The following is a 56,625-nucleotide window of genomic DNA, read 5'->3' as shown; positions in this document are numbered from 1 at the left end:
TTAGGCTTGGCATTGAGCCAATTATTAAAGCTGATGGCTCAAATATTGAATAAAACTTGTGTTGAATAATGTTGTTACATGGTTTTGTAAAATAAATGTCCTCACAAAACCTCTCGTTTAAATTTTATTCTTCTAAACTTAACAAAAATAAAATGTGTACCACAAGATAAGATCAAACCTGTGCATATAATAAATTTATAAAAAAGACATTAAGAGAATAATTATATACCAAAGTTGTCAGTTTAAGTGGTTTAATAAAGAGAAATATCGAAAATTTAAAAGGTTCTTATATTTATAAAAAAATTTGTCCCACATAATTATATATATATTAGTTATTTACTAATAGTATTTGTAATAGCTTGGATCAACAGTTTTTAAGGAAAAGAGGTGTAAATACAATTACTCAAAAAAAAAAAAAAATCCCCAAGAAGTATTGCATCAAATAAAAATATCTTTGTATGTGCAAATTAACTCTTTCTGTGATCCGTTTGAGACTCATTTTTGGTCTTCATTCATTATAAGAGTTAATTTTGACTCTACACAAAATATTGTCTAAAGACCATTAATTACTGTCTAGTAGAGATGTGTCACTAATAAAACTCATAGAAATGTATGTAAAAACAAGACTATTGGACGCATTTTTCTCTTTTTGTCATTTTAGAAGTGATATTGAAATCTCTTTTTTTTTTGTTTTTTGTATGCAAATAGAGGAGATTTCAGTTAATGGTACTTTAATTGTAATATCAATTTAATATAAACAATTTTCTGAGCCAATTTGGCCCATGGGTTACAGACGTATCAATTCTAAATTAACGCAGTTTTTTTTAATAAATTCTCAAAATATGTACCAATAAAGTTTCAATTGAATTGTGGAACCTCCAATATAAATTCAATGGTCCTGAAGTTTATCTTTCAATGTATTACAAATTTCCCAATACTCATTCCATAATACAGACCATTCATTCTCTTTAAAATGCAACACTTTTTTTTAAATAACGCAAAATTGTCCCATTGGTTACATTTCGATGTTTGACCCAAATAACTTATTGTAAACAATTGTCTAAAGAAACTTTAACCAAAAAAGAAAGAATGTCAATAAAGAAATAGGAGCGTCATCACCAAAAACATGGTGCAACAATGCTTTTGGTTCTAGAATATCCCGCCAATGGAAAACCACCACCAGAGATCTCTAAAGTACAGGGATGTTAGTGCTCTATTGTGCACAGGTTGAACACGTCAGGCATACCAAAAGCACCCACAAGGTTTAAATTAAGGCCAAAGAGGCAAATAGGTAGTTAAAAAACACAATTGGAGGAAAAAGAGGTAAGGTGATAGTCAACGGCCTTGCTCCTGAATTTGACAGTAGCCAAAACAACATACACCAGTTGGTGAATCAAGACTTTACTCATAATCCCTTCAAGAGAACTCATCGTCAGGGTTTGACGACTTTGGATCAAGTAAAGTGTTTCATCTGCTACAAAACCCACTTCAACAAGCTTGAAAAGAAAGATTCTTAGCCTCCTCACAACCTATACTGTTAAATCCCTCGAGTTTGTATTTCTGGGAACCTCAAGAGGAAGCTTTAAAGAGCTTTTACACAACAAAGGAGCAACTGAAGCCTGCCGTCATTACTACGTGTGCCAACCTAGTAAAAAAAAAAAAAAAAAAAAAACTGCTGTGCAAAGTTCTGTACCCGGTTGAAACTGGTCATTAAGGCAAAAAGGTAGCCATAGTGATAGATAATGTAAAAAAGACAATTTTTGGTTATTTGATGAAAGTGTTGCATTTTGGACGGAGGAGGTTGTATGTGCCAGTTAAATGTATGTTTATTCAAAATAAAACTTACATTTTAACAAAATTAATAGATGCTAACAACCTGATGTATTCGGATTTGTCTTTTAAAACAAAGCACACATAGTTCCATTAATTACTTCATTATTTAATTTGCTAATACATTTTTTGGTATATATGTATTGTACGTAAATGTCTATTTCTTTACCACTGAAAGACTACTACGCAATTTTTGTAAATAATCAACTTATTTTATGGATATACGTAGAGTACGTACGTAGGGCATCTTTATGCAAATACCAACTTCCTAAAAACACATTCCCTTGTAGATTTATAAATGATTGTAAATGAAATGTTGAACCTGCCAACTAATTTACACATTGTAATATTTTCATATTCGTCTTCAATTTGTTCGTGTAACTTGATATCTCAATAATATTTTTTACTACTCAAATAACTCTTCCTTCCCCTTCAAAAACTTTGGGCAAATATTTAATTCACACTCAATTACATAAAAATACAAACTATACAAAAATATACTTTTTTAAATTTTGATATGTTTCTGTATTTTTCCTATCGGGTCTAAATATGCCCTACACCCGATCTCATCGACCTAAAAGATCTTCAAAAATACAATTTTTTATGATTTTGAGAAGTCATTTTTAGTATAAAGTATGGATAAGCCCACGAATGAATGTCAAGAAAGTATGAATGTAACAAAAATGTGATTATTTTGGAGTAATACTTTATGTACATATATTTTATAATTTGCAGGGCCGAAAATGGGGGAATAACGGGGAAAAAAAAGAATAAAAGAGATAGAGAGAGTGATTTAGAAAGAGGCAAAGAGAGGGAGGTACATAGAAAGAGACAAAGAGAGGAATGTAGAAAGAAAGAGAGAGAGATGTAGAAAGAGACAGAGGGAGAAGCGAAGAGGGGAAGACAGAAAGAAGGAGAGAGATATAGTGAGAGAAGGAAACGGAGATTATTCCGGTCAAAAACACCCGAAAATGACCCGAAAGGTTCAAAAAATATCCCTGGAACATGCTTAGTTACATTATATGTCTAATTACTAAATTTCGGACTAATCCGTTAGACAATAATTGATTCCATGTGTGATAACACACAAAAAAAAAAAAGAATTATAAATATATATAAGATTATCTAAGTATCAAAATTGAGCAGTACAATGAGGTTTAAATGAAAAGACAAGGGGTTCACACGGCAGTACTAAAAATGTAATCTCCCAAGTCAATCAATATTATTATTTTATTTTTTTTAATTTACCCATTTTTGGAGAAAAAGACATTAACTTTTATCACTAAACTCAATTTTCTTATAGTTTGATAATTTTTCAAATACCAATTTGAAACTAAGTATATTAATATATTTTCTTAAGACTTTCTATATAAAAAGATAAAATCAAAAGGATTAAGTAATTATCAATATAATAAAGCATGTACCATATCGTATGGTCCTAAAAGTTTCAAATATAAATATTATATTAATATCCATATTTATATATTAATGTTGCAATGATGGAACTATGGAATGTGAAGTAACATACAATTCCTGATCCTCTAAGATAATCTGACAGCTGCTGTTTGTGCTACTTTAAAATCCTGTGAGTCTGATTTGGATAGTTTTGTTGCATGTACATCAACTGATTTTAGGAAAAAATAGCTGAATACAAAATTGGCAAGGGAAAAAATGTCGAGTAAGAAATGAAACAACGTTGAAAAGCTAATCGACTACTTTAGAAATATAGGCAGAGAAACATTGACCAAATTTGCAAGTTGTTGATATTATTTCACAGGATATTGAATAACATACAGGGGTAATATACTCAATTACTGTTACCTATTGTAGTGTCATTCAGGATCATCGTGATCGGGATCATCAATATGATCCTGTTGTTTCTATCTTTCTTGTATTAATTTTTATTTGTATATATATATTATCTATTTTATTTGAGCAATACGGGAAGGGATGTTTATAATTGTATATCATTAACAATTGTATATATATGTATGATAACTACTGTAAATCTACTGTTTATCGCTAAGTGAGAGATTTTGTATCATCATCTAGATTAATCATATTTAGAATCGAGGCAATATTATCATGTGCGCGTATCACATGAAGAATATGATCCGGAATGATCTAGAATGTAATAAGTAAGGCAGCGCTAAACCCAAACTCTACAAATACTTGAGTCTATGTCCATGTTAAGGTAATCATCATATTACCTCTGAAAGTATCATAATATACAGTGCATTGCACAACTGTCGGAAACTCCTGCTTATTCACTATATACCTATCTAAACAACTAAAACTAAACGAAGCTCCTAAGCACCTAATAGACATCCTATTTTTAGTAGTCTCCAACGTAATTTATATCAAAAGATGGAATACTTCTTAGACATTTGTTACTTGATGTCCTTTTAAAAAATATAAGTAACTTTGTTGGAGCCTTTCCCAGGATTGTAATTCGCTTGAATAGAAAAGGACACTAGACTATTAAAATAAAAAAATTTAGTGTAAACATATTTGTCTACATAAAAGAAATTGGTAATAGACTTGAACGTATCTCACTTCTACATAACCTTTATTAATTTATGAACGAAGTTCCTTTCGAGTTGAAGGTATTATGATAACTAACGACAATAAATTACTATTATTTTACTTAATTTAAGTTAATACTTATATAAAGGGTTTTTCATTAACAGCGCTCACATAATAAAATAACATAAATAAAACGAAAACGGTTTGAGATATCGACGATTTCTTTATTTGCCGTTAAAATACATTCAAGTTAATTTATGAACAAAATTCGATGTCGTTTGAAGGACCACAACGTGCACGTTTTACGAAGTCCAATCGTTGAACCCAATTTTCGACTACTTTTCAACATAAATTGGCTGAAACTGCAGCAATTTCGCGTTGAATATTTGTTGTGAGCTCTTCTAACGTCGACAAATTATTGGTGTAGACCAGGGCTTTCATTTGACCCAAAAGAACACAGTCGAGAGGCGTTAAATCGCACGAGCGAAGCGGCCAATTGCCTGGTCCATTTCTGGAGATAAGACACTCACCAAACTTACTCTTCAATAAATCGATTGTAACATTTGCTGTGTGTGAAGTGTCTTGTTGAAACCACAGATCGTCCGAGTCCATATCTTCCAATTCAGGCCAAAAGAAATCAGTTAGCATGGCGTGGCTACAATTTCCATTCACAGTAACGTGGCGATTGTGATCGTCGACGAATAAGTACGGCCCAATGACATTGGCAGCATGCAATCCACACCAAACAGTAATTTTTTGGGGATTTAATGGTGCCTCATGAATCACGTGTGGGTCTTTTCCAGCCTAATAGCGCATATTTTGCTTGTCAACAAAGCCATTGAGCCAAAAATGTGCCTCATCACTGAAAATGATTTTACGTTGAAAATCAGGATCATTTTCGAATTTTCCTTCGGCCCATTTTACGAATTCCCGACGTTTGAAGTGGTTAAGCGGCTTCAGTTCTGGCGTCAACTTGATCTTATACGGGTGTAGGCCAAGACCTTTTCACAAAATTCACCACAACGATGTCACAGAGATGACCAACGATTGAAAACGGCGCGTAAAAGACAAATTTGGGTTATCTTGAATTGATGCGCTTGCGGCAGCAATCTTTTTTACATTTCGTGCATTTTTTTGTCTCACTGGCACAGGAACATTATGTAGCGTGTATGTAGACTCAAATTTATTCACCAAACGTTGAATTGTTGTTTTTGCAGGTCGATTACGTTGACCATAAATTGGTGTTAACGCTCTTAAAGTTTGGATCAAAAACTCACCACTTTTGTAATAAATTTTAATAATTTGCAAGCGTTACTCGAGTGTGTACTGCTCAATGATGAAACTACAATTATTTCTAAGCACAGCTGTTAAAGAAACAATAACAAATATGACGTCGTTTTCGAAACTTGTCAATGTAAAATGTGAGCGTCCCTATTATAAACCCTATATTTTGAGAGATGTGCAGAAATAGCAAGTTATTGGATGATAATGATTGTGATATATATCCAACAATATAAATACTATTCCTTGCTGGTGTTGAAGATCCTTTAGAGAAAGTTATTAGGGCGGAGATTTTCCCATAATGTTCTCAATTAATAGGAATCATATGGATCTACTTTCAAGGTCATCTTTTAGAAATTATTCCTTTTTCGGCATTGTAATCGATAGAATTGAATAAGTTGAATCGTGTCAAATAAGGAAACAATTTATGTTTAAGTAGTATCCTTTGGATATTTGTTAAATAAGAAGTTTTTACTGAACTATAACTAAGTATATTCACGATTTATTTTTTTGTTGACATGCCAACACAGATTGATAAGATGATGAAGAATTCACTTATATTCTTTTTTTGAAAGATTAGATTCATTTTGTTATTTTAGATGCAGATATCTTTAGTTCATGGATGTATCATGCTAACTATTTATTGGTAACAACAGGTCATTCCTGTTATTGTTAACCATAAAACCGTTTTATAAGTTTGATTTTCCATTCCGTAGAATTTGATTTGTCAAACGGACAATACCACAACAGTGAAACATATTTTCTAAAGAACCCTCATGATGTGATTGTACTGATTAAACAGGAACTCCACTGTTAACTTTACCAGTGAGATGAGGTCAATAACATCTATGTATTTTTCTAGCATGATCATGTGGAACTAGCTAACTAGAATTTACAACTATGCAGTTTTTAAAATTAATAGAGGATACTAGAAATAACCCAACAGGAACAGAAACTGGGGGGTATAAAAATATCTCACTCTAGTACCAGCTTAGTACTAGTCGCCAACATTAAGCATGCAAAGTTGACTAGGGTGACAAACCCATAGTCTTTGGGGCAGTTACATTATTCAGGACTTATGGTATTTATTGTCCCACCACGGAAGGGGATTTCTGGTATCCCCACAACCTAACCCACAACGAATTTATTTGGTACACAGAAGAGCAGCTCAAGACATATATACATAAATAAATAATTACATAAGAAAGAGGGCAACGTTAAAGTGAGAAAACAAAAAAGGTGGGAAAAGATTTGGGACCTACCTTATTTATATAAATTAGGCTACAAGGGTTAAATACTGGGAGGCCCAAAAAAACCTGTAAGGGGGGGGGGGAATAAACGTAAAAACAACGAAAAATATTCAGTTCCAGAACTTGTTTGCAACAAAATTAATAAAATTTTGTCTAAATTCAGGATTATGATGGGCCAAACAATATCCAAGAGCACTATAAGAGCAAAAAAGGACTTTAAAAAAAAAGGAATTATGAGCAGACAACGATTATGTTGAACATACTAGAGAAAGGCATAGTGAATTTTTGGACTAACTATTAGTTCGAGGGATATAGATAAAAGTAGCCATCATACACAGAAAAAATACAACCATATAGGAAACTTGATCGTGAAAAAGGGTATGAATAAAAATAAATAGTAAATAGTCTAATGGAAACATTTCCATTAGGCAAACTGTGGGAAATATTTACCACGACAGTGACGTAATATTTAAGATTCAATAATTATAAATGTTTTTAATCAATATTTTGAAAGGGTTACATTAGAGATGAATAATAAACCAGACGACGAAAAATAGATTGAAGATTCCTTCATTACACCAAACCCAATAGGGATGATTTGAATCAAGTGGTGAAGAGAACCATAAGTCCATGTAAAAAACCATTTCGACATTCCATAGTCAAAGTAACATATTGTAATATGATGAGATCGATGAAGCACTATTGTCTTTTTTAGAGATGCCGGATTTCAGAAGAATAGTATGTCCAAATAGCAAAGGAATCTCTATTTCTAATCAGATATGCCACGGGAAAGAGGGAGATTGTAGACGTCATAGTGGTTTCTTTGCTCAAACCAAAGCAAGAGTTTCTGGATTATGAAGAAGAAGTGAACACATAATTAACAATTTGAACCAGCCATTGCAAGTATCAATGCCTCAGAAGTGCAGAGAAACCCCATCGGATTTTTACCCAATAAAGATCCTAGAATGGGAAGTGCGTATCTTCATTAAATGCTTTTAAGTAACTGGTCGTGGACGAAGGTAATCCTGTTTCGTCCGTAATCACACTGGATATGGTCCTAAGATATATTTCTCTGTCTGACCGTCCGTGGAGTCGAGAAAAGGGGCAATATTGATGGCTTCACTGACGGAGTTAATTTTATTGTATGAATTTATGCAATGTGATACTAAGATTTTATTTAGCTCCATGTTGTTTTATAAAATTCTGAAGGATACTTAATAATGCCTTCATATCCCTGCTTGTATCCAGGAGCAGAACACTTGTACACCATTATTTATTAATTAATAACAAAAAAAATTATATAACTTTTGTGAACCACGTTTTCCTTTGTTATATATTATAACAAAGGAAAACGTGGTTCACAAAACATGGACTTCACATAAGATTCCTGGGTTAGTTGGAGCATGAATTACTATACTATATGGATGATAACTATCTATGTAGCCTCTGAAGCTCACCTTTTCAGTTAGTTATTCTAAAGCTATTGTTTATCATTGTTGTGATACTTAGTACTTTTAATAATACCATTAATTACATGTATGTGACTCGTAAAATGTAAAGGAATGAGTTCCTGAACAGCAGCAAGTCTTTGAAAGTCCTTATTTCTTCTTCAAATCACGAGGCAGATAAGTATCTACTTCATTCTCGTCATATGGGATTCAATATGTGAAATTTGACTTCTAGATAGCAAGTGTATTTCATTGTTTATAGTTATGGAGGATATCTCCCACCTTAGAGAAGGAGTTTGATGAGAGAAGGATAAAAAAACGATCCGTCATTAATTTGTATGGTCCTTTCTGACCTTAAAATTCATCAAGGATGGATATAATTATCTATGTAGCACTATTTTTCCTAAGTTAAATACTACAACGTCAACATCTAAGATATCTTTATTAATGATCAAACCCGTTGGAGTTTTCGAGGAAGAGTTATCAGTATAAGCATAAGGAGATAGATCATATTTTATGCCTATTCATTTATAGCCTTATAAATTTATGGGGATTTCCTGGTGGGCTGGAAGGATGCCCACAAATGAAATAAGCCTGGCAATGACTCTTCCTAAGTCATTTTCCTTACCCCATTAATTCCAAAACTTACTTTCATCCTGTGGCCATGACTTTAAAACCTTTTAAAATTCATATAGAAACTCCTTTTGTCGTTTCCTATACTTTTGATCCCATCATTGACTCGGTATGAGCCTCATATCAATATATTTTATGAGTCAGACCGTCTTGATTGATAAACTCCTAATGATATAAATTTGACATTCCAACTTTTTCAAAAAGTATAGAGAACTAAGGGTTAAGAAAAAGGAAAAATCCAATGCTGAAGGTTATCAGATTATGGTATTTATGAGATCCTTAATTTGAAGTATTGCATAAAAATAATTATTACATTTCAGATTTAGTATTTCTTAAATCTTCATGTAAAATAATGGACACTCTGATTGGTCAATTAAATTTTGCTTGCTCAAAATTCATATAGTTATTAAGAAATTTACAATGACTTTGCTTCATCAATATTTGAAGAAAGTTAGATGCCAATTCAGAATCCAACTACTAAGAAATATGAATACCTAATATACACAATCAGGAAAAAGGGGATAGAGTCCAATTAAACGATGCGTATTGTCTTTTTAAAAACGTTAATATTATATTAATTCAATTATAAACATATTTTTTACATAGTCTTTTCTAAATAGTCTCGAACTTTTTGATTTTAAATCGCAAAACCAGCCAAATATAGAAATTTGTTTAAAATATAGAGATGATTATTTTTTATACTTTTATAATACAATTTTTTAAAGTTGAAATATATTGCTAAAATTTCTTGTTGGTTGTGTTTGATAGTTATTGTTTAATAAAGATTTTTTTAAATAATTGAATTCTTTAATATTATTATACAAAACAATACATAAATTACTACTCTCAATATGTTAATTAAATTTTATTTTACTTTCATAGTTTTTAGTTATGAATAAAAATTGAGCTTCATTTTCCAGCCAAATAACTTGAATGTATCCTGTAATGCAATTCAAATCTAACTTTCACTTCCATTCAGATAAAGATGAAACATTGTCATCGTCCAAAATAAATTCCGACATTTGATCAAGTTTATTTTTGTTTTCTTCCTTCGTGCATCAGAAGATTTTGATGTTCTTCTGGTGTTTTTCTAAGCTGTGGAAGTATTATCAAGACTTAATGACGGAACTTCATCATCCTTCAGTGAACGGTGTTTCATAGATTAGTCCGAGCATATATATTCTGTGCGAAAATCTTTTAAAATGTATTGAAAAAGTATAGGTAAAATATAACTTTTAAATCATTTTCCAAAAGCAAATAAGTTGTTTCCCAGTTCAAAGTTAAAAAATAAAAATTTTTGAAGTTATTATGTCTCTTGAATTTTTAATGTACTTATTTCAAGTAAATTTAGTTTTTTAAGTATAGTTCGCTTATATATTTCAGTAATTTTATTTATTACAAAATTACGAGAAGTATCAAAATATACTTAATAAGTATCTAATTTCGATGTATGATAGATTTCCATTTTTCTTAAAGCCTCTCTATTTTTGCTAGAAAATCGGTAAAATGAAGCTTATTTAATGCTCTTTAACATCTTTTCAAGCAACTTTTCGAATGTACAAGATGGAACTATGCATGTAAATGGTATCTATATTTTTGAATAAAAATACTGTTATAAAATTTAGTATATGGTAAAGTGAATTTAGAAGATTTACACGGATACTTATAGTCAATTATATTTACATTGGTTATAAATATAAGCATTAATGTTTTAATATTCCAATGTAATACTTGTAGCTCACTCCCTGTTTAAAAATTCCAGTACAACTAATTATTGATTTCATCATCCAATGTATTTATAAAGGAATACTACAAAGTAGTTTTAAATATTTTTCCTTTGTTATTACTAATAAAAAAGGTGAGCTTCTGAGATTTCGCTGACTTTCAAAATTTCCACTTATTCATTTATCTAGTAAGTCATGGTTGGAGTAATTATAATACTAAAATGTTTACTTATACTTAATCAGTGCAACTCCATCTAAACATTTAAGGAACATTAAAAAAAGTGACTAATTGGAAAAAATGGCAAGATTCTGTTAAACTAAAACCATCACAAATATAAAATATATATTAGGATATAAGTAAAATAATAAACATACACGACAGAAGCAGTTCGAATAGAAGAAGTGCAAATCACTTAATTCTCCGTTATCAATTATAATATCATTAGACCTAATGGATTATTCATATTGGACAAGACTCAAGACTCCACTACGACTTTTTCTTGTATCAACCTTGAACCCTTATAGTATAATTTCAGAATGAATGTAATAGGTATGACTGAGATGAAGTTCAATGTTATCTAATCTATTAACTCCCAATACAGAAAAATTACTCTCAACTTATATAAATAGAAATGTACAATACGTACTCCAATGATTGTCCAATCTTATGTAGAGACTTATTCGATAAATTTTGTTCAATTGAGTCGATAACCCCCTTCTTCTACTCCAAATATATATTCTTCGTTATGCAAAGATCTGCTGCATTTAGGGAAGTTATTTCCTTATTATTAAAAAGTTGCAATAATTGAATATCAACTATCCACTTTCACTGTCTTCAATTTTCGAGATAGAAAGAGAATAATGACGTGCAAGAAAAGTTATACAATGTACCTCTCAATATATCATGGATTTAACACGGAAAAAAAATTATTTATATGAAAAATATAGTTTATTAATGAAAAAAGACGTTGTTCGAAGGCTAAATTGCCATCAATTAAACTTATCAGATAGAGTAGAGCTATTGAAGTAGAATAGGCAATAAAGCTAATGTGGCCTTTTTGAATGTGACAAGTATTTTTTTTTTTTTTTAATTCAACGCTAAATTTTACCCCTCAAAGTTATAGACATTTCGACTCTCCTGCAAAATTAAATAAATTAATATCAATATTTGATTGGTTGTCGAAAGTATATAATTAGCTTCTATGTTCCTATGGAAAGGAATTTAATCAGGGCTTCTAATTGCACTTAACATCGCATTAAGATATAAGTTACGCTGAAGTATTTAGTTCAATGGACAAGGATTTATTTAACTACATAAATCAAGAAATTATATTTATTATATCCTATGCCTTTTCTTAGGAACGAGAAAAAAAAAACAAAAAAAAACATTACCTCATTGCATATTAAAGAATTGTTCACAGCTTAATAGTTCAACTCATTCAAATTTAACCAAACAGCCTTCAAAAACATTTTTAAAGGGATAAAAAGTACATAAATGGACAGCTAACATACTTGCATTAGCACAAAAGCACTACATCCTGAATACTTTTTGGTGTCCAAACCGGCGTTTCTAGCTTGTTGGATACGGCGGATTGTGTTGACATTAAGGCTGACAATCTTAGCGATGTCCCGTTGGCTTACTCGGGCATCAAGAAGACCGTGTATCTTTTGGCGTTTGACCTCTTGACTGTTCATTTTTTGTCTTAATGAGATGTATAATACAAGAAATATACACTCTTTGGAAGGAAATTAATTTCTTAAGCAGATAAGTTCTTTGCGTTCAAGATTATAAAAGTACACCACTCATTTTTGTATTTTTCCACTTTGTATATTTCACCGATCTGAGCTTGTATGCACAGCTATTGTCAAATAAGGTAATGTGGATTGAATAAGGAACGTCGGAACAATAGAAATACCAGTTTTTTTTAGTATCAACTTTTGTCTATAAGTATAGTTACTCCAACATTTATTTAATTCATTCTTGGTTCTGTCTTTACGGAATAGACAAGTTACTTTGTGAGGTGATAATGAAAGGGGCATTTATATTTATATTACATATACATACTATTTTTATCCGTTTTTGGAGCGTGAGTGGAGCATCACAAAGACTTCAAGATTCCAGTGCTATCATATTTCCAAGTAACGTAGGTAATTACAAAGCAGAATATATATAAAATAATAGACAACCAAATTTTAAGCATTTATATGAATGAATGTACTACAGATCCCTTCTTGTATTACACTAATTGACTATGTACCTATTTAAACTTTCTAATTAATTTCTAATATGATATAAAAATGTAACAAAGTTATTTTGATTTGAAAACATAAGCGTCATGAGCAATGCACCGAGTGGTCCATTAAAGTCTCAACACTTTGAATCAGATACTTCAACAAGATATATAATTTATTATTTAACAATAGAATTTCAATAGTATTAATACTATCAATAGACATGTGTCATAGGTCTTTTAATCATTAATGTAGCCGCCCTTACCGGCAATGATGGCTTCTAGGCGGCGTCGGAAGGCATGCCACCCGCTGCAGATGTAGTCCTGTGTCATAGCGTTCCAGTGCTGGCTGACAGTTTTTTTTGAGGTCATCAGTGTTTGGATGAAGGAAATTGCAGGCATTCCCCTCGAGATGCACCCAAAAGATGTAGTCGTTGACATCAGAGCTGTAGGGGGCCAAAAGTGTCAAAAAAGGAACTCAAAAGTATCATTGAATAGAGTTTTGTAGAGGAAAAGATAAGTTTCTTGCATTGCTAGTGTCTAAAGTGGTCTCTCCACCCTCACAAGGGTCTTTCCACCCACTCTTTGATATCTCTCTCGACATTTTGGTGTGTAATCCCAAGATCTCTTTCATGGACCCTCGTGCACTTGAGGGGATTGGCCTGAGATATTTTTTATAAATCCTCCAGGTCCAGTTTAAACTTTTTTGACAGAGCCTTTCTTCCTGTTCAATGTTTTGGACTTGCTCGTGGCGTAGACGGTGGTACTGGAGACACCCAACTTTGGAGTGAGAGAACGGAAATTTGTCAAACACGTTCACGTGTCATTTTCTCGAATTGTATGTAAGCTAGAGAGCTGAAATTTGTTTTTTGTTTTTTTGTAACTATTTGATATATGTCTGGATATATCAAAGTATCAATTAATTTCAATGCCTTAATATTATTGAATTAATAAATGTTTAGACTTCAATGGACCGGCCGGTACTGATTTAAACTTTCTATTTTTAACAAATATGTCATAAAAAATGTTATTTTATATTTTTGAAAAGTTAAGGGTCATGTGCAATTACACATAAGTTTTGGGTACTTTTTTGTTCCACCTCTCCCAAGTACTCATTTCTTTATCCCTCTCTCCCTATCACGACTTTACATCGCTAACACAAAAATGCCTTATGTATTTTGTTCACAGCTGTTAAATATCTCCTCTCACTCACGTCTCACGCCATGGCTAATTCATAATTTATTATTTTTGATAAATAAACGATGTAATAAGTTATACAATACTCAAATGGTAGTCCTCTTTATAAAAGGCAAAAAAGTTTTATGAATTATTTTTTTCTTTTTATAGCCTATCTACAAAACCTAGGATCAAATCTACCCCTCAATCTAATTGAACCGATGCCAATAAATAATATCAGATTGGATCAAATTGAGGTAAAATCGTTTTATTATTTAAAGTTCATCATTTCAATAAAGCCATCTTTTTAAAGCCTGATAGACCAATGTTTACCGCCAACGGATTCTCTGTAAAAGATTTGAGTACAACGGTATTACTACTAAATATATATATAAAAGAGTTTTTGTGTCTTTTTTAGGGCCTTTCACCCTTGGTCCCAGGAGGTTGAAACTTTTTTGAATCTGGTCAGGCTAAGAAGGGGGGTGCTGATTTTTGGGGAATGGTAAAATAATCACAAACAATGTTTTTTGAGCTCAAGGAGGCTAGATAGTGTTTCTAGTTAAAAATCAAAAGTCCAATAAGTCGATGAAATATTGGATCATTTTCTCAATGACTTTTTCAATTTTTTCTCCTTTTTTTCATCAAACGTCAGATATCAATAATTTAAAAAGAAAAGCCTTAAAACGATGCATTTTGGACTATAAAATTTTATTCTTAATTCTAATATTATTAAATTTTCAAATTCCGAAATTTTTTATTACATAATTTTTGCAATATTTTCAAAAATAAACTAAGGTTATTTTTTCCACGACATTATTATTATGCATAACTTTTTTGAGTTTGCAAGTAAAAAAAAATATTTTGAAAGGTTAGTGTTCCTCTATACAATGCAAATAAATGCTGTCAACATCGTTTTTTGCAATATTAGTGCTTGATAGTTCTTTGAAAGCTTCTTTTCGAATTTCTACTTGGAAATTTTTTCACAAAAATGTTAAAAAAATATTACTTGAAGTTTATTTGACATTTTTTTCATTCATAATAATACATTTCATGAAATATGAAACCACTATATTGCAATGCATTACATAATTCCCTAACACTTACCGGCATTGAGGGGGTATAAACAGGTCAATATGATTTCTTGATCCCTCCTTGACCCAAGCAATATCGGGTAACTCATTCCTAGTAATTTCATAGTATATATATAGAATAAAATTTATATTATATCTTCTTAAAATGTTTGTTCCTTGAGTTTCTGGAATATAATTCAGTGTAACCGCACTAAATCAATAAACAAGGGGTTTGAGATGGACAATACAATAGAATTAACTTAAATTAAAATGAAAATATTCATGAAATAATTACTATCAGTGTATACTTGTATGATTTTAAACAAATAATTAATTACTATTGTATATGCAATAGAATGTCTCGTTTTAAAGCTAATGTTTCTGACTCTATAGTTGTACGTAGTGTTTTGTCGGTCTTAATTTAGGACTGAAGACTCCAATATTCTCCAGTTCAGTCTAGGTCCGATCCAGTTCAGTCCAGCATACTAGTCTTAAAACTGACAAAGTTTTGTATTTGAAAACGTTACTCAATTTTATGTCTTCTTGTATAATCAGTTCTATCTAGTACTGACAAAACAAATCTTTAAAAAAAAAAAATTGACCCCTGTTTTTGTGTTAAATGTTTTTTTCTTGACTAAAAAATTTAATAATTTAATTTTCTGGGAATAGCTAAGATTTTTTGAAATTTTTTTCAAAACATCTAATATTTGAATTTCTTTTTTTCAAAACAGGAAATATTTGAAGCTTAATTTTTGAAAAGGTTTTTTTCAAAAATTAATTTTTATGAACAGCTATAGATTTTTGAAATTTTTGAAAACAAAAAATTCATTTTTTTGTGAATAACTGTGGATTTTTGAATTTTTTAATTTAAAAAATAAATATTAAATATTAAAAATATAATATTTGAAATTCAACTTTTCAAATTTTTTATAAATAAATATATACATATATATAATTATATGGACACTCCTGTTCATAGTGCACTAATTAAGATACTAACACCATTACATAGCCACAGGTAGCTAAATAAATGTATACATTTAAAATTAATCTCTTCAGACATACTTAAATATTAAATAACTTCTCAAAAACTAAACTATTGACCTAGACCTTTGTATTTTTATAAATGAAATTGTCAAAGAAACAACACATTTGACTATTTCTTTAACTTATTTTTATTTTTGACCTTAAGAATAGTCATTTTTTAAGACTTGGATAACTAAAAACCCTAATTGTTACAAGAGTTTAAATTGATTGACACCAAGAAAGAAAGAAGTTAAAAATACATATGATTATAAGTTGTTGTTTCAAATAACATCTTTATATTTAATTATAGGGAGGTGTGATGAGCTTAAAGTTAAGGAATAGAAGACAAAAATGCGAACAATTTAAATATATTCGAAGACTTCAAAGGTTTCGTTGTGTTCGATTTGAAAAAACCCGTGAAGAGAATATCATAAACATTTATCAACGAAGTGGATTTTCATTCCTTCAGTAATTTTTCACGGATTGACCTATTTGAAACTATATATTTGAATGACAAAATATGATTTTCTAATTGTAATCATGTAGTTAACGAATTTGTAGTTATTTTTGCTCAATTTAATAGATACCATTAAATGTATTTATAAATACACAGTGCAGAGGTTATACATTATTTCTTAAATTAATTAGATTATTAATTAAGATACATGTATTTATTTCTATGGTAAAGAAATATTTATCTAAAAAGTATAAATTTGAATTAATAAAATAAGAAAATTGGAATGTTATGTCCATTTTTTTTACAAATTATTTTTACAATTTCTCTCTATAACTTGAAAACTTGGCATTTATATTTTTATTTGCTGACTAATGTATCTTATTAGTATTCTGATCATTGATTGGTTGATGTCAAAATAGCCTTTGATACGGTGCAAACAATTCCCTTCACATATACCTAAAGAAGGGAAGTGTGTAAAGAAAAAACCAAGTATGCCAATTAAAAAAGGAAAAACGGTTGATGGGTGTGCTCTTTCTTCTTTTTTGTTCATTAACTAATAAGTTGTGGGTGTGTGAACATCTCCCTCCAAAAGAAGAATTCTCACATTTATTTGTTGGTAAATGAATTATTAGTGTAAAATAAAATGAATAATGTATAAATTTCAATACAATTATAATATTTTCCCTACGTTAATGTAATTTTAAATCTAGAGGGTTCTCCTCTTTATAAAAGTAATTCATTTTCTCCCCCTAAATCCATATAGCAGTCAGCTGATATTAACAATGGCCTGAATTCAGTAATACCATATGTCTCCCTCCCGCCTTCTCCTCATGGTCTTACTCAACTGCCACATCTGCATACACTTACATGACCGCAATATAACAAAATTCTGATTTTAAAAAGCCTCCTGCCTGTAAACCAAGATTAATAGAAATAGAAGGTTATACTATTACGCTTTTTCCAATTATGTTTGACTTCCGCCACGATTTTTAATAGTTACGTGAAAGAGTATATACTATTACTATTAAACATATAATTTCTAGTATTATATGGTATTCATATACTGTTGTTATTCTCTATGACGTCAAAGCCTTCGGTACAGTACATCAAATTGAAAATCCTAGTAAGCCCGAATACATGATGGTCTAACTTTGTATTTCTATTAACCTTGACTGAAAGCCAACGTTATGATTCTTATTTAGACATTAAAGTACCAAAAATTAGTATTAAAAGCTTCAACAATCATAGATTTGCCCTTTATAGAATAATTATTATTCAAAGCTATATTTCGTGAAGGAACTATATATGAATAGTATATTAAATGTGAATTTCAGATCATGGGAAAAAAATGTTTTTAATAAAGTTGTAAACTTAAAGCACTTCCAGTGTGTAAAAAAACACAACAAAGATCGACATGGAATCCATGACAATTTGAAACAATGTTTCGGAGAAAAAAAAGACGGATTAGATCATTGGAATGGAAAATATAGACGCGTTTCAATCCTTCAATCAACTCAACAATTTGTAAAATATTTAATCATTAGAAGCTTCCAGTGTCAAAGTTTACGGATATTGTGAGGTCAAATTAAGTTGAGAATGTCCATGAATTTCATAACGTCATACCTTATATGATAGGAAGATTATAATGTGGAACCAAAAGATATGATTACCAAAATTGAAGAATTGATTTTTTATAATGTTACGTACAAAAATAAGGTAAAATTTGCGAATTTCTCTCTCTTCACTATCAATAATGAAAACTAAGGTATACAATGGACCTTGTTTTTATCTGCTATGTGCGTAGTAAAGTTATATGATGAGTTAATTTAATTTATTGAATTAATAGCATAGGTTTGCTAAGGGACAAAACAAGGTGTGCCGTAAGAAAATTTGGTCCCAGGAAATGATATTTGATTCAGGCAGGGGCGTAGCTACCTTATATATACAGAGTGCATACCGCCCCAAATTTCCCTCAGGGGCTTCTAAAACCAAGGTTGCTTAATACAATGTTTTTCAAAGTGAGAGCCACTGTGTGGGGAGTCTATTGGGGGGAGGAGGGGTGCAGGATGATGGAGAAGTGAGAATTGTTTTCATTCTACACATGCATAGTACACATGTTTCGTATAAAAAAGGTCTCAGTGTATTAGTGAAGGGAGCCTTGGCATAATAAAGTTAGGGGGAAAACCCTTGCTTAAGATAAATTATAGTTATCATTTTTAGGCCCTGACAAGCTTAGTAGCAGACCTGGATCCATCATCTACTCCAACCATTCTCTCTTTTATTTACAGCGTCTTGTACCTAAGACTACTTTTCCAGATACATAAGAGGCCCTCATCCATTTGGAACCAAGATATAACTGTATAACCCTGTCAACGTAAAAAAATCATTTGGCAAAGTTGTAATTGTACATAAGAAACTCATAAAATTGACTTGTTGATTAGAGTTTATTTATTTTTTATGATACAAAATTACAAGAACTGAGACCAATCAGCAATATATGGCGGTCTTGGTTCGACTTTGGAGACATAGTAAATCGTTTACCTCCAGGGTCCTGCCTATCAAAAGGAAATTATAGCTATCAATTGATAGTTGGAAATTAAAGTGACCTAAAAATAAGAATTATACCACTTGGGCAAATTGCAAACCCTACAATATACATACATAATATTATTTAATTCATTATACAAAAAGGATTTGCAATGAAATAAGTTGAATTATTAGTTTTTTCAAAATGTTCCGCAAATAAGAATTTGAGAAATACGAATGAGTTCTAGCTTTTCCAATATTTACACAATAATACTATTAACATAATAATATTCATGGAGCTCATCAGAAATTCCTACATGAAATGAATCCAATGAGAAATCATAATTTATACAAATTAATCCATGAACTATACTGAATTGAAATTTTTGTTATGGGAAGATAAAGTATTAGAAAAGTCAGTTCAATAGGTAGGTTACGTAATTTTCTTAGAGCAATGCTAAATAGTTGGGAATTTAAACTATAGAAAAAGTACTTTTTGTATAAACATCACATTGGAATGTCCGTAAAATTATTATTTGGGGCTGTCCCATACCTATATTGTCGTGATATATAATATGTTTATGTATATATAAGCATAATACATGATATATCTTATACATTGCAGTGTCAGATTACAAGCGATAACATCAATTGGAAGGTATGGGTCGCCAAATAACCGTTTTTGTTATGTGTGTATTTATTATACATTCATTTGCAATTCAAAATGTCACAAGTGAAGGCTTTAGTTTCATTGATTTGTTGAAAAAACCACTAAACTTCTTGACGAAATCCAAGTCCTCATCAAGTTCCAATTCATTTCTACCTGTAATGCTCAAGTCGTAGTGTATAAACATATTACATTAATGAATATTTACTATTAATTAATTGTAATTTGGGTTTTTTAGGATACATTTGTTCAAACAGGAGGATCTATCCTAAAGAGTCTGGATCCGACGGTAAAGATATATTTTTATTTTATGTATAGGACTTAGAAATGACCATAAATATATGATTTTTAGAAATGATTATTTCATTTATGAAAAACTTTGATTCAACAAATTTTTTATATCCTTTTAAATTATTAAAATTAATGTGCCATATTGATTTTTGTCTTATAGAACGGTGTTAAGCAAGAAAAAATTACTCCTCAAGTTAAATGCAAAAAATTTCGTTTTCTTCGCAAACTTTTCAAGCATCAATGCATATCATTCGAAAGGAATACGGCAATAGCAAAATGAAAATTTGTCTTTCTATTCAAATATAATATTCTCGTAAATACATTTGAGTATTATAGAATTTATCAACCATAAATAACTAATAAATGTCATTGTAATGTAAGAGACGAATCATCATTATTTCACAACAGTTTTAGCGAATGAAATATAATTTGAGTTAGTATTATAATTGTTGTATACAAGTTGCGAATTTGTACCAAAAAATGAGATGAAGAATTGACTCTACATGGAATGAAAATAATGTAAAAATTGAATACTCCATGGATGCTCAATATATTCATGGTGTTTAATTTTTGACTATTTTATTACAAATTACATCATATACAAGTATTCAATTGCACATTATAAAGTTCAAAAGCCCGTTGTTGTTTAACACAATAACCATTTAATTATTATAATAGATCAAAAGAAAATGATATTATCAATGTAAAGTTGGTAACGGATACAAATGTTGTAATTAAATAATGCATTTTAAGATGAAAAAATTACAACTTGTACAATTTGCATATACAACTCGTAAAGATATTGCAACTTGTATATATATGTTATCGCCAAAGTAAGAAAATCTAGCATTGTATATATAATGTCTGATGGTCTCAGGTAAACTATATAATAAACGACATTTAATACATTACCTAGGTAGGATATATAATTCCGGGGGCACATGTCGGCATAGTATATAATACATTAATACTTATAAGTTAAAGACTTTAAATAACAATATGTAGTCAAGCTTAGTGCGTAGTTACTTGTGCATTGTGTGAGTTAACTTATTCCCTGTAATCAACAACATATTTCGATACCTTACTAATCGAGCTTGCTTGAAGGGGGGATTACATTCAAATATAATCATAATTTCCCCAAACCTTAAGATCTCAATATTTTCGAAGAGGCAAATGGGGTGTTTTATCGCACAAATTGAAATTTTTATATGGCCAACCTAGGTAATTCGTACTTGAATCACCTTTCAATGTGAGCCCTGACAGAGGAAATAAAAAGTTTTGTGGTTTGTCTTATTGTGGTTCAGCCAATAATGGTATATTTACCTGGTTATAGATATTCACAGAAAATTATTTTTTTAGGAAAACAAATTGTAAAATTATATTTTTTGGACAAAAATTTCAAAAAATCTACAGATGTTTACAAAAAGTTAAAATCTTTGAAAAACAATTCCAAAAATTAAATTTCAAATATGTAATTTTTTTTCTAAAATCCATAGCTATTCACAGAAAGTTAAATTTTATAAAAAAAATTTGAAAAATTTCATTTTTGTAAAAAAGATTCTAAAATCATTAGCTATTAACCAACATTAATTTTTTTGGAAAATTTCAAATATTAAATTTTGCTCCAATGCATAACTTGCCCGATAATTTGTTTTCAGAAAATGAATCTTTCAAAAAAAAAAAAAATTACCCCTATTTTGCCATAAATTTTTCCATCCTGATCAAAAAAAGTTTGTATTATCAAACAAACTTTTGTTAATTTGGATGGGCCTCCAGCTGCTCCAGCCCACCCCTTAACGGACGCCCCTGTGGAAATATAGAATTTTAAATATCCCTTTTCAAAATAAAGATCATAGTAATCAAGGTATAGATTAGTTTTACAATTGCATAACCATTAGATACAAGATATCTATACTTTGTTTTATACCTGCTTTAAGATATGACCTTAATGTGTGTTATTTCTCTTTTGAAATATATATATATTGTAACCGGTTATATAAGTTAACGTCGTATTTTTGCATTATTCATCAATTAATCCCTCGATTGGAACGTATGATCGAAAGTTGTGCTTAGAAAATGTGTCATCCAAAAATATTGATTTGTTTATTCTTTATATTGTCTATTGTACGTAGCTCTCCTCTTTAAGTATTATTATTTTGGTAATTCACGGCTATCAATTTAATTTATATTCTCCTTTGAAATTAAAAAATATAAAGGTTGTATTTTCTACACAATCTCCTTCCGTAATTGGTATTAAGAGTCCCACTATTTCGTCAGGAACAGGCGTCAATGACAATAGTCCAACGGTACTTATTTTCTCTTATTATTAATAGAATCGTCCGCAGGGGATGGGCTAAAGGGGCTGCCTCCCCAAAAAAATTAAGGTATTTTTGGCTTTTTACCAGAATTTTTTTTTGGTCGGAATGAAATTTTTTTACACAAAAGTCAAAAAAAATTAAATATTTGATTTTTTTTGGAATCAAGTTTACAATTTTTAATTACTATTTTTTAAATTTACAAGCGAAAATATGGCTACAATATTAAAAAATACAAAAAAATTTATTTTTTGAAATTTTATTTGCTTTTTTTTCATAAAAAAAAAATTTAAATTATTTTTTGAAAAATTTAATTTTTGAAAAAAAAAAAAAAAAATTCCAAAAAATTAATTTTTTTTTGGAAAAAAAAAATAAAAAAATAATAATAATCTAAAAACAAAGCCACCCTGCGGACGCCCCTGATTAAATACACTTAATAATCATACATATATAATTAATAAATATATTTTTAATTTTCCATGTAGGGCGGTCTCAGTTCTATTCCAAATGGAAGCAATGAAAAACCCTGCCAAAAATTTCATTACTTACCTAGGTTAGATAAGTACATTTGTGTGGCAAATTAGGATAACAACGTTTTTGTATCTTTATATTCTTGTACGATTTGCTTTTGAAGTTTAACGTAAAACAATATAAAAAACTTTTTTATACTTACTTATTTGTGGATATGATCAAAATAGGTCATCCACGAATTCATAAAATAAAGATCTTTGTTTTAACTTAGTTAAAAATAAAGTACAACTCTGTGTACTTTATTCCTAAAACAGCTGAAATTACTAGATATATAATTAGTCCATTGTCAAAATTAAGGAAGTGATTAGAGAAAATGAAACATAGTGACAGACAATGGTTATAGAAATACAACTTTATGTCATCATGTAATCGGGCTTGCTATAATTTTCAATTTGATGTACCGTACCGACTCCTGGACAAAACAGATATATATGCCGTCATAGAGTATAACAGAGGTACTCTGAGAGACACAGTCAAGAAAGCCGTAATGTATGTAACCAGACTTGTATCTTTTCATTCTTTTTCCGTTGAATCATGTATTTTGTGAAATCTTTCTGTTCGCCGTTCATTTTTTTTTTCTGTTCATTGTTCCATTCAATAGTTCATCTTTGAATTATTTATTTATTATTTATCTAGAATAAAAAGTCTGACCTACACAACATTCATTAATTTATAAATTCCTTTTTTGTTTCGCTATTCGTAAAAATGAACCTCAAGGGCGTAGCAGACTAAAAGCAAAACTGGCAATCTCATATGTCCTGATATATCTACGTAAAGGGCTCCAATATATTAGTAAAGACAATGCTCTCAAGTTTTATAAAATGTTGTCAAATTTATTCCAATTGATTCGTTTCTTAACAGTCTTAAAATAGCCTCAAGGCAGTTTATAAGGGCAACCTCCAGTTTATTTTCAACTACCTCCCTTCTTTAAAAAAAAGCTGAACAGACTTATATTTTCAGAGTAACCTTATTTACTAGAAAGGCTGACCCGTGGTATAGACAATATAGGCAAATGCTAAGGGTTATGTTTATTCAGAGGGTTGTCATAATGGGTACGAAGAAAAAAGGTGACCCCGAACCTAAGCCAACTTTCGGGTGAAGCTCAATTTTTAACATGATAGTTGGACCAAACTGGGAACATAACCTTTGCTCCTCTTAATTTCCGGACGAGTCGGGTTACATTTTTTTATTTTCGGACTCCATTTTTTTAGAGAGGCTTCTGATTGGTTTTTAATGGATTTGCTGATATTTTATAAACGGTGTATATTACTCATATGTGGTTATCTTCCATATACCCACAGTGGCCTTAGTTTGCTTATAATTTTAACATCCCCGGATAGGTGGGTTCGGGTTTTGTTTATTTTATTATAGACTAATGAATGACATTTTTGGGGGTGGGGGGAGAGGGGCGAGATACATTATTAGATTAAATAAACCAATCAATGTCTGCACAAGATTCAAAGATCTTCAGCTACCCTTCTCTTATGAACAGAGGGAGACGGAAATTTGTCTTCAAATAGATGTTATTAGCTTGGAAAATACCTTGGAAAATAATTCAATTGCTATATTCACACTTCCAACGGCATTGCTCTGAAGGCAAACAAGATTTCCTCAAGTGATGCTCCTATATTTTTCTTTACCCCATTTTTAATAATCCTTACTCCTCTTTCAGCTTGCCCATTGGACTTCAGATGATATGGGGGAGAGAAGGAATGGGCTACCCCCCATTCGGACATCTTTACTTTGAAAAAATCACTTGTGAATTGTGAGCCATTGTCCAAATGTATTTTCTTCGGGAATCCAAAACGCGAAAACCACGCAAAAAGATGCCTAAACATAGCCTCTGACGATGTATTTGTCATGTACACCGCATTTATCCACTTGGACCAAGCATCCGTTATTATGAAAACATTTTGCCCGTTATCTTTCCATCTACGTGGACTCTTTCCCATACATTCGCAGGCGAGAAGGGAGTGAATTGTGACGCCGGGGCTGGAGCACTTTCCTAACATGTGCGACACACTGATACAAAATCCTCAACATCATTATCGAAGGTGTGCCACCAAATCACACTTCGAGCCACAGATTTCATTTTTACAACGCCTTGATGCGTCAAATGCAACTCTTCCATGAACTTTCTTTTCAAGGGAAGAGGGACGATGAGGCAGACACCCCATAACAACAAGCCATTCTTGAGGGATAAACAATTCTGCATTTGGGAGTGGGCCCTGAGGGTGGTACTGTCCCATACACCACTTCTAGCAGCCTCCACAGCGCTGCAAAGCTCTTGATCCTCCTGTAAGGGACGATTCAGAAGAGCATGAGCTAGAGATAGCTCTACATTGTAATAATTCTGTGGGATCATCCAGAAACGGAGGATCGTCGACTGGTACATGGGAAAAATCATCCGCGTGGGAATGGTCGATACCCCTCACATGTTCGATTGAGTAATCAAACGTCGACAATAACATTGAAAATCTAGCAAGACGGTTAGAGAAGAAACTTGGCAAGTCTTTACATGGGTTGAGAATATATTGGAGTGGTTTGTGGGCCGTCTTGATCTTGAAATGACGACCAATCAAATATCTTTCAAATTTCTTCAACCCATCAATAATTCATGTTGCTTCTTTGTCAATTTGCGAGTAGTTAGATTTGCTCTTTGATAGCTTTCTTGAAGCAAACGCCACCGGGCGCTCCATACCATTTCCAACTGTGCTAGAACGACCCCAAGGCCAAAAGGGGAGGCATCAGTCTACAACACCATTGGCAGAGACGGGGCATAATGAGTGAGAACAAGTGAGTTAGCTATAGCAGACATTCTATTTTGAAAACTCACCTGTCTTTTTTCAGACCACGAGAAGTCAATGTCCTTCTTCATCAGTTCGTGGAGGGGAGAAGCTTCCTCTCATAGATATGGTAAAAAATGAACATAGTATTGCACAAGTCCCAAGAACGATTTCACCTCAGTACACGATGCAGGAAGAGGAATGTCCAGAACCGGTCGAATCAACTCTGGATCCAGGGATCAGCCCCTTTGGGATATGCGAAACCTTAAATAAGTTAACTCCTCACCCATCAGGATACAATTGCTGGGCTTCAGACAACCTCCAGCATTTGAGATTCGACTGAACACTTCATTTAGAATACGAAAGTGTTCCTCCTTACTTCTGGAGAATATGAGGGCATCATCTATATAAATCTTGAACACCAAATACCACTCAATAGCCTCTCTTGTGCTGCCTGCACAATAGCAGGAGCCGAGGCCATACCATAAGGTAAGACTTTATATCTATAAAGTCCTAACTGTGTATTTATAACCAAAAAATCTTATGATTTTTCTTCAAATTCATATTGTTCATAACACCTTGAGAAATCTAATTTGGAGAGGAACCGGGCCTGAGCATGGTCTGCAAACAATTCATCTAAATGAGGGAGTGGGTGCAACATCTTGTTCACTACTGGAGAGATGGTTAGAGTAAAGTCGGCACAAACCCAAACACTTCCATCTGGTTTGAGGACCACGCTTCTCCCTCTCTCGGATCTCCACAGTGACCTTCTCACGGAGAGCAAGTGGCACTGATTGTCCTCTGATGTAACAGGGACGAGTATTATTTTGCAGGTGGATCACTGCATGTGTATGTTTCATTGTACTTCCTTTGCAGTTGTCGAATATAAAATTATGCTTCTACCTTAGAGTTTCCACACGGGATTCCGTAGAAGTGCCAGCCGTACATGCGTTGATAAAATTGCTGAACTTCACCAACCCGAAATCTAGGCAATCACGAAAACCAAGGATTGGCTACCCAATAGGAGATGCAATAAACTTACGAAGCACCGGGTCAGAACTATTTAATGCAACCAACAACCCAATAGAGCCCCCAGTCTTGACTTTCTCCCACCAGAAACCTCCATTGGACGCGTATTTTTGATCACCTTTGAAATATCAACCACATGTTTTGGTAAGATATTCACGTTCGATCCAAGGTCGAGTAAAAGTTTCACTCTTCTCCCACTTATCCTCAGGAAGGCATAGGTCATATCCCTATACCATCATTCAACTGGAAAGATATGGAAGAACTAGACGGGACAGATGCCAGATAGCATACTCTAAAATGGCCCATCTTCCCACACCGGGAAGAGTCCTTGCCAAACGCAGGGCATTTTGACTTCTGGAAGACATAGTTTCTTCCACAAAAATTGCAGTTCCCTCTGTCCATCTTTGGATCAGCCTTTTGTGTCGACCACGTCCCTTTGGAGGGACGGAACTCCTTTGGCCCCTTATACTCTGATGGCATTACAGTTTCACTCGATCCCATTTCTTTGGCGTGGCTGATAGAGGTTTCCAATGCTCTGGCTAATGGCAACACTTCTGTCAATTTTGTGCTGCCTCTCTCGTGGGGACGACGTATTCTTAACCACCACGTCGAGAATAATTTCGGTTTCGAACGAAACTTTGCAGCTTCCACATGCAAAAGCGACCAAACTTTGCCTGGCCACGCAACCGAGTCACAATATCATCCACAGGCTCCCCGACCCCCTGTTTCATCTCAGGTAGGAGGAAGGGTTCAAGCAACAGACTTTCCGGTGGGGAGAAAGGATCCCCGAATTGCCCTTACTGTCGAGGTGAAGACATCCTCTTCAGGCAATGTAACAATCTATATGGTGTCGAACTATTGTTGGACCTCTGTTCCAGCACAGTGAAGCAGGATATACTTTTTAAGTTCCAGGGAAAATTTCCCAAACAATGACACATAAACTTCGAATTTGTCCCACCATGACGACCATCTATGGCCCCTTCGTGGACCATCCTTCACGAATGGAGAGTAGCACCAGCTGTTCCGTCGTGCCTGAAGCCCCATCGTTGAAATCTAAGGACTTGGGATCACAGCGACAACCCTCGATGTACTCTCTCACCAATGCCACGAGTTCCAATTTCTTTTTACACCTGAACTCGTCCTCACTTCCAAGTTACAACCTGGAACATTTGCATCTCAGCTCGGCAAGCGTGAGCCTTCAGTAGTAGTTTCACCATGTTCGTCGCCTCCTGTAGTGCTCTACCAACACCACCAACAAACGGAAGTAACGGACCGGGGTAAAGCGAATAAGAAGACCCTTTGTTTTGGGGTACAATCATACACTAAATATATATTCTATAAGGGATTACACTTAAAAGGATGTACATCGACATAACTATTAAAATATATCAACTCGTAAAACAAAAGGTATATTACTATCTATTTAAAACAAATCCCTACGTCATGATCTAAAAGTATAAAAAAAGACAATACATAGCTGGTTTACATGCTAATTGGTTGGGCTATCGAAGGTTATTGAGTCCGGAGGTGTGTCTATGATGACCATTAACTCTTGAAATGATGTACAGCTGATCTTCTTTGTCAAAGAAAAACCAATATACCAGGCAACTAAGTAGAAAGTATCCATGAGCTCAGCTTCTACCATGTCTTCATCCAGCAGACTTTTAATTTCTGAAGTATTCGGACCTGAAAATTTAAAAAAGTCAAATATTGTTATGATATTATTAAATTGTAAATATAAGTAATACCTCAATAAAGAAGCTTACTATTAACCAATATCATATTTACCTGAGAATTTGACAAGACTTGGAATACGAATATTTTTCTATAATTTCAGTATCTGTCTCACGCTGATGTAGTAGATACCTTCACTTAGTTGTCTGTAACAGCCAAACCTTCTTTCAATGGGATCAGACTTGAACATGCCGAGGAGTTCATAGGAGAAGTCATTATCTAGGAGAAGATAATCTACCAGATCTGCTGCAGCAAAGCACGTCTGCTTTGTTGCTAGGATAGTTTCTGAGGCCAAGTGCTTTACTGTTTTGCCACTAGATTAGAAAGTCGACCAAATCTCTCAAGAAAGAGAGGCCAACTTTGTTCTTCTCAGAGATTGGTTCACAAAGCTCATCTCTCTTTTCATAGCCAAATCTAGGTGTCTGACGTTTAGGATATTCCACATAGCCCTGAGCTCACGTTGTCCCCCATGAGTGCAGCTGAAAGAAGACAAGGTGAATATTATTTAGCTGTTGGTATGGTGAAGAGAAGAGCCATTTGCTCATGAATGAAAGAGAGCTTAGAAGGCTGCTTAGTTTCAATCTCTGAGCAGTTGAGAAACTTCACTAACTTGTTGAAAATACCTTCCTAGGTCTCTGTTTGATTCAATTCTTGAGTCAAAAAGAAGACTTTTGATCCCAGACAGGAAGCCAAATTGATGGCTTGAATCAAAATGTTGACCTTACCTTCTGAGGCGATGTGTGACACTGTCTTTTTGTCAATCAACACACCAGAGTGGTACATTTTGAATGACATATCTGTCTCAAATTTGATACAGATACTACTTGGGTGCCCAATTTCTCATCATGGGATAGTTTCAAAAGGCAACACTTGGTTTTGTGATGAGGATGAAGTATGATGGGAGTGTCTCCTTGGTCTATTTGTAAACAAGTTCTTCCACAGAACTTATTTTATTGAACTTTTGAGCATTGCGGTACAGCTTGAGTTGGCCTTGACGAAGCTTTAGGAGTTAAGAAGGAGTTGGGACAGTTTGGCTATAGGGATGGGACTACATCTGGTTTGAGATACCTGTAAAAGAAGGACAGTTATAAGCATATGCATCAAAAGTGAGCAGTTGTCTTACCTCTTCTTTAGAGCATTGCCAAGGGGTTGACTTCTTTTAGACTCACAGATGAAATCAGATTCATTCAAAATCCAGGACGTCTAGTTTCATCCTGTACTCCACAAGAATATTCCTCTCTACGTCCTACCTACTATCTTAAATCCTTGAGAACTTGTAAAACATGTGTCAGCTTATCTCGATTTCTTATCCACAGAAGGAGCAACTCCTCTTCGTTGCATCTGAGATTGACAAATTTAGAAATAATGAGGATGAAGAATGGACATTCCATACCGGATCCATTTTTCATCCGAGTCCATGAATGGATTCATCGTATATATTTTGGGCGCATATCCACAAATTTTCCCAAAAGATTCCCCAAGTTTTTTTTTATTCATGGGAGTGGATGTTTTTTTAGGCTTTGATAATACTCTCCTGAGAGTCATACACTCTCTCGCAAAAGGTTTGAAAGCCCTGCTCCATAGATGTCCTACTGATGTCGATCTGGTTGATTTATAAATCTCTTCGGCGCTGATGAAACTTATTATAATTTATCGGTTCGTTTGATCCTAGAAGAGGGAAGACATGATACAGGATGAAGATCAACCAATTTTCGACCATGTGGCCACTATTTTCTTGAAGACTTTATTAACTTCGATGGGCCCCATAGGGGCCCTTGCACTAAATGTTTTGTATTGCCTTTTATATACTTTTAGCTCATGACGTAGGAATTTGTTTTAAATAGATAGTAATGTACCTTTTTATCTACGTGTTGATATATTTTAATAGTTATGTCTATGTAGATCCTTTTTAAGTATTAATCCCTTATAGAATATATATTATTGTGAAGACTTTTGTAATTTATTGATAAGCTTGGCATTTTCACTTATTTTTTTAGCTCAAAACAATGAAAATCCCGAGGAGCTTGGTACTTTCTACGATTTCGAAGTCAGGGAAGTATACCTGAAGTTATGATTTGATAGATCATATAAATTTGGGTTTCTCTTTATTTATTTAAAGACCCGATCGGTTCTTACAATTTCCATAGCCATGAGCACAACATTAATCGAAGTCCGTAATTCAGAAAGAGGTCCTGTGTGAAAAAATATTAAATCCTCCACATTTCAAGCGTCCAAGCTCTGTTTCCAGACCGTTTATGTTCTTGGAAGATGAAAGGGTCTCATTGAAACCATTTATGACTATTTGAAATAGTGTTGGCCTAAGAGGGCTTCCCTGGAGGCAGCCTTTCTACACATCTTCGTATTTGAGAAGTTGGGCAATTATATATTTCTAAAAAATTGAGTCAAAAGCTCCTTGGAAATTAATAAGTAGAGTTGTCTGGTCTATTTTACTGGTGTTTGTTTCTTCTATAGCGTCTTGTATTTATTTGGAGATGTAATCTGTATTGCGGCCTTTTATAAACCCTTTTTGGTTTTTTGATATAACAGTTGGAAGGAATCCGAGCAACCTTTGGTTTAAGATCCTCACCAATAGTTTATGTGATGTATTCAATAACGTGATTGGTCTATGTTTTTTTATTAGTAGAGGGTCTTTTTCTTTCTTGTGGATTATAATGATGATAACTCTGTTTATAAACTCTGGGACATATCCCTTCTGGAAGATATCTTTATACACCGACACTAGTATTGGTGAAATTTCTTTGGCAAATACCTCATAAAATTAGAATGGGAGGCCAGACGAACCTGGTGATTTATACTTTAATACTAATTTAATGATTGTAGTTGAAGCTGAACCTCGGAAATTCCTTCTCTCCTGCCAGTTAAAGTTAAAATAGTACAACTTGATTTTGAGAATGCAAGACGACAGTAGTCAAACTGTTTTAATTTTAGACACACCTCATAGGATGTCACAATGAAAATATAACAGTTAAACAGTATAAAAAGATGCTCCTTAACCCAAGGAAGATAGATTTGGAGTAGAAATAAAATCAGAAATGAATAAGACCCAAGGCTCTCACATTAAAATTAAAAACAGGACCAGTAATTAGAAAGAGAAACTCCGGAGTGACCATAGATCCAATTATCTTCAGTTCATAGGGTTACGTTTATAGTAATTTTATGTGACACCCGATTAACAAAAGAAAATAAAATAAACCAACTTGTACCAATTTTGCATGTGACTTTCCCATCTCACGCAATACTTGGGTCGTCTCATCCTTCCCAGGAAGTTTTGGTGCTTATTAAAAATGGCCTGTAGGCAATGGTAAAAAAATTGATGAAGGTGGTAACTACGTTGTCCTGGATCTTAATATTTTCATAAAGAGAATTCGACTTGTCACGGTGTATGGTCCTAGCAGAGAAAAAAATGGGATACTTCTTTGATCTAGTTGATACAAAAAATATCCCTCCTAGAATGCCAAGAAACCTGCAAAAAATAGAAAAAGTAATAGAAGATCTAGAAAATAGATGATTTACGGTATATATTCACCTTGGTACACGTTGGAAAGAATAGAAACAATATCTCGAAGAATCTTAAAAAAATGTTGGTCTCAAAATGGCTACAGAAAGAAGAAAGAAAAACATTTAATTACAATTGCTAATGGAAAATTTGGAGCATTTTAGCATTTAGAATGAAGAGATGAAAAAATGTCTTGAATATAAAAAAATGGGATTTCTGATAAAAATTAAGTGAAAAGTTATTGTATGTTACATAAAAGGCAAAAACCCTCTCAAATATCTAAAAAATTAACGGCATTAAGAACTAAAAAAAGGAAATATATTGGGAGAGAGATAGAGAAAAGCAAGAGTGGTAACCCTCCGTTCCTCTTTGTCTCTAAGCTTCTCCAGAATTTGGGCCGGTTTAACTCAGAGATCGGGAAATTGGGATGGAAATCCGTTTTGAGGAATCCGTTCCTCAGCTACAAAGAAAAATGATTGAGATACTGACTTGCAACCTCAACATTTTTCACTAAAAAATCCAAAGAAAATGAAGCTGATAAATCATATTGAATCCTCCTTCCAATTGTTCTACGAATGTAGTTTGATCCTGTGAGGAAAATTGCGGAACCATAAATAGAAGAGGAATGTGGAATAAAAATGAAAAAAAGAAGATTGTCTTGTAGATATGGCCCAACAACTAAAAGCAGACTCTGTAGAAACAAAAATTTTATCCCAAATATATTTTAACCGAACGGCAGGCAAAGTTTAAAATATTAAGATCGTTTAGATTACATGTTTTGTTGTGTTTTTTAGCTTTATGTATTGAAAATCCAAATTTTTACATATGTAAAATAACGCAAGCTAATCTTAATATATATCACGTAACCTCTCCATTGATTTATTTTTATTTTAACTGAATTTGAATAATAATCATGGACACAAATAAAATATTCAAGTTTCTTCAAAGAAAAAAAAAGACTATACTATAATCCGAAATACTACTATAATTTTATAATTTGTATATATTAATACCCTATTTTTTCCCTCGATCTCCATATCTGGATATCAATAATAATATTTAGTATACCTTTAATAATGATTAATGTAATATCAAGTCAATTATGATAAGTTTTTATATGTTTCATTGAAATTTTGTTTTCAATATGTTCGGATCAGTTTATTTTATATATATATATAAGCAAAAGTAGGTAAAAGCGTCATACGTCATCCACTCTTCTTCTTTTGATTTTTCAGGCTTTGCCTGAGGCCAACAAATAAGAAATGGATTGAAGAACAAGTCTAAAATAAGTAAGAGAAAACAACCATTTCAAGCGTTGTATTTTAGTATACACGACACATTTTGATTAAAAAAATAGGGAACATCAATTTTGAGCTGAAGTATAAAATAACGACGTATAACCCACATTGACTTATATTTTAAGGAAAATATCCTTGAGGCAAAATGTTATCGGAGGAAAAATTATCAGTCACCTAATTAGATACCAGGGACAAAAAGGGTTTTAAATAGTGTTGAATGTTTAAAATTTATTTGACTCTTTCTGAACATTCAGCAAAAAGACTAATATTTAAAGGAATCCAATGTCATCCTGATACAACAACTGACTCAATTATGCCCCAGTTCATCTCCATTGCAGTCTTTGATAGTAATAAATATCTAGTTAGTGTGTCTTAGAATTATACTACATGTCACACGGTGGAGAGTTGAGTAAACGTACCATGAATTGATTTAACAAGTGTTTCTTGTTTGTAGGAATTATTTATCTGAAAAAATCTAACTAACTCGAAGATGAAGAAATAAAATCGACTAGAATTATGTGTTCAAAGACTGACAAATATAAATTACAGTTTATGACTAATGATTTGAATTTGATATTGTAATAATAAATCTTCCACGACTTGCTAAGCCCATTTATCAAACATTGTATGCGAACAGGCCTTACAAAATTATCATAACCATTCTATATTCCTACATAACAAACCAATTGTGTGGTTAGAAATGAAAACAGACATAAAGTCTAGAAAGTACCTCTATCGCAATACATCATTGAATGGGATGTCGCAGGAGTCTGGTGGAAAATACTATACAAATAAAAAAAGAAAACACATTTAATTACGATTTTGTTCCAGTTATTTTCCATTACGCCACTAAACAACAGCTGGAACCAAAGTATACAAGTTTTGTTAATATCCCATGTCACTCCGATGTGAGTGCTGAAAAGGCTGCAGATACCATTGGCATCTCAATTCGAACTACATACAACATAAAGAAGTTGTCTGTAGCACTAAGGTTGTGTCCAGTTCAGGTTCAGCAGTTCAATCGGTCAACAGTCTTGCTTCAGCTTTATCAGTCTCGATTCTATTCTATAAGGATCGGTTTCGTAACAAGAGCTTAAAACAAGGGCCGTTGCTAGATTATATGGTTTAGGAAATGAAACAGGATCACATCTAACTTATACGCAGAGTGCATAGTGTCCCATGTTCCAGCAGGAGCCCAGAAATTATGATTGTTTAAGAAAAGGGGTTTCAAATATATAAATAGATTTAAAGGTTGAAACTATTGACTATGAAGGGATCTTTTAGATTAAGATAAAAGGCACCGGATATGAAATGTTATTTTGCAGTCAAGAACCTACATAATAAGGTGCTTCGCATTGTTGATTCGAATCGTCTACTTTTTTGAGGAACATCTAAAGCTATAATCATTTTTGGTCGATTAACCAATTATACATCTGAAAGGTACATATTGCATCACTCTATTTCATGTCATTTATGATTAGCTATAGTTTTAAGTGTCAAATTGAAATAGAATTTTATAAAATTGCCCTGATGGATGTGGCATTATATTTTGCTTTCATCTTTTAATGATGATTAATCGAAGGGACAAAATCGTATGAATATTTCCGATTTGGACATTTCCAATTTTATTATCAATATGACCAAGATGCTATTTGGATTGAAAGAAAAATTTGATAATGAACATGTCCCTTCCTCTTATCTATAGACTTCCTTGGTTAACCATATATTCATGGAAAAGACTCCAAATAACTTCAAGATTAAAAGGAGAATTAATACATTAAGGGAAGCTGTTGAAAAAAACCTCCATAAAACGAAGCAGATTTTATCATTAATGAATCAATCATCCCCAGATATTGATGGTGAAATTTATAAAACTATGGATATAAAAAATGCAAAATTAAGCGTGAAGTACATCAATATTTGGAATCAAACTTAATCAATACGAAGGTCGATCCGATTGATACGAAATATAAAGCCTCATCAACAATTCAATTCCAACCATCCAATAAAATCAAACACGAGATTAATTATTCAGACTTCCTTAAATGGTTACAAACAGAATAATTATGTAAAATTAACTCATATCATGAGAAAAACTCACGAAGAGCAAATATCAATATTATGAATTGTTGTTCATCTGAATTACTCTCGTGCATAAAAATTGAAAAACAAAAAATGGAGAATTTTAAGCCCTTTTAGGACACAATAATTTTGAATACCCTCTTCACCTAATCTTAACAAAAAGTGCCCTCAGGGGGGGGCTAAAGGGTTGTAGCCCCCAATAAATGAATATTTGATTTTTACACAACAAAATTGTTCCTCATGTGGAAAATTTTTTATACAAAAATGTAGAAGACATTTCTTAAAGATTTATTTTCTAAAAAAGAGATCATTCAGGCAAATTATGCACCAGAGCTAAAATTTTATATTTTAAAATTCCAAAAAAACCAGCTCCCCCCCATATAATCGTGCAGACACCCAATGCTATGGTCAACGGGAGGACAATACATTTGGACTATAAGTCAGTTGAATGGTATATTGACCTGTTCTATGAAAATATTAAAGCTGTAAAATGTGTCAAAACGAAATCTGGGGTTTCAGATTTCCATATTTTTTCGGCATATATGATTTTGCAATGGCGTAATGCTTATTTGTGGTGAAATATACATATAGTTACTTACTAGCATAAAATAATGGAATCAATAACATAAGATTTACCCCGTTTTACTTTTTTAGAGACAGAACGCAATTGCGTTTTTGTTATGATTTTGGTAAAGCATTATCTAGATATTAGCAAAAGTGAGGTCTTAAAAATGACAGAGATCGACAAGAGAAGGGTTAAGGAGTTGAGAAAGGCCCTGTTGGCTCATGATTGGCATCTTGCACGACCTGAAGCCGATGGAATATTTTGTTTGTAGATACTTGGAGTCAAAGGTCAAGAAAGGGCATCACACCACCAAGAAGTTGCTGATTGACTCCATCGTCCTGTAATGCAGGAATTTAGATTCCAAACCCTGTGAACAGTCAGGGCCCGACCCAAAGTCATTATTGAGGCTAATGGTGACAATATTGAGTAAGATATATTCTTAATGATTGTATCTGCTGCTCATTTAAAAAAAAAAACTACAACTTAAAAAATGGCCCTATATACCGGGTGTTCCATTAAAATCTGAAGACTTTGAATTTTAAATATCACCTAGATATAATTTATTATTTAACATTATAATTTCGACAATATAAGTTCAATAATATATGTGTCTCTTAGGTCTCTTAATCATTAATGTAGCTATCCTGAGCGGCAGTTATGGCATCCTGGTGGCAGTGGATGGCCTAGCACCCATTAAGCATGTAGTTTTCTGTTTTGGCGTTCCAGTGCTGGGTGACGGTAGCTTTGAGGGCTTCAATTTTTGGATGACGGACAGTGCAGCCCTTTTCCTTCGACCTGCAACCCAAAGAGCTGTAACGGAGCCAAAAAAGATCTAGAAAAGATTCTTTCAAATGAGAAGACATCCCTTTAGTAAGGAATTACTATGATGTAGATTCTCAATTCTACTCCAAGTAAAACAAAGATTTACTCTTCTAATAATCCTAAATAAATTCTCAGTCTTACTCTTCGTCTTTTACAAAGGTGACTATATATATCCTTGTTGAGGCAACAAGAATCTGCTAAGGCAGTCTAGTTGGTGTTACCTGACTCACTTACTGTTGCGGCAGTTAAGATAATTTCATTGACATAAAGTGAACTAATTTGTATCTTTTTAGCAAAAATGGCATCATGTCGAGTTTCAAATCGTGTTTTGTGCTGTCCCAATGAACAGGATGCACAGTATTTTTTATTTCCTCCGAAAAATTTGATGCTCCAGCATCTTTGGATATCAGGCTGCAGGAGAAAAGGCCCAATTAATATTAAGAATGACAAGATTTGTGATAGCATTTTATATCTTATGATCTTGAGCAGAATCTCCAGGCTAAAGTTCTTGACTTAAAGGCGAGGAACAAATTTAAAAGTGGGACTTTGTTTTGAGAAAGCAAATGCAAAAAGGTACAAAAATAACTTTCTTTTACCAAAAGGAAATTGTGTTGGTACAAAACCAAGTCCAAGTTACTAGACTTAAAGAAGCTTAAACAAAAATTAATAAGGACTACCATGGAAAAGAGCCACTCCAAAATCCAAATAAGAAGAATTATAGATCCCTTAAAGAATTTCAATCGAAGATACTCAAAAGAGGATGTAAAAACACTTGATTTTTTTTTCATTTTAACTATAAAGACACAATTGACAAAAACCTAAACGTATTTGAATGGCTCCTGGCAAAAGAAGTCATCATATCCTTAGTGAAAACAAGGAAAAGTATTTAAGTAAATAACCATAATAAATAGCTGAAACTAAAGAACGTAAGTGCTAATTTGAGAAAACTTAGACAAATTGGCTATATACCAATTCATATTTATTATTCATGTATGAATGTAAAAAAATACGTATGCTGTAATTTTTACCTATTACTAGTCTTTTATTCACTTCTCTTATATTATGTAGTAAAATAGCAAATTAGATCATATGCATAAAACATGTTAATATAAGCTTACATACCGATAATTCATTATTTTTAATATATAACCTATTCAAATTAATGTTAGTCTTTTTAAATAATGAGTTCGGAAATTGATTTTATTATTATATAAAGTATGAAGCAAGGATATCGTCAAGTTTCATAACAATGAATAAGTTTTGGAAAGATTTTACTTTTATAGATATTAATATAAGTTAAATATTTTTGCTTCTCAGACTTTTTGCCATGGTCCTAAGTTTTCCATTCTGTACTATAAATAAATTTTAATTATTTTTATTTAATTTATTCACATAATTTGTGTTGCCTTACAATGAATTAAGTCTGGATTTGAAAATTATAAATGAAATTATAATTAAAAAAAACACAAGATCATTATTTTCTTCCTAACTCACCTTTATATAGTCACCATGGTATTTTACACACTTGTGATAACTTTATAGTAAACGTTCTCTATTAAATAATAAAAAAATAATGATAAAAGCATTGGATAATAAAAATACTAATTTACGTTGCAACTATCAAAAGCTTCCATAATCATATAATTTTCATCGATGGTAATGATACTAACTAAAGTGTTATACTATTAAATATTTTTTAAATAAAAATATATTCCTCAAATGGACGTTCATTCAATTTTTTTATCTTATTTTAAATCCGTACTACATTCAAAAATACATTCTCCATGTTAAAATAGTAAAATATTACTACTAAGGCTAAATATATGTTTCCAATTATTATAGGAAAAAAGACAAAAATTAATTAAATTTAATTATTGAGCAAAAAATTATTTAGTTTCGTAAAAATCCTTTCTAAGATTAATCAATGGAGTATGAGAAAACTACAAAAATATATTATTGTCAAGGTATTGTGACACTATGTAGCTTAGTAGCGCAACATATATAAATGTGATATTCTCTATTTATCTATATTAACACAACTAATATATGTAGATACAGATAGGTTGGGCGATATTGAATTAACAGTACATTCCGATAGTATAACTATAATATATATCCCACAGTAGAGATTGAAATGTAGTAGAATCGTTGATTCTCCTAGTAGAGATTACAATCCTATTTTCTCCTAAGACAAATTACAATTTTACTGAGGGAGATAGTAGCATTGAATATATTTTAAGAGGTTGTGTGTTTTTGAAAATATGGCTCAAAGACATACCCTCTATGGTACCGTGACTGGTAATTTCATGCCCTGTTTTTTCATTCCTAGTAATTTAATTCTCTGTAAAAATCATTGGCATACAATTTATTCCTAGATTGAAGAGGGATATTTAATGACGTAATAAGGTTTATGTTTCTACACTAGTTATTAGTTTTTGTGTAGGCCTTTAGAGGGAGGGAACGACAATGAGGGATGAATAATGATTAGTGAGACGGATACAAATGGTTTATGGTGTTTATTGATTGGAAATGACGTTTATAACTATTCGCTCCTACTCCTTTTCATTAATCGACAATCATCAATTTCAACATCCTCTTTTCTCTTCCCTTCCTCTTTTCACAATTCAAATCTACGTAAACAATTACTCTAAGCAACCTGCTCTGACTCCTAACTCCCTTCTTCAGGATCACTTACTCTCCCCTGCTTCAAACTCAACTCTGGATTAAACCCTCCAAGTTTCAACAATCATCATCATTCATAAGATCATGCTGAGTCTTATAATAGATTTATAGAACAGATCATTCATCTCCTTCACATCCAATCACAACTGTTTAAACTTCAATACAGAGTTTTCAAAGCATTTTGAAGGAGACACGGAATACTACTACTATGACCCATTGTGAAGAATCATTGACATTCATATGCAATCAATTTCTTCATCAAGAGGTCATGGAGGGATTATACTACAGTTATAGAACTAGTTCAAGATGTGGGCCTTGTCCATGAAAGTCTACATACATTTCTGAATATGATATACAATATTATATATATATATAAATATTTTATTAACTAATCACAATCAATGATTTTGGATACTAACAATTGGAAGTAAAAATATGGCTTCAAAACCCTCCTTAAATAAAGTATGATTTTGAGTGGTTGATAAATACATAAAGCCGATTAATCTTTTGAGTTGAGGATTGAATAGAATAAGGAGATCTTGACATTTTGTGGTTTAAGGTTAAGATATCCTTTACTAATATAGTAATAATTATAATTTTTATTTTATAGTCAAATTTAAACTCAAAAAGTCCATGCCTAAGATGGACATTGGACATCGTTAATTATGAAATTTTAAAGAACTTCCTTGTGAAAGAGAGAATTGCAATAAATCATATTAATTCATGTTTTTGTAAATATAAATAATGAAAAAAATACTTCAAGTCAAGATTTTTTATAAACTACAATTATCTTAACGTTTGTACTAGTGTATCCCATATTTTGGATGATCTGTTGTGTATGAATGAAAAAAAGATGTTTGAAAAGTTTCAGTCCTCAAAAACCGTTTCTGTTTTAATTTTACAGTTATAATGCTGGATTTTAAAAGCTTCATTAAAGTTCCTTCCGGAAGTTGTACAAATAATAAAATCCTCTATTTCCATTTTGAGGAATAACAAATTGTTTTACAAAGAATTATTTCGGATACATTAACGATCACAAACCCTGTACTGACCTCCAAATCGAATCAAATAAGTATTGTTGTAGGTGCATAATATACATGGATAGGTTGTATATTCCTGGTACCCGAAGGGTTGAGCAATATCACTAAACCCTTTTTTTTTTTTTTTGGGGGGCTTGAGTCCTACTAAAGTTTTCTGAAGCCCCCAGACATATTCTATGATGACTTATGATGACTTATCTAGTGGCACACATAATTTAAATTTTACTAAATCAGAAATTTATTCGTCGATTATCTTCAAACTCAGTGAAAGATAGCTTCAATTACACGGCATGTCTCACATGGGCATATACAAGAAGATTGGGTGCAGCTTCTGTGATACATGTCTTCAGAACAAAAAATCAATTCTGAACTAGGGTCTTGGGCGTAGTGACCAGTACATGGAAGTCTTCCCTCCCATTTTTGTGGAGATGAAAGAGCGGCTTAGGCTTACACCGAACTTCAGGATAAAAAAGTGGGCTAGATAAAAGTTCAGAGACAACATTGTTTTCACTAACGACGGAGCTCCCTGGCATTCGGCAAAGTGTTTTCTGCTAAAAATGTTTTTGGTCCTAGAATGGTTTCCTAGAACCGTTAATTCTGCTATCTATTAATGGATAATTATTTTAAAGGACTTGAGAGGGTTTCATTTTAATGTAAATTTGATATGAACAAATGATTCAATTATCCTTCTACTCATTGAGGGTATTAAGCATGGAGATGCTTATTATATAGGTAGGCACGAACTATATGAATCAAATAATATGTTATATCAGCATACTTATAAACTAACACACCGTTCCAAAAGTCCCGAGGCAAACTAAGTAAAACACAATATTTCAGCAAAAGTTTCACTACGAACTATAAGTTTTCAATTTTAACAACGCTTGTACTCAGATGAACATTTATCTAAGTGATTTATGTATAATGGATCAAGGTACTAACAATGTTGCCAATCATCTGGCCACAGCCTTGTAGAACTTTCAAACACTGTACAAATGAAAAACTTTCACAGCAATTTCTTTTCTCACTTCTCCATTAGAGCTGTTTTATTCTTGGAACATCAAAACTTGCTGCTGGCATACCAAGCACACGGGTTTCTATTCACCTCTATCAACAAATTTAAGAAAAATCAATTTTTCTGGAAAAATCCTATACCTTCTGTCCACTATTCGCCTTTTCCACAAAGATATTTACCTGATGAGGGTGCAAACCTAAAGGAAAAATTAATAATGCAATTTCCGTTAACATTTGATAAATTGACTCAAAACATAAAGTCTACCCCCTCATGAAAGTTTAATGTCGTTCCTTATTTAGGACAAACGCCATACGGTACAGTCCAATCCCGTTTGTTGGTCCTAACAGAAGTTAAAATCGATCCCTTGCCACGTCAATGACGTCAATTTCCTTTTTTTTTATTAGTCAGTTGTATAACAGAATAAATTATATAGCTAATATTCATAAATCGAAAACATGAATTTTTTTATATTATATGTGCAATAATCATTATAGATATTAAATATATCTTATTTGGCTTAATAAAACATCGATATTTTAATGAAGAATTCCAAAGGCCAACAGTTAAGGACCGGCCCTCATGTTCGATACCATTCCTAACACTGGACTAGACTGAATAAATAAATAGTGATACAATACTATCTACAGGTGTTAGTTCCCCTGCAATTGTCTACATGTATTAAAACACGGCGTCCCTAGAGGGCAAAAGGAGTCATTGATGTTAAAGAAAATTACAGCAAAACCATTCATTTATATTAATGAATTAAGATATTAAGAACCAGGCTGTATAAAGCATCCAGTTTGGCTAAATCGGCCAGGGGGACGTATTTTTGACACCACTGGTCTAGATCAATCCCAAAGAAAAAATGGACTCACGATTGAAAACAATTTATATTGCGGCCCACGGTCTGAGATTCCGATATGGGCCAAATAAGTAGGAAAAAAAGAAAAACTTAGAATAAAATCGGAAAAAAATGTCGGTATGGGAGCAAGTCTCAACATGAAGAAAAACTGTATTTGATCTTCAATGCATTATTCTAAATATCCACTTAAAGTATTTTCTAACATATATAGTGACATGACTAATGAGGGCCAGCTTTGGATAACTGTGTCAAATATCAAGTCCCTACTTAAATACCTAAATAAATTATGACAATTATCAAATAATATTTCTATGTACGTATAATCTCTTCCGCTTTTGAAGTGTTTAAATAATGATTCGTTATTATTTTTTTTTTTTTTTGCATGATATTCCGTAACAAAAAACGACAGCGATTCTGTCATTTTCTGGTCATCATTTTTTTTTTAAATGTTGTAATATCTAACTGTTGAATGTTTATTTATTGGCCAAATATAGGTGCATTCGTTCCTGACTAAGAATTGGTTGTATTTGATTTATATGTATATATATTTATAGATAGTAGAGGTGACAGAGGATTGTAGCAGGTCCTTTTCTCGAACATTGAAAAAGCTAAATTATTATTCAAAAAAAAATGTCATTTTTTTTAAATCTTCAAGATATTGGATATACATTGATTTTAAAAGCAGCAATATTGTTGCAGTAATGCCATATTTTTGTTTTGTTTTGTTTGGTTATAACTTACAGTGTTGTTCATGCCTTTCAAATGCATTATTTAACGCGATGGTTAATAAGGCAATAAAAAAAAGTTATAGACTTTAGTTTTTTATCAATTACTTATTGAGTATGAATACCGTTGTTAGCCAATACATCCTATAAACGAGAATGGAAAGAGTTGCATACTGTACGGATGGATTCTTCCGCAATTTTTACCAATATTTCTTCGATGGCATCGGGAAGGGATACAAAACTCGGAGTTGTGTTAAATTTAAAATTGCCTGAGTCAAATTGTTTTCGATTTCCCCTAAAAAATGATTCAATAACCCCATTTTCATTAAAGGGTTATTATTTTGATTGTGAAATATCTATTTAAGTAATAAATAAAATTTAATATAAAAATGACTATTATATTTTGTTATCCAAGACGACCAAATATTGAGTATTAATAATGTACCTAGGATTTATGAGATTGATGGATGTGATTAATCACCACATATGTCTAATTAATTATATAATAGATATAAAATTCCTTAGCGGTGCATGTACAATGGATATTGAATAAGAATAGGTCTTTATTACTCTATTTTGGATCATGATGTTTTTCTGACATATATAGAGCTCGTATACTAAAATAATACTGTAAGCCCTCTCAGATTAAGAGCAGTGTACAGTGAGTAGTGTGCGAATAAAATCACTTATTGTGATAAAATACAAAGTTGAGGGTTCAAATGCGTTCCTTTTGCTAAAAAAATACGATTCACAAAGTCTGAACAATTTTTATGGATATTTAGAGGTAGCTTAACAGTCCTAAAGTTTTGAAATTTTATATATTTTTGGAAAGAAACCTAATTTTGTTTTAATATCATCCGTATACTAAACACTACAGCTTATTAGTAAAATTTACAAATTTATATAAGTTAAAATTCTATCAAAAGTTTATTATAAATGTCTATGATAAATCATGTTTAACGTCTAAAATAAAAATTAATACATCAAAAAGTTGTGTCTTATAAAAAATTATGGCAAAGAAAATTTTGTTGGTACTAATTTTGACAAAAAAAAGAGGATTTACCACAACAAATACTCGGCCCAAACCATGGTCCACGGCGTTGTAGCCTATGATGGAAAGAAGATTCCTCCTTTCTTATTCAGGGCTGGACAGAAAATCGGACATATAAGGGGGTTAGGTACACCATCTTACCATGGCTGATGACCAACTACCCGAAAGGTAACTACGTGTGGACTCAGGGTGGATCCCTTTCTCTCCCCTCCGACATGTGTTGAACGTTCTGCAAATATTACATGGATCGATTCTGGTCCAAACAGATATACCTCTTCCTGAGCTATATAGAACACATTGGAGATGGACACCAACAGGACCTTACGTCTGAATGTGGACTCATTGAAGTCTCCCAGAGTGGCTACACGGGACAACTTGTCTGAAGAGTTTGTCATCAACACCTGAATGGTCTTCAGATGACGTGTAAAGGCTGTGATTGAAAGTGAAAGTGGTCATATTTAGTGCAAAAAAGCTTTGCAAAAACATTTTCTACATGTTTTGTTAACATTATTTTTTATCCATTATTGAAAATATAAAATCCATCTCTCGAGTCCACTTTTTCCTACCCTACCCTATATTTGTCGGGGAAGCATCAGGATTTGAAGCAGATAAATAAAGACTCATTCTTATAGAAATAAATTCCCTAATAATACAAAGTAATTATTTTTAACATTATATACGTCCAGTGCATTTTATTACATGTACAAGTATAGATAACTAATGGTGAATAGAGTGGAGTTTAGTGGCGTGCTAGCGCCTTTTTGGGGGGACTTAAGCCCCCCCCCCCTAAAAAAAATATCTATCTATATATATATATATGTTGTTCACAAATTGCGATGTATGTCTTTACAAAGTGCAACTTGTATAAGCAAATTGTCCAAGTTATAATTTCTTCGTCTTAAAATTCAATGTTTAGTTACAAAATATATCCATTAATACTATCATTACATTTTGATCTATTAAAACTACCTGGTTATGATGCATTTATGTGCCATATAATTTTGATTATTTGAACTATTTAATGAAGCACAGAATAAATATATTTCATACTTTTATTAAAATAGTCATCATCCATAGAATAGTAGAATATTGCATAATCATCATCCCAAGTACTGTAAATCCCTCATTTAAAATTATTAATCTTATGTATTGGTTGCAACTTGTACAAAAAATATATATATATATATTAAACAAATATTTATATAAGTAATTGTATTACGGTGTTGATAATCTTCGGGGCTAAGCCCCCCACCCCGAATGATTAAAGCAAGCAACGCCCTTGGTAGTAGAACTTATTTTTAAATGTGGAAAATATGTAGTCTTGAAGGTCTCAAAATGTGCAAGGTGTCTTGACCACAAAATATCCTCCCTTTGGATCCTGGTTTTTTGGCCACAAAATGTGGAGGCCCTGAAGAAGTATATTACCAGTACAATGGCCAAGCTAGATATGTCATTTCAGAAGTTCAATGTTGATATTTTATTACAAAAAATAGACAAATTCCCAAGAAAATCTTGATGAAACTCTATCAAATGGCGTTATCAATAAAAAATACTTACCATCGAATGATTAGCACTTATATTTGAACTTAATCAAAATGATATGTACTAAAAAAGGGTACCTTTGAACAATTATTATTATTATTTTTGATCAATTAAGAACGAGAAAAGTAGGATACTTCGAGAAAAATATATTATTCTTCACATTTTAACAGGGAATTTTTATCGACCATATGATTATAATTTTGAATAATGGTGTCATAATTAAATAGTATTAATAACACTGGCAAGAAAAAGTTTGGAAAAAAATGGAATTTCACTTATTTTTTTCTAATATGGGTATAAACATTTATTTGTAACAAATCAAAGTATTAAATTATTAAATTTTAGCTTCATCAAAAAATCCTCCCATCACCGCTATACCTGTTTTACAGACTTTTGGCCTTCTTTCTGTTAGTTTGTAAAGATGAGTGGGTGTGATATATGCACATTCTTCCATACAGTCTTCAAATGTTCCACAACTCATTCTTACATGTGGGGCACTTGTACCAAACTTTTTTGTTCAGGTGTTCCCACAATAACAATTAGGTTTAAATCAGGAGATTGAGCAGGCCATCACATAATAAATAAGATGTGAGAGAATTCCTTTCTTTTCCAAGAAGTTTTTGCCAAGGTGTTCGATCTATATTTTGGGTCGTTGTCTTGTTGAGAAACAAACTTCCTTCCAATTAATCTCTGTCCAAAACGAATGGCTTGCATCTTCAGAATAGTATGATAACTATTCTAAAGACATTAACTACTACTTTCATTTTTACTAGAGAGAAACATTACATATGATATTAAGCCTCACCAAAACAGCGTGAATTTTACAAACAAATAAATAATAAAAAATTTATGCATCTATTTTTTTCATAATAATTTTCATTGGGTTAAAGTAAAAAAATAGTGATAAAGTCATAAACATTGATAAAAATGACGAAAAAGTATTTTTTCCAAACTTTTTTTTTTTTGCCAGTGTACATATATTCGTCAGATATTTAATAAAACGAGGTATTAGAAGGATATATTTCGATTGAGGATAAGGTTTTAGTTTTTTTTATTTGTTGGTCCCATTTTGATATCTAATAGTAAATGGATTAGTGTAAAAAATTGTTCGTATATGCTTCTCCTAAAAAGGTGGACGTCATGTGAAAACGCTCAATTGGAACAAATTGAACGAGAGCCATTTCAGTGCATCACCCTGTAAACTTCAAATAAATTATATTGGAGTAGGTGTTGTAATTACTTATGTAGTACTTGCACTTCGACGATATTGTTTTAAGAATTCAATATATGTACTCCCCATAAATCCTATCAAGAGTACAGTTAAAACAAGATAATGGATTATTAAATAATTATATTCGTTTAACACATTGAGTCACCATGACTGAACTTGTCACGGGAAACATGGGTCTAATAGGGAACAGAGGAGCACAGCCCACAGGGAAGTAAGACTATAAAATCAATTAAGTGATTTATATTGAATATTTGTTTTATGAAAAATGTACTAAAATTCGCCTACTTAAAATTGAGATATTTATATCCCAACAGTTAATGGAAGAACTAACGGTCACTGTATTGTTCAATATTAGGGACTTCTCAAGAAATGTGTCACAGGCATAATTGCTTCGGCATAATTAGAGACACATTTGAGTATTTGAGTCATTTGAAGTGAAGTAAAGATAGAATTGATCTACATTTTGTCGGATCGGTTCTGGTTAAACGTATATATTCGAGTACTTTTCGGGTCAAAATTCAAATCCGAAACCAAAACTATACTTGTCTTGAATTTGATGAGTATTTCAAACAAGATTCTAACCTTAATCAAATAAAATCTGAATAAGAATATATTTTTACTGATTCCTGATTCTTAAAGTACGAATAACCCAATGTTATTAAGAATAGAACATAATTATTGTTATAATTACAGGTGGTTACCTATACTGTAAGAAGCAACCTCTTGGAACAACTTAGCACAATGGACAATGGGCTCAAGGGAAGTGATTCTCTTGAACTCAATGTGCGTAGGTTTGCATCTTGGTTATTCCTAAAGAATGAAATGTACTTAATACGTTGCATGTGAGATGACCCACTGGTTAGTCATTCCCTTGTCAAAATACAGTGCAGGTGATCCACCGGCATGTCATTTCACAAACTTGAAGTAACTAAAAAAAACATTGTATTAAACGGAGAATGTTAGTTGTTTGATCATTATTTTTTTAAATATATTGAGTATAGAAGTGAAATAAAATAGTCAAGATCATTTGACCAAGGGCGGCCACTCTACAATGGAATAAAGTAATAATATTTTTATTGCGAAATACCCACCAGTGGACACATTATTTAATTCGTACAATATTTAATAATTATGGAGGATATAAACCACACACGCTCTCAGCTTAATATTGTTACGACTACTGACTTGGCAGAACCTATAAACTCTCACAACTTAGTAGATCCGCACCTAGTGATCCTTGCACGCAAAGTGTGTATATGGGCTTCAAGACCATTCCTAGGTCAAATGGAGTAATTGTAATGCTAAAATGTTAACCAGGGCTGCGGAGTCGGTAAATAAAATGCGCGGCTCTGACACCTGTATTTTTAATTTCAACAACTCCTTTTCCGACTCCTACTCCAACATACATTATTATTTTTAAATCATAGGTTTTATAGTCGATATAAGTACTATATAGTCATTTGAGTCTCTATACTTTAAAAATAAATTTAATTTTTAGCTTTAGGTAATTAGTTATATATAGTATATAGTTGTGGTATGTATAAATAAAATATTTGTTACACAAGAAATGTAATTCGATGAACAAGAAATGAAATGGATCAAGATCTATCTATTGCTAATACATTCATAAGTTTTGGAAAATAGTTTATGTATTCGTAACCTAGAAACGACAATACATCTGACTGCAACTTCATCTGACCAATGAAAGGAACAATAGGAAATACTCTTAACTGAAAAGAAATAGAAAAAAGGGGCAAAATCAGTTGATACTTAGCCAATAATTCCATCTAGAGTTATTATTCAATAATAATTGGACAATTATTACAGCTTAAACAGAACTAATTCGAATCCAGTCAATTAATATTAAAAATACTTATTAGAGGAAAGGAAGGAGAACCATCGACAGCTGACACCCAAATACGATGCAAATTTGTGTGTTTCTGAGGTAACGCCGTGTGGAATAAATACGGGCAACGCGTATATACAGTATATTAGGTTGTCAACTGTGGGTGTTTCTATTTCTGTTCTTCAAATCAATATTCTCAACGTTAACTTTTAACAGCAAAATAATACAACTCCCTGAATGATAATATTATGAAATATAAAATAAAATGGTATCTTACTGGGATGGAGAGTGCTGTAAAAATTAACAGTTACAGACAGTCACACCACCTGGAGGATAGCATAATTTTTGGGTTATTCTCATCCACTTTTATCTACTTTTAAGCTATTAACAATTTCGAAAGAACTATAGGAAAATAATTCCATAGTTGGGAAGAAATTATTGCGCTGGAGAGAGATAATTCTTAGACTTTGACGTAGTAGAGATAGCAAATCAAAAACTTGGTCCCATTGCCTACGATTTATACCATTTAAGTTCTGAAATGGGTAATGGAAGATCACTTATAGGTCTTAAAAATCCAATATACATCGTTGGAAAATTCGGATCCCTTACCCTACCTTTTAAGTATCCACAAATGTCAACTAAAAAAATCAAAAGGGACTTAAAAATACTATCGATTCAACTAGTTCTAAAAACTTAAGGTTAAAAGCCCTCAAATTTGTGGGGAAAATCTCTAAAACTGATCTCTCTAATGCCTTATCACTCTTCACTGATGATTTAAAAATTATTAGTTGTGCACGATCTAATGCAAACAAATCTGCTTAGAAAAGCGATTCTAACGGGGCGGATCTACAATTATATTTTGTAATTGAAAAATATTCGATTAACATCTTATTAGACTACAATCGTTCAAAGGAGAGTTGGATCTCTGAGATGCATTCACCCCAGTTTTGATTTATACTCTTACAATTAAAACACAAACATCACGTAATCATCGTTCTTCCTTTGGGTCAATTTGAATTCTAATCTAAATATCCTAATCGGAAGACTATTTATCACTTTTGAAAGCAAACAGACATGGTGCATTCTACCAGGTCACATTAACTAAACTTCGCCCTCAGGATTATTACTAAGAAATATAATTAAAACTTTGATAGTTTTCAATTTCCGTCTATTGAATTTTTTTTTTTTTAAGAATTCACTTTTCCAAATTTAATAGTACTATCTCGTCTGCCTTCCAAAAGACTGGCCACCTATTGATATGCAGCTCCATGTTTATAGTAACTCTGTTGATTGATGATGATCAATTTTTTTTACTTTTTTGAACAAAGGAACGTTTGTTGACGATGTGGCACCAATACACTTTTGGAAAACAGTTCATAAATAATTTCATGATATGCTGTCTTTAAACAAATGGTAGAAGTTTTTTGCCAGGTAATTTTTCAATTAGAACACAAGTTTTATTACTATTGCTCGTATTTTAAATACTAAATATGTGTGCACTATTTGTTCAATTTAAAATTCATTCATTATCAAGAAAAAAGAAAAAAAATGTATACAAATGATTATTTTTATCATAGCAGATATCATGATCGACTAAGATGACTTTTATTTTTATTGCTGGATTCATGTGTTAAAATTGAATTAAAATAGTAACTGTCCGTGAAAAGGTTATAAAAAGGTCACTAAGACCATGGTAATTAAAAATTTAATTTGTTTTGTTTAATTTAATGTGATTTAAACGTAATTGCAAATTTTAATATTTATTAGTCCAACAGTTGGGTTGCAATATGCGAAAGAAATATAAAAAGGGGCATGAGGTCAATTTCAATCAACTTCAATTGAGGTTATTTTAAACATATAAATATTATCTTTTTTGAAATATTCAAAAATTATATTCTATTTCAAATTTATTAACCTCAATTTTTTGTGTTAACAAAAAGACTTCAATTTGAAGTATATAGACAGTAATAGAGAAAATACTCAGTTCCTTCTACAAAAAAGTAAAATTTCAATACTTTAGGGGCGTTAAGCTACCTCTCAATATCTTTCAAATCATTTGAAACTTTTCTGTAATTTTTTTTTCTACAATTATGAACTCATTATCAACATATGAACAACCACCATCTTTATTATCAAAAAAGCTATTTAGATTAACTAAGTAGCTAATAAGTGGAAATTCAGTAAAGTTACTTTTTCTGCTTAAAAGTTAAGTTCATGACTAACTTTTCAAAGCAGGCAAGTCTGTAAAACATCATTTATTCTGTGGAGGCAAGGCAAAAAACTAAAAAACAATCCTGATAATAGGTTTTAAAACAGAAGGAAATGTGATCCACTCATACGGGATGAATGTTCCAATTGTAGTGCATTATGTAAGATATTGATTTTTACCATTGATTATATTTTTGCGACAATATGGTACCGTTTTGTAAATTCTGAATCCAAACTGCAAACTGCTGTCTACCTGATGGAATTCCCATGGCTGCACTTTAAGCAATTGGGCGTGTACAAAACCACTGTCTACACTGTCACCCTGTTCGAAATGTTGGAGAGGAAGAAGGGCTCTGTCAAAAATGGCAAACTGGATCCAGAGGAGTTAAAGAAACAGCCCAAGAAAATCCCCCAAGTGTATAAGGGTCCACGCAAGAGATCTCAGGAATTCACAACAGACTGTCCAGAGAGCCATCAAAAACCCTGTCCAGAGATCTATCAAAAAGTGAGAGGAAAGAGGTTTGTGTAGGTGGAGAGGACACTTTTGAAACCAGCAATAAAAGAAATCCATCTCGTCTGTTCCAGAACTCTTTTGAAGCAGTCTTTTAAGTTCTGTTGAACGCCCTCGACTACACCTGTTAGGTACATGTCGAGAGGAAGGCCTGCAGTGTCATTCATCCAAACACTGAGGCCCTCAAAGCTACTATAAGCCAGGAATGGGATGCAATGACATTCTCGGTGGGTGTCAAGCCATCTGCCGCCACCTGCAACCCATAATTACCCATTAAGGCGCCTACATTAATTATTAAGAGAGATGAAATGCACAATCATCTCCTTCAGTCCAAATGGAATGCTGATTTCTATAACTCTGCACTAGTAGATTAGCCAAAAAAAATTGCAAGTGTTGCCTCCACTCTGTTTTTTACTTTTCAGTCCATGGAGGGTGCGACGAGCAAGTCTTTGGTTCGAGTTATTTCCATACTTTTCTGATATGAAGTAATCAACCATTTTTATAATCGGATTCACTTTTTGACCATAGTAGATAAGATGCATAGAGTCTATGATTAATAATGTAACTTAAATTAAGTTTCGTATTTAAAAGATATGAACAAATCAAATTTTATCACATTGACGCTTAACTATTTGTTTGTTACCTATATGAAGTAATTATGTAATTAAGTATCGCTGAATTGTGTTATAGTTTTATCAATCATAATTGTTCAAATAAGTTTTTACGTGGGATTAAACCATTTTTGGAATTCGTAATGTATATTTGCATCTGTGTATGTAGAAGTAGAAGTTTCTAGATCTTTTTCATCATCAATGGAATGTGCCGATCCAGTTAAAACCTTATGTAAAAGAATATTAGACGGCACATTTTGAATGAAAAATTTCCCAATCACTTGGTCATTTGGAATTTGTATTTCAAAGAAAGGAGGCCACGGAATTGGAGTAGAACATTGTTTGCGACAAGGAGACCGTCATCGAATGGCTACGGAATCGTGAATTGTTGAGAAGAAATATGGATTGGTTGGAATGCCAGAGGTAATGTAGGAAATAATCAGAAAACGGCCATCAAATTTTCCGTTGTAAAGGAAGTGGGTGCCGTAAGAGATTTTCGATTCGGAAGGGTAGTTTCTTTGACAAAAGCCATTTTAGCCTCTGCAAATTAGTTGAGCTTACTTGTTGGTGGAGTTCCAAAACCTCTATCTCCGAACCAGTGAGACAAACTGGTACTTCTGTTAAAACAGTTATCAACTGGTATAATTTTCATAAAGACATTTTCTCGATAATCCTGTTAAAATTGGGGGCCCTGGTAGGATGTCGAAATAGATTAATCTCTAAATTTGGGAATACTAAATACCATAGAGGGAGGTACGAGGAAGATTATTGGGTCTTTGGAGGTGTCGATAGGGACAGTGGGTATGCTTCCTATTTGAAGTTGGAGGTCGTTCAGCGGCAACATTGTTACCCCTCATTGCTGAGCATGTTCTACCCGGAACAACTGTCATTTTTGACGATTGGGCAACCTATTGCAACCTTGGGAATGAATTATAAATGGCACAATTTACTGTAGTGTATAAGTATAACTTTGTTGATCCTTAACTGGGGCTCATACTCAGACGATAGAGTCTTTCTGGAGTCAATCCAAGGGTATGCTAAGACGGTTAAGGGTAATGAGTACCTCTAGAGAGCTTTTTGAGATATATCTGAACGAGTTTATGTGGAGGAATCATCTCTAGGATATTAGTCATTTTTATAAAATTCTTGACGACATTATGAGCCAATATCTGATCTTTCATATTTTTCAATTATTTTTTTAAAGTTCATTTATGCTCCACTTCCCCCATTTCATGGCTTAGTGGATTTGATGGCATATATTTTTCTTCCATTACTTTCATCCAAGAAGGTGAAGAAGTAAATCTGAAATATTATTCCCCAATTGAACTTGTTTGATTGCTTCGGATCAAAACAAAAACATTTGTTTTCCGGAAGGATTGGGAATTAAACTAATTGGAAATTTGGACTGCTTTATATATGATTTTATTGACTGTTTTCTATCAATTTTAGTGTTATTTGTTCATTTGTTTTATATTCTTGTGATTGCTCTATTTTGTTACATGTTGGTTCATTTGTATTTAATTTTCGTAACTCCGATATTTTTGTTAATAAATTTGTTAGTTATTAAACCTTTATATATTTATTAATATACTCTGTTTTTAATTTATTAACATATATTCAAAGTTTTTTTTAATTTATTTATACACTCAATGCTTTTAAAATTAATTTATTATTAATTAAATTATTTTCTATATTTAAGTATGCCCTTCCACACAATGAGACCTTCCATCTGTTTCTGTAACCCTTCGAAGTGCTAATTAACCGAACTCCACAGCAAAGCATCAAAGCCATTAAAATTACAAATCATTGTGGAAGAGGGATTTGCCCTCAAACTTTCGAAAAATGATTTTTTATTAACAGCAAACGACGCAAAAATCGATGCAATAATTAGAAAGGCACAGTATATAATATAGAAATTGCGCACTTCAAGAGACGATAACTTTGATGGCATTTAACCTGTATTAAGATTGTATTTAGGACTTTGAATAGGATTATTTGTTAATTATTATTTTATTATCATTGAGCTATCCGCAGATTTTGATGATTGAAATGTAAATTTGTATTGTAGTACAGGGTTACCAATGGTGATTAGAATGAGCGAGTAGTTATTCCTTTTTGAATGATATATTTTATTTGCTAAATTATTACATCCCTGTAATCTGTATTAGAAAATTGTTGAATAAAACTGAATACCCAAGTGGGCAAGAAAAAAAATGGGGTCTTTTATGGCATGCTATTTTATCATTTACGAGTTTTAACGTTCAAATATAATATAAATTGCAACGAAATAGCACATGAAAATATTGTCTTGTAATGAAATTACTCACAATAGGAGTGCTTACAATTAATGTTGTGTCAGTTCTTGGCCCAGTGCAGTCTTAGGCCGATCCTATAAGTCTTTGGTACTGGTCTTTAAGTCTGTCGGTCCTTTGGGTTGTCAGTACTAGAACGGATTAATAAAAGAAGAAATAAAGTTTAGTGACATCAGAAAGAAGCAAACTTTATAATTTTTTAGAACTGATATGCAGGATTGAGCTATACAAGAACAAGACTGAGCTTTACGGGACTGAAGTGTTCAGTCCTAGATAAGGATTGACTCAACACTACCTACAGCAATGTTCCTTCACGATGATATTACCCTCAACGGGTTTGTCTCACAATGATAATCTCTAGTGCCATCACGATTTTACCATGCAAGAATATTAACCCAACGATTTTGTACTCAGATATAAACCAATAATTGTTGTGAATTGTTTACAGCTTAAAAAGAAATCATTCTACTTCAACTAATCAATGTTCAGAAAATTGATTTGGAAAAAGTCAGGGGAAACATCAACAAAGTACATTGTATATTTTTGTATTGCAAGGTAACGTTGTGTTTAAGGAAAGGGTGTGCCAAAAAGTTTGGACAACACAAGAGTACAGAACTACATACTTTTTGATTTTAAATATGATTTATTATTAGCTTATAAAATAAGGAAGTTTAGTGATAGCAAGTTGAGTAGAATAATTGTTTAACTATTTGTTAATTTTTTGGCCTTTCTTTCCTTATGTTTTGAAGGACTAGCTGAGGGTCAATATAGGCTTTTTTGTAAAAGTGCCAGAAGAAAGTGGTAGCAAGATTTATGGTATAAATGAATTAGTGCCTATGTTAATATCAGGTGTCTGTCATATATTTTGGAATGAAAAAATGAATTACTTTTATAAAAAGGAGAGCCCTCTTAATTTAAAATAGCATTAGTGCAGAGGAAATATTATAATTATTTTGAATTCAAGTATATTTATTTTATTATGCATTTTTAAATCAATTTACACCAAAGACAAGCAAGAATTCTCCTTTTAGAAGGAGATGATAATACACCCACGACTTATTAAATATTCAAAAAGAAGAAGAAAGAATGCACATTTCTTCCTTTTCAAATTGGAAAACTTGGTTTTTCTTTACACATATCCCTCTTCTCATAAAATCATAACGAATACAACTTAGCTTATTTTTCTTTATTTCCTCTCTGGAAGGAATGGTGCAAAAAATGACGTTGACTCTGGTTTTTTTTTTTTTTTTCCTTTTCTTCAACCAATTGCTTCCTTTATATTTCCTCATGTGGGAATAAACATTCTGCGTGATTATTGCAGGTTTCTATAATTCCATGGATCGTGTAACAAGAAAATCAACTTTGTTTCTACACTTTTAGTCAGGTGTTGGTCAAGGAAATGTTGTGTCCTACTTCTGCTGAAACCGTTGATTTATTTGGTGACCGGAAGATTCGTTCCAGGAATTTTCGTCAGGCTGAAGTTTCAATACCATAAATGTATTTTGTCGCTTATTTTTTCGGGCTTAAAATGGGTCTTTCTTCACTTGAAGTCTTTTTTGATTCATTTGTTAATGGAATAACTTGAAATGAGGGCATTTATATTAAATGAATGTTCTTTTTATTATGATGAATTCGAACCTTTTTTTTACCGGTGTACTTTAGCTGAGAGAAAAGAAGAAGAAATAACACAATCAAATAAATTTGAATAAATAGAGTCTGTGGTACCACTACAACTTCAAAATTCAACTACTCAGCTACTTGTCTGATCCAACTCGTTTTAAAAAGGTGCTACATTGATGCAAGGTTTGATATTTTCTATTTTAAATATATTAAAATTGAATTAAGTGCACGTATTTTAAAATAATAAATGCAAAAAATGCATGACAAATGACTTCAAATGAAAAGAAAGCCCTTTTAAACCTTAAATTATATGTAAGAAAATATACTTTTGACATAATTTATAAATGATGGAAAAATTCCAAGGACAAAACATCCAAGAACCGATTATTTAACTTTAATTAAATTTTGTCAAGTAGTAGACATATCCTTACTATTAAATAAAGAATGGTCCAATAACTGAGAATAATGATGACAAGACATGTAAACCCTATGAGTTTTTTAGCTGGCCCGTTTTTTTGGAATTGGTAATCTGAAGAAATTAATTTTCTATTCTT

The 56,625-nt window shown here is 32.2% G+C and overlaps 1 protein-coding gene and 3 long non-coding RNA genes across 5 annotated transcripts; all 4 read left to right on the top strand.

The window, feature by feature from the left end:
• Positions 1-12,663: 12,663 nt before the first annotated feature.
• On the top strand, positions 12,664-16,807 carry LOC121128462 (uncharacterized). The gene is made up of 4 exons (XM_040724046.2): positions 12,664-12,840; positions 14,271-14,356; positions 14,413-14,469; positions 16,506-16,807. The coding sequence occupies exons 1-4, from the start codon at positions 12,720-12,722 to the stop codon at positions 16,665-16,667; spliced, it is 426 nt and encodes a 141-aa protein (XP_040579980.1). The 5' UTR covers positions 12,664-12,719; the 3' UTR covers positions 16,668-16,807.
• A 2,991-nt stretch (positions 16,808-19,798) lies between these two features.
• LOC121128246 (uncharacterized) lies at positions 19,799-20,516 on the top strand. Its single transcript, XR_005868111.2, has 3 exons — positions 19,799-20,022; positions 20,084-20,134; positions 20,297-20,516. It is a non-coding gene; the product is annotated as an uncharacterized lncRNA (long non-coding RNA).
• Positions 20,517-22,122: 1,606 nt separating this feature from the next.
• On the top strand, positions 22,123-23,077 carry LOC121128247 (uncharacterized). The gene is made up of 3 exons (XR_005868112.2): positions 22,123-22,260; positions 22,353-22,442; positions 22,937-23,077. It is a non-coding gene; the product is annotated as an uncharacterized lncRNA (long non-coding RNA).
• A 1,317-nt stretch (positions 23,078-24,394) lies between these two features.
• Positions 24,395-30,481, top strand: LOC139906930 (uncharacterized). Of its 2 annotated transcripts, XR_011783150.1 has the most exons (5): positions 24,395-24,597; positions 24,655-25,778; positions 25,833-26,617; positions 26,677-26,941; positions 27,006-30,481. It is a non-coding gene; the product is annotated as an uncharacterized lncRNA (long non-coding RNA). The 2 variants fall into 2 exon arrangements; XR_011783149.1 differs by lacking the exon at positions 24,395-24,597 and having other exon boundaries at positions 24,919-26,941.
• Positions 30,482-56,625: the final 26,144 nt, after the last annotated feature.

The sequence above is a fragment of the Lepeophtheirus salmonis genome, chromosome 13 (genome assembly GCF_016086655.4).
Source record: "Lepeophtheirus salmonis chromosome 13, UVic_Lsal_1.4, whole genome shotgun sequence".
NCBI lineage: Eukaryota > Metazoa > Arthropoda > Copepoda > Siphonostomatoida > Caligidae > Lepeophtheirus > Lepeophtheirus salmonis.
This window is presented reverse-complemented; position numbering and strand designations above follow the sequence as displayed.

Excerpts from the sequence above, each read along its gene's own strand:
- LOC121128462 (XM_040724046.2), top strand. The coding sequence starts at position 12,720 with ATGAAAGGGGCATTTATATTTATATTACATATACATACTATTTTTATC. Across the intron at positions 14,357-14,412 it reads TCAGATTGGATCAAATTGAG|CCTGATAGACCAATGTTTAC; the intron begins GTAAAATCGTTT and ends ATCTTTTTAAAG. Across the intron at positions 14,470-16,505 it reads TAAAAGATTTGAGTACAACG|GGAGGTGTGATGAGCTTAAA; the intron begins GTATTACTACTA and ends ATTTAATTATAG.